Here is a 72,089-nt window from a genome sequence, read left to right as displayed (position 1 = left end):
TCGGCTGAAGAGTAACAAAAGTTGGTTTATTCCAGCCAACCACTCTTCAGCCATGCACTTACTTCGGCTGAAGAGTAACAATAGTTGGTTTATTTCAGCCAACCATCGAAGTTAGTTTTTCCAGCTAACTTATAGTATTTGGTTATTCCGACCAAATGTCCTGCAGCCTGGATCCTTATCTTGGGCTTAGGAAGGGTGTTGGTTTATTCCAGCCAACCTCTAAGTTAGTTTTTCCGGCTAACTTAGAATGAAAAAAAATGCTAGTAATGCGCCTAATCTTTACTAAAGCTAACTTTTACAAGGAACGACTTGTGCTAAAAAGAATTTCTCATTTTATTGAAGGAAGAGAAAATTACATATGTTTGAAAAAGAAAAGCTAAAAGTAAAATAACTTGAGATTGGCCGTATTCCATGGCCTGGGGATTGCCTTGCCATCCTTGTCTTCTAGGTGGTATGCCCCTTTGCCTGCTAACCCAACCACCTTATATGGACCTTCCCAATTTGGGCCTAACTTGCCGTCTCCTGGGATCAAGGTGTTTCCCATTACTTTGCGTAGTACCCAATCCCCAATCTTGAATTGTCTTGGATGGACCTTTTTGCTGTATTTTCTGATTAACTCTCGTTGGTATGAGGCGATGTGGACTAGTGCTCTTTCTCTTCTTTCTTCTGCAAGGTCGAGTTCTAAGGCTATGGCTTCTCCATTTAAGTCTGGATCAAAATTTTCGCTTCGAATTGTGGGGAAGCCAACTTCTAGTGGGATTACTGCTTCCATTCCATATGCTAAGGAGAATGGTGTTTCTCCAGTTGATCGTCGGGGCGTGGTGCGGTAAGCCCATAAGACGTGAGGAAGTTCATCTGCCCACTTGCCTTTTGCTCTCTCTAGCCTTTTCTTTAGTCCATCCAAGACGACTTTATTTGATGCTTCAGCTTGTCCATTTGCTTGAGGATATGCCGGTGTGGAATTGTAGAACTCTATTTTGTATTCTTCACAAAAGCTTCTGAAGATTCTGCCGTCGAACTGAGTACCATTGTCTGAGATGAGTGCTTTTGGTATGCCAAACCGAGTGATGATATTCTGCCAAACAAACTTTTTCACATCTTTTTCTTTGATTGACGCCAATGCTTCTGCTTCCACCCACTTTGTGAAGTAGTCTGTTGCTGCGAGAAAGAATTTTCTGCCGCCGGGTGCTGTTGGAAGTGGTCCTACTATGTCCAAGCCCCACATTGCGAAAGGCCATGGGCTAGTTAAGGGTAGGAGTTCTCTTGCTGGTTGATGTATTTGGTGTGCGAATTTCTGGCATTTTTCACACTTCTTCACATATTTCTCTGAGTCTGCTTGCATATATGGCCACCAATATCCTTGCGAAATAGCCCTGTAAGCGAGCGACCTTCCCTCTTGATGACTTCCACACACCCCTTCGTGTATTTCAAACAGGAATGCTTCTACTTTGCTGGGATGAACGCATTTGAGGTAAGGCCCAGAGAACGACTTCTTGTATAATGCCAAAGATGGAGATAGCCAAAATCGCTGCGACTTTGCCCTTATTCTGTTGGCTTCTTTTTTCTCTTCTGGTAGGACGCCGTCTTTCAGGAATAGGATGATGGGATCCATCCAAGAAGGGCCTAATTCTGCGCAACATACTTCTTCTGCTTCGGGGTCTTCTATGCTTGGTTTTGGTAAGAAGTCGACGAGTAATGGATGAGGGATTGATGTATCTGCCATTGAGGCAAGGCCTGCTAGCTCGTCCGCTCGGCTGTTTTCCTCCCTGCCAATTTGTTCTATCCTTACCACATCAAACTTCTTGATCTCTGTTCTGACTAACTCTTGGTACTTGGCCATTCTGTCGTCCTTTGCTTCGTATTCGCCAGAAATTTGGTTTACCACCAGCAGAGAGTCACTGTATACCATTAGTTCGGTTGCTTTCATGAAGTGTGCCGACTTGAGTCCTGCGAGAAGCGCTTCATACTCCGCTTCATTGTTGGATGCTGGGAAGCCAAGGTTGATTGCTTGCTCTATAACCAGGCCGTCTGGAGAGATGAGGACTATGCCAAGCCCTGCACCATGTCGGTTGGATGCTCCATCCACAAAGAGCTTCCACATCTCTCCAACGAATAATTTCCAGCAAGTGGAAGGATCAGATGATGCCGTGAGGTCTAGAATGGTGTTTTCTTCAAGGTCCATGTTGGCTATCTGTCCTTCGTCCTCTGTTTGAACTGTTGGTGAGCCTTCGTTTGTCTCTTCCTTGTTGTCCTTAGTATGGTCTGCTTTGGTGCTTGATTTACTACCTTCCACTAGGGGTTGCGCTATTCCGGCGTCAACTTCTGTCCCTAGTTCGGTTGTGTCAGTTAGGTCGACTGGGCAGATATGATGACTTCCAGGAGTAAACTCTGCGATGAAGTCTGCCAAAGATTGGGCTTTTATTGCGGTCTTGGGTTGGAACTTAATGTCGAATTGTCCCAACTCCACTGCCCACTTCAAAATTCGCCCACTAAAGTTCGCCCTTTCAAACAGAGCTTTTAATGGAAAGGCTATGAGGACGACTATGGTGTGGGCGTGAAAGTAGTGCGCCAACTTTCTGGATGCCATCATTAATGCTAATGCCAGTTTCTCCAGGGGCAAGTACCTTGTTTCAGCTCCCAATAATGTCTTGCTGACATAAAAGATGGGCAAGTGTTGTATTTCTTCTGCACGAACCAACACTGCGCTGACTGCGTGCTGAGAGACTGCCAGGTACAAAAAGAGTTCTTCACCAGGTACTGAAGTAACAAGTAGTGGTGGGGAAGACATGTACTCCTTCAAGCTTTCCAGAGCTCGGTCGCATTCTTCATCCCACTCAAACTTGGCCTTTAAAGCTTGGAAGAATGGTCGTAGTCTGTCTGATGACCTGCTTATGAACCGGTTGAGTGCAGCCGCCATACCAGTGAGATGCTGCACTTCTTTGACTGAGTTTGGTCTCTCCAACTCCTGGATTGCTTTGATCTGAGAGGGGTCTGCTTCTATACCTCGGTTGGTCACCAGGAAGCCCAAGAATTTGCCAGATCCAACTCCGAATGCGCATTTGGACGCATTGAGGCGCAATTTGTGTTTCTTCAGGATCTGGAACATCTCGCCTAGATCTTTAAGATGGTCATTCTCATCCTTGCTTTTGACCACCATGTCGTCGATGTAAGCCTCCATTGTTCTGCCTAACAATGGTTCAAACATCTTGGTGACCATCCTTTGGAATGTCGCCCCTGCGTTCTTTAGGCCAAAGGGCATGACCTTGTAGCAATATAACCCCCTTGGTGTTGTGAAGGATGTGACCTCCTGGTCTGGTTCGTGCATGGCGATCTGGTGGTAGCCTCTGTATGCATCCAGAAAGCTAAGTCGGTTATGCCCTGCCGTTAAGTCCACCAGTTGATCTATCCTTGGTAGAGGAAAGCTATCTTTCGGACACGCCTTGTTGACTGTTTTGTAGTCGACGCAGACACGCCATTTACCATTCTTTTTTGGCACTACAACTGTGTTGGAGATCCATCTTGGGTAGTGCACTTCTCTTATTGCTCCTGCCTCTAACAGGTTGCATACCTCTTCCGCCACTATTTCGGCGTGATGGAGTGCCGATCTGCGTGTGCGTTGGATGACTGGTCTGGCGGATGGGTGGACATTGAGTTGGTGACTGATGAAGTTTGGATCAATGCCTGGCATGTCGTAAGGTGTCCAGGCAAACACTTCGATATTAGAGGTCAAGAATTCCAAGACCTCTAATCTCTCAGTGCTGGATAATGATGAGCCAAGCAAGAAGAATTTATCCGGGTTCTTCTCATCTATTTTTACCTCCACCAAGTCCTCCACCGCTTTCTGATCAGCCTCTTTGCCGACGTCCGCGAATAGTTCATTACTTTCTGGCTCTTCCACCGAATGAACGTATCCTTTGGCCGCTCGGCTTCCATTTGCTGTGGCGAAACATTGTTTTGACATGATCTGATCGCCATAGACTTCTTCAATTATACTGGCGTCATTGGGGAACCGCATTACCTGATGGTATGATGACGCTACCGAACGCATGGCATGTAGCCATGTTCTGCCCAGGATGATGTTGTAGGTGGAGGGGACCTTCAATACCCAGAATTCCACTTGTTTTGTTACACTTCCTGCTCTGACCGGAAGGATTATTTTGCCGACAGGCCACTCTGGCATGGAGTTGAATCCAATCAGGGGAGAAACTGCAGGCGCCAAGTCTTTGTCTTGCAGCTTTAGTTGTTTGAATGTGTCGTAATACATGATCTCACATGAACTACCCTGGTCAATCAGAATCCGCTTGACGTCAAAATCCTTGACTCGGAGAGTGACAACCAGGGCATCATTATGGGGGCAGTAAATTCGTTCTAAGTCTTTATCCGAAAAGGACATGACGTTTGTTGCCTCTGTCCTCCCCTTCTTGATGGCAGGTTGGGCACTTAATATTTCCCTAAAGTGCTCAGCCTTCTTGATTGAACCTCTGAGCTCGCATACGCGCTCAGGTTCGAAAACTCCATGAATTACATTGATAATGCCTTGAGGTGGTGCATCGATTGGCATTCTATTGGGATGGTCATTATGATCTTGGGGGGCCGGTTGCGCTCCTCCTTCAATGTATTTGTCCAAGTGGCCTGCTGCCACCAATTCTTCCAAGTGCTGTCTCAGTGGCGTGCAATTCTCAGTTCGGTGCCCCTTTTCTTTGTGGAAGGTGCACCGTGATCTGTCGTCGTAATTCTTCTGAGCTTCCCCTAGCTTGGCTGGCCACTTCACAAATGGCTCGTCTTTTATTTCGCTCAGAATCCGATATATTGATTTTTTGAACACCGTTGTTATGGCAGTGCGGATTCTCAACCATCTTTTGTCTGGGTCTTCTCCGTTATCTCGTCTGCCACGCCCGTTTTTATTCTGCCGATCTACTGTATTGACCTTTGCTGAGGTCTTCTTTTCTGGTACTACGGTCGCACTAGATTTTGCTTTTGTACGTGCGCCATCCTCTTCTACCCTGATGTGCTGATGCACTCTCTCCATCAGGGCCTCCATGGTGAGGGGTTGCGTCATGGTAATTGAATCCCTTAGTCGGTTCCCTACTGGTAGGCCTCTTTTATATTGCGCAATGGCTAGATTGGTGGGGCAGTCTCCAATCTGGTTGAATGTCTCCCAGTAGCGACTGTTGTAAGATCTGAGGGTTTCTTTTTCACCCATGTCGATGGAGAGTAACTGGTCTATCTCCACCGGTGTTTTAGTATTTGTCCGAAACCTCGTTACGAACGCTTCTGCCAATTGGGCCCAGGAGGCTATGCTGCCCTCTGGGAGCTTTTCGAACCAAGTCAAGCCTAGGTCGCCCAGACTTGATGGGAAGAGTATGCACATTAAGGCCTCGTTTCGCCTGTACACAGCCATGACTTGGCGAAAGTGGCTCAGGTGTGAATATGGGTCCGTCTTCCCTTCATATGTATTGAATTTCGGCTGAAGGAAGCCTGATGGCAGGGGCGCGTTTTCGATCGCTGAGACAAACGGCGAAGTCTGTAGTCTTGCCAATGCCTTGTCCGTTGGTTCGTAGGCCGGTCGCGGCATTGGCATTCCAACCTCGACGCTTCCATGCGTCCGAGGAGCCAACCGGTGTAAGGCCGAAACTCGGTGTGGATCCCTTGCCCTGGCAACCTCCTTGCATCGTGCTTTTTCTTCGAGCACGGTTCGTAAGTCGGATGACCTGGGCAGCTCCGTTTGTCTAGATCTGGTTTGGTGTGAATGTGAAGGCCAATATGTGCTTCCTTCAGTGTGCGATCTTTCGGATCTCGTCCTCTCAGACCTGGAGTGACGAGTCCTTGAAGATAAGGAGTGAGTGTCGCCTGTCCTGAGGCTTCTGCTCTCTCCTTGGGAGGGTGTAGTATTCCTACTACGATTCTCTGAGTGGCGAGGGGGCGTCTTGTGTTTGCGCCCCTCTCCTGTCGTCACATCTTTAGTCTTCATCTAGCGTTTCAAAGCCTCCATGTCCGCCGCCATCTTTCGAATTAGTTCATCTTGTTCCTTCACGCGATCTTCCAGGGCTTGAGGATCAATCCTCCTTCTTTGCCTGTCAGGACTCTGAGAATGTCGAGGGCTGCTATTCCGTCTTCCCCTGCCACTCCTCCTGGAATTATGTTGTTGGGGCTCCAGATCTGCCATAGGAGGGACAGAGGGTAATCCTTCACGCCTTGCGCCCCCCTCTGGAGTTAGTCCGTCGACGGCGGACTGCGGCAAGTCTTCAATGTGTGCCATTGAATGAGAAAAGGAGAAGCTTAGTCAAGAGGTTTTTGTTCTTGTCTGTTCTTCCCACAGACGGCGCCAATTGTACAGGGAAGAAATAATTCTCCTCGTATAATCCTGTTGACCAAGTCCACGCTCCTCCGTACGACGTCGCTTTGTCACCTGAAAACACAAACGTGAGCTAGCCGGCGGGTGTGTGCCGGAAACCTCTCCGATGCCTAAGTTAGTAAGCTTGACAAATAGACAAAGCTCTAAGTTCTCAGAAATTTTGTGTTCAATTACCTCCTCCAAGGTGATGCTTGTGGGCTTTTATAAGTTTTCCGTGGCACAATCCTAGTAGGACTTGTATTTCTCCATGCAGAGTCCTCCTAGGATTCATTCTCCTAAGGATAATGCTTATCCTTTTACACCCTCCCCCACTGCTTAAACCAAGTGGGATGGTTTTCTTTATGGCCGAACTCCCATTCGACCGAAGTAAGAATGGCTATGCCGAGCCACAAAGTAGGCCATACTAACAGTAGTTCGGTTCTTCTTCATGTTACACCATATCTCGGTTCTCATACATGAACCGTGGTGTGTTTGGACCGAAACAACGACTCTCGACCGGTATAACTCCAAGACCGGTATACCTCTAAAGCCGATGTAAACTTCAAGACCGGTCTAACTCCAAGCTGTTCCAGGACCGAAGTACATTTACAACCTTTCTACCGAAGTAACTCTATCTTTTATTGAGCTGAAGTAACTTTTACCTCTCCTGGCCGGAGTAATTATACCTTCCTGAGCCGGAGTAACTACACTTCTCCTGGGCCGGAGTAGCTTTGCGGCCTTCTCACCCAGTCCTTCGCACTTTGGGCCACAAAGCCCATCACATAGCTCGGCCCAATTTTTACCAAAAATTACCCTCTCATTGTCTAACATATCATTCGTGTTTATATGTAACAGCCTAATTAAGAGATAATTAACATTGCAAAGATGACATATGGATAAAGATAATATTGTCATATCTTTTTACGAAACTGTATTTATCTTTATTTATTTTAGTTTCTATACGCCAATAAGCTTTAATAGTTTTAACCTTATAAAAAAATGATCAATATGATTATGTTAAAATTATAAAATCAATTGTATTTTTTTCAAACTTGAAGAAAAGTAAGTGTAATTTACTATTATTATTATTATTATTATTATTTTTAGTAATGATATTCACTCTTTTTTTTACCTGTTGCACTTCCTTTATGAGAAGCTAAAAGTTTTTTTTTTTTTTTGGGGGGGGGGGGGGGAATTACCTTCACTTTGATTGAGATTTAGAAGAAATAGAATTAGCCATACATGTTTAACATAATTACATTGATTTTTTTTTGAAATTTTAATTCATATAATAATTATGTTATATGAATTAAAATATCACATTAGTGGACTTTTGCAAAAATAATTACCAATCAGTCAGAAATTTTATAAATATTAATAATTAAAATTACAAACTTTTTAATGAGTTACAAATACACTTTCTGAAGTTTGTTTAAAATACAGATTGTCACTTGTAATTTAGAAAATTATAAATATCCCCTTGTTAGAATTTTTTATTTAACAGAATTAATTAAAAAAATAAAATTATAATTGTTCTCCTATACAATAATAAAATCACTTGAATTATTAATTGAGATAAATTTCTAACATCATTAAAAACTGTTAATTAACTTGATAGTTTACTAGTAAAATGGATCATTTGTTATAAAATTAGAATTTGAAGGACGGGATGTAATTTTTATAATCACAACATATAATTCATATTTTAACAAAGCTCAAAAGTGTGTTTATAATTCACCCAATTTTTTTTTTTTTGAAGTTCCTAATGGAGTGTATTTACCCAATCAAAAATAAGGTACGAGATAATGGAATATGGATATCGCCACTCTATTATTCTTTTTATTTTATTTCTTTTTTCCCTAAATAATGAGGTAGGTGAATGCAAACTTTCTTTTGCAAAAATTATTGAGGACCATTACAAAAATTAAATACAGAAAGAAACCTAACCCTTTTATATAAGGTGGATCCTAAATGTAGTACGTCCTATACTCTATTTATATTTGGTGTGCATAAAGTTACTTTTACCATGTCTGATAATGCTCCAAAGATGATCTACGCTATCTATTGGCGTGAGTCCTACACCAATTGCTACAAGGCCTACTCCAATGGATTGTGAAAATCATGTTGGACACGTTGCCACATATGGAGTAACTAGTGGTCTGCCGTGCGATGCACAACATTTTAGAAAGTTAATAATTATGAAAAAAAAATTTATTATTTATTTATATTTTTTAATATTTTTATTTGGTTTGTGTATATAAATCTTACTTCACATCATTAAAAATATTTAATATTTCACATTATTGAAAATTTTAAAAAATTATCATACATTAGTAAATCATCACATATATAATAGCTAATTTATCTAAGAATTACTTCGGACGACTAAAAGTAGATTAACAAAGGCATATTATAATTAACCAAAATGACTAATATATTAAATAAAAGTAACACTAATTTTGCTTAATGAATAGTAGATATTACATTAATCATCTCATATAATACAATAAATTAAAATAAAATTAATTTTAATTCCCATTATATTCAATTAGTGGTTAATTTTTTTTTACATGCTATTTGTTTTTTTGTTATATTGATTCATTAAACACAAATAGGTTTGGAATGATTATAAAAAAATAAAAAATAAAAAGGTTTGAAAATGTGTTAAACTTGAATTGACAAACTTAAATAATATAAATATTTAAATTATTCAAAAAAAAAATTAACATTTTAAATATGAGATATTGTCCATTTGCTCAAACTCTGAATTCAAATAAATAAATAAATAAAATTTTAAAAAGAAGAAATTTGTGGTTTAGTTCTCAAAGGAAATAAGTTACTAAAAATAAATTTAATCATGAATTACTTCAACAGGATAATCAACAATAAAAAATCAACTGATGAATACATTTAAAGTATAACCCATATCCAATAAATTTTGATGTGTTCTTCATTTTCAATCTAACATCTACACCAAAAAAAAAAAAAAAAAAAAAAATTAAACACAAATAATCAATGCATACAATGAGAGATTAAAGAATAGAGAGATGTACGATGAGAGAAAAGTGAGAAAAAGGGCTTTGTAAGAAAAACCGAGCTTGAGGGCCGAGTGATGTGAGCAATATATATGTGAGATAGGGTGGGAAACCTTACCTGCAGCAGTAGTGGACTCCCCGCAAATCTGGTCATCTCTCGGCGATGAAAAGCATCCAAGCCCATCAATGTCTCGGCCAATGACATGGCAATGCAGCTTTTGCCCTCCCTTAAGTCTTGGGCGACCTCGATTAACTGGACACTAGATCCTCCAGAGCCTGAGGCAAGCAAGAAATAAGATAGCATGCACAAACAAAGGGCATGTCACTGAAAGCCTTGCCAATGATGGTCACCGCGGTCACCGGCATCGAAAAACCGACAAATCAAACTCGGAATACCCAGCATTCTGTCACAAATCAAAGATCGAGCATCGTGCATAGTGAGCCCACACATTTGCCCTAAGGCTTGGGCGTGGCCGAAGCGAAATTGGGGCAAGATTTCTTCGTTGCGCTCGGATTCCATCAAAGCTTGGAAATCTTCGAAGGTAGGACACACCTCTTGCCCACCAAAGCTAAAGACATGTGTTACAGGATTCCAAAACTTTGCCGCTGCATGGAGGAACGGAAGATGTAGCGGAGTGCGACCCAACGTGAATAGTGCATTTATGCCGAAGCCCCGAAAATTTAGCTTTTTCGAGCCGTCCAAGTTGGCAATCCAAGTTGTGAGATTTTGCGTAAGAAACTCTTCCATTTGGTGCAAATCAGTGTTGAAATGAGGAAAACTACGAAGCTGAGGCTTTTGTAGAGGATACGGTGTTGAGTGGAAGACATGTGTTAACATTCTGGAGGTCCTTACCATTTTTGGCCGGTCGACCTAAAGTAGTGTCGACCGACCATCCATTTTGGCCGATCGGCTAAAATGTTGGCCGATTCCCATTAGTTTCGGCTGGTGATGTCTCCCTTTGGCCGATGGCCTCTAATTTTGCTCTAAGCTGAATAAATGTTAAGCATGCTGAAAACTTGTGATTGACACCACTTCCAATGCCTTCTGATGATGTTTTTACGAACTAGCACTTGTTACTTCATCTTGTTTATCGAGTTGTTGTACATCTGCTTATCTAGTTGTATTTTACATTCTTTAAGTCTTTGCTTTGCTTATCGAGTTGTATTTACAGTTGGTTAGCTTATCGAGCTCTTTGTTTTGATTATCGAGTTGTTTTTGTCCTTACTCGGTTCACTACCTGATTATTACAAGGCAAGTGCTTACTTTTCAAACAAAGGTTCAAATCTCATTTACATTGTTATGTAATGCGATGCGATGCGACACATAAAATGTAACACTTTTTGAACAAAATAGCTGTTTCATTTCCATCACGTTTGTTGCAAAAAGTATATAATTTTGAGAAAGTAAAACCTGCCTGAGGCAGTGCAATGTGTTTAAACTACCATTAAAAAAAGGAAAAGTAAAGCGAAAAGGGGAGAAGGGCAGCAGAGTGTCTGGATTAATACCAGTGGCCTCCCCTTGTGGTCGATGCACCTCCCACGCCCTTGTTCGGGTGAATCATGTGGTTTGGCACCTTCATTACTCAAGACAGTGCAAGAAAGCGCACTTTTTGAACCTTAATAGACCTTCGTGTTGACCTCGAGCCGTGTCTTCTATGAGCGATGCTCGGTGCGTGCGGGGAGTATCCTTTCTTGTATCCTTTTTGTATCTTGCGAATTCCACAAATCGCTTTAATTATGTTTTATTACGTTGCTTCGTTTTGACTTTAATAAAGCACGCTCGTTACGCGTCTTGCGTTGAACGATGCCTCATCTTGTTTTGAAGTTGCATCTCAACATCATGAATAACATGCCTTTGCCATGCTTCAGTTGAATATGTGCCTTTCTCTGTTGTTGCATTGTTACACACATTGCATACGTTTTCGCGTATGCTTTACTTACATGTGTTTATGCACCCTTCTCGCATTGTTACACACATTGCATGCGTTTTCGCGTATGCTTTACTTACATGTGTTTATGCACCCCTTCTCCCTTCTCTCATTGTTACACACATTGCATGCGTTTTCGCGTAGGCTTTACTTACATGTGTTTATGCACCCTTCTCGCATTGTTACACACGTTGCATGCATTTTCGCATATGCTTTACTTACATGTGTTTATGCACCCCTTCTCCCTTCTCGTATTGTTACATACATGGCACGCGTTTTCGCGTATGCTTTACTTACATGTGTTTATGCACCATTATCGCATTGTTACACACATTGCATGTATTTTCGCGTACGCTTTACTTACATGTGTTTATGCACCCCTTCTCCCCTCTCGTATTGTTATACACATTGCATACGTTTTCGCGTGCGCTTTACTTACATGTGTTCTTTCCTGCTATACACATTGCTTGCGTTATTGCTCATGCTTTACTTACATGTGTACATTTTATTCCTTACCTTACACATTGTACATGTTGTCGCATGTGCTTTACTTACATGTGTACATTTTATTCTTTGCTTTACACGTTGTACACGTTGTCACGTGTACTTTACTTATATGTATTTGTGCCTTTCTAGCATTGCTATGCTTATTTTCAAATCGCATTGTTTTGCATCCTACTCGGCTTGCGTTGTCACGCATGCCCTCCTCGCATTGTCATACTCCCTTCCGCATTGTCATGCGTCGCACTTAGGTTGCATTGTTTTGCATCCATTCCGCATTGTTATGCGTTATCCTTAGGTTGCATTGTCTTGCAGCCTCCCATCTGCGTTGTCTCACACGTTACTTGCATTGTTATGCACACTTCACTTGCGTTGTTACGCATTTCTCACTTGCATTGCTATGCATGTTTCTAACAAAATTGTACTTGTTAAGTTCTCTTTCTTTTTCAGGCACGATATTGTATGTATGGTTCATTTGAAGCTGGCGTGACCAAATGAACCGCGCAGGCACGATATTGTATGTACGGTTCATTTGAAACTGGCACGACCAGACGAACCGCACAGGTATTGTATTCTCCGCGTGAGACATAGCGAGAATTGAATAATTCTCTTGCATCCTTTCTGCATGTAATGTAGTTAGATTTGTATCCACCTGCTTAAATTGTTGCATTTATTGTATGTATTTGCTTCGTTACAGCTCTCTTTGCATGATCATAAGTTATGTTCGGCATCATGCATATTCTTTGCATCTTGCCCCTGCCTACAGGTACATATCTTGCAAGCTTGTATGCTTTGTCTAAGTTTTCAGCCTTGTCAAAAATGGGTCATCTCTGGGCTTTGACATTCACTCTCGTCATTATTATGACTTTCGAGTTTTGTCGAAGAGGGGCAACTGTAGACACCCCATTTTTGACCGTCCTCAAGACTTGGACGTCATCTTTTGAACACTCGATGATCATCCATGTTCGTGTTTGTCTTTAGTTCTCGAAGGTTTCGATCGCGCACCTTGCCTCAAGACCTCTTAACTTGTTTGTTTTGTGCTTGGTTGTGTACCAAACACTTGTGTTTTTGTTTCTGAGGGAAGGGAATGGCTTGTTGGCCATCCCCACACCTCACCGGCCTTGTTTTCTTGCTATCGGCCAAAGATTTTGGTCGGTCAGTAATGTTTTTGGTCGACTGGCCATTTTTGTTAGTCAATCGGCCATATTTTCCAACCGACCCCTTTCCATCTGCTTTTGGCAGATATTTTATGGCTGGCATCCTCAATACACCCCCTTCATACACGTGTATGAAGGGATTTGCTACCTTGTGTTGGCTTCTCCAAGAAGTTTAGAAATTGAATTCCTATAAAAGGAGGGCCTTCCCTCCCTTTCCAGAGGTTGAACAACCTGTGATATATGATATATATCACTCTCTCTCTATATCTCCCTCTCTCTCTATATTTGTGTGTAATAGTGTTCAAAAGGGTTTTTGTTCTTAGTTTTGCACTAAGACACCTAGTGTTAGACTATACTTTGGTTGCTGAGGTTTTAAGTGGTTGATTTCAGAGTTTTGAGTTGGTTTTTGATCAAAAAGAGGTGCTGGAGTTGGTGTTCTTGAAGTGTTCTTCGAGGGTGAGAACTTACCTTTTTGTTCCCCATTTTTGCTTAAGGTTTTAGTCCTATTTTCATATTGTTTCGAGCTTAGTGTATAACTGATAAAAGTTCTGTATTTTAATGCTTGTTATAGTTTCTTAAGGTCATTTTGGTGTTGGGGGTTGTCTACCCCCTCTTAAGCCTTGTTTGACCCCTTTTGTGCTTTTCTCTTTGGGCTTTGGAACCCTTCATGTATTGACCTTCTCACCACTGAAATCCAGAGGATTTTCAGTGGTGGAGAAGTGGTTTTGAGGTCTTGTATAGGGGAGGGACACCCCTCTCCCCTTGTGACTCATTTGCTTGCATTTAGGGCTCATAAAGGTAGCATGTTTGCATAGCTTTATTTGGCTCTATTTCAGAGGGTATTTGGTGTTAGTCTATCATGTTAGACCTCTATTTTATGTTGGTTCAATGGCCTATTGTTTGCATCATGCACTTGCTTTGTAATCCACTCTATTGTCATAACATGTATCATGCATTTAGACCATCATACTTGCATGTTTTAACTTGACTTCATAAAGCTCTTATCCATGCTTTGACATGTTTAAGCTCTGTTTGGTATTGATTTGGTCATGTTTTCCATGTTTCGTATAGCCACCATGTATCCTAGCTTGTTAGCTTTGAGTGTATGAGTCATGAGCATGCTTTATTTGTGTTATTTCAGTGATTTGGAATCATTTATTATGCTATTTCAGTCCATGCTCCATGCTTGTATGCTTGCATTTACCATCTTTTCAAAGCTCTGAAGAGTTGTTCTTTTGTGCCTTAAAATAGGTCATTGTGCATGCCTCTTTGTTTAAGTCATTGGGCTGCCATATCAATGGGTTTTGGGGCTCCTTTTGGCATATTATAGCTCTATTTTTCTTTGAATAATCCATGCCATGTGTGGTTAAGGTAGTTGTAGTGGAGTGCTCTCTTTGTGGCTTTGAATGCCCCTCATTTTTGTGTCCATTTCCTAGCATGTTTTGGCCTCATCCCATGCATGTCCTAGCATTATTTTGGCCTGCCATGGGACTGTTTTGGGTCATCTTGGTCCTTTGGGGCTTAGTTGATATGGCCATGGTTCAAGTCCTTTGGCTTTCTCTTCTAAAATTCATTTGATGTGTGTACCAGGTTATGCGCCCGTTTCTGTGTAGGTCATGCCCAAACTTTTAGGAGCAAGTTTGGGGCGTGACAAGTGGTATCAGAGCACGAGTTGCTATCCCACAAACGAATCCATTGAGCTTTAGGATGTCTAGAAAAGACTTAGGCATCATACATTAAATCCTTAGTGCATATGAAAGAAAGTGATGGCAACGTTAAATGCAATCTGTTAACGCTAACGATTATAAACTATGACCATTGTATATTATTTGTGCATATTGTGATTGATTGTTATGCAGAACATGGTAAGACATGCAGATGGGGTTAAATCAACAGAATTGCACAGCGGAAGCGTGGTAAGGGTTTGAGCTGATCGGTAAGACAATCTATATGTCAATGATTAAATAAGATGTATGTTATCGGTTGTTATTTGCAGATTGGAAGTTGCTTATCATCTGTTTCGATGAAGTGATTAAACCCTAGGTATAGAATATTCCTAAGACTAAAGAAAATGATATAGCCTTCCTTGTCACAATAATGTTTAGATATGTGATTTTGTGCAATTACTGCATATGAGTATTTTGATGAGATGTGTTTGTGGGCTAACTGAACTTGTGTTGAATGCATATGGCTGTATGGAGAAGTTATGTATATAATGACCCCTCTTAGAATTGTGTGTAATTTGTTATGGAAGTCTGTAATTTGAAATTTGCATTCTGAAATCTGAAATTCGACATTTGAAATCTGACAATTGACTCTGTCATCTGTAATCTGTTTTGTTATGTGTAAATTGTAATCTATAATTAAAATTCCATATAAAGAATGGTTGAACGACATGAAGGACCTTACCCACATTACGTGTTTGCTTGTGTGAGACTTGTAAAAAGGGAGGCAGCTAATGACTACTTCGAGAACAACCTAATTAATTGATAAACTGATAAGTTACCGCAAGAATTAAAATCCTGCCTATGTATATTTATGACGAAAGATTAAGAAATCATTTCTATGAAAATTTCTGGGTAAATGCACAAATGTTAGATATTGCAATTTGTTAAATTAATCCCTACTCTGTATTTGAAGGATATAATGTAAATTGTTCTGCCCGACACTGTTCTGCAAGTTTGAACATGTACTTTCTAATGAGAATTACATATAAACTATTAAGGCTGGATCAATTTGGTTATGAACATAGTAAAGAACATATTGTGAATGAAATTAACGCATGCTGTGGGAATTTATGAATTATGTGCTTAGGGGAATGCTATGTATTATGTTTCTGTATTTAAGAATTATATGTTTCTATAGCTGAGAATTGATGTGACAGGAAAATATTGTGATTACAAACCCTGCCTACTGGGGAGTTTATGTCTGGAATGTCCTGCCAAGGACTCTTGTAATGTGAAATAAAATATGAGATATTTTCTTTTATTTTACATACCTGGAATGGGCCTGTTTGAGTTGTCTTCTATTTGGTTTTCTTCAATTTCGAGGATGAAATTTCCCCAAGGTGGGTAAGTTATAACACTTTGTATTTTGGGTTGAGGAATGAAGTGAGGTGTAATTAGAAGTAGTTAAGGTTGGGTGGATATGTATGATGCTCTCATGCTTTGTTGTGAACTAGGGGTTGTTAAGAATTGGTGAGCATAAGGTTACATATCTTGCGCACCACATCGCACTGCTTTGGGCATATTACTTGCATTTTGCATGCATTTTATTGCGCTATGTTGCGCGCCTCATCGCCCTGTTTTATGCACATTATTTGCACTTTGCATGCATTTTCTCGCACTATTTTGTGAATCGCGCTATTTTGCGCTGTGACCATTACTTGCATTTTGCAAGCATTTAATCGCGCTATCTTGCGCACCTCACCGCACTGTTTTGTGCACATTACTTGCATTTTGCATGCATTTTATGGCGCTATTTTGCGTATCGTGCTATTTTGCGCTGTGACCATTACATGCATTTTGCATGCATGTTATCGCGCTATCTTGCGCACCTCATCGCACTATTTTGTGCACATTACTGTAGACGTCCCCGAACGCCCCGGGAGGGTGAGTCCCGTTCTGTTCATTTTGGGGGTCACTACAGCTCGGACTCTCAAATTGTCACGGTTCTTAATCTGAACCAAAGAGTCCAAATCCGGTAAATCGTTTTGAGAAACAGATTTTTGAAAAGAAGTGCCAAACATGGACTGCTTTGCCAGATATAGAGTCGCCACCTAAATATTTTTTATGGGGGAATTTAGGAAACCCTGACTCGGTGTCGAAGGCCACATGTCCGTCATCACCGGAGTTGTCTTGGCTCGGGAGTTAGGGTACGATTGGGGAAGGTCAGCTATGAGCATCCCCTCTCGCCCGATCCGAAGATCGGCCTCTACTAACCATGATATCCGTTTTTGAAAATGTTAAGAGGGGTCAAACAACCCCAAAGCTTAAAACACCCTTAACAAACTATTTAGAGCAGACAAAAAAAAGACTTTTATATGTTATATGCTAAGCTCAAAAATAGGTGCAAGATATGCTAAAAAGCTTTGCAAAAATGGGGTAAAAAGGGACAAAAGTCTTACCCTTGTAGATCCTCTTCACAAACAATGTTCCAGCAGCTCTTTTGGTTCCAAACTAGTCCAAAAGCTTCAAGGAAAGACCTCTGGTACCTCAACAACTAAGAAAACGTGTGATGGTGGGTGTTTGTGCACAAAAATGAGACTAAACACACACTAAACACAAGAGAGAGAGAGATATAGAGATAGAGGATATATGTAAACCCTAACCCTAAAGCTCAAGCTCTGAAAATATTGTCTAAGTTGTCTAACCCTTGAACAAGAGAGAAGAGGTTCTCTTTTATAGACAATTAGTCTTGTAAAGCTTCCAAAGGAAGCTAACAAGAGGGCAATCCCTCCATACACGTGTATGGAGGGGGGGGGGACAGTGTATGCCAGCTGCACAAAAATATCTGCAAAAGTAGATGCACAGTAGTCGGCCGGCCAAAAATGCAATTGACCAAAAAAAGATAGCTGGCCGGCCATCTATAGTGCCGGCCGGCCAAGCATTTGGCCGGTGGCAACAAAACACAGCCGGTGGCCTCAAGTGTAACGCCCTCAAAATAAACCCATTATATATATTTCTTTAACATGCAATATTAAAAGAAAACAATTCATTATCTCATTCATCAGAGTATTACGAAATAAAAACATTACATGTAACATCAAATTAAATGCCCTATGGGCTTACAACTTTCCAAGCCAACACTTGGACACAAAAATATGAGTTCTAACTCAAATACAAATAAAGCCCTAGGCTTGAATGTTTATCAAATAAAAACAAATAACCAAAGATAGTCTTCAAAATCCAAATCCTTCCAAGCTAAGACCTTGGAGGTAGCTTATCACCTGGACCTGAAAATGATGTTCCCATAAAGGGTGAGCCACAGCCCAGTAGAAAAATACTAAACCAAATATAAGCATTGAATAAAGCTATAGCATTCAATAGATGGTTAACCAAGATAATCAATTATAACTTAATACAGTCTCATGACACTAACGTCTATGACATGTTTCAATTCTCATTATTATCAATAAAGCTCAGAACCTGGCCAAACTTACAACAGTGAACCATATAACATATTCACATTACTTCCAATATCAACAACACATATGAGACTCAGGCTCATATCAAAACACTTCATACTTCCCGTTTGATACACATTTTAGTGCTGTATCAATAACATGTAAAAACACTTCAATATAATAAGCACACATAATAGTGATGCTAATGGAGTCCATCCCCTATCTCCTCCCAAACAAAATCCGGTTTAGAGGTCCATCCCCTATCTTCCCCTAAACCGTGGAGTACATCCTCTATCTCCTCCCACACAATATGCAAATGCAATGCTCAATCAATACACGTATTTTCTGTATTAATTCAATAGTCAAAATTAATGACTTAACCAATGTGATTAGTTTCAGTTATTCCTAATCCACATGCAATGTCTACAATAATCACGACTATCCTCCACCGATAGCCCAAAACAGTTATTTCTAGACTGGAAATAAATATATCAACAATTCAATAGGCGAGTGATTTAAATTATCCAAATACACCATTTAATCAATGAATTCCTCAATTTCATGAATTTAACCAAATTCCCCAATTTCCTTAAATTAATTATACAAATTAATTTATTAATACCACTAGGGTTTTTCCCAAAATTACCAAAGTGCTCCCAACATATCAAAATACCAAAACTTAGAACAAAACTTATAAGATAGAGTAGGAAATTCCTACCTCGAAGAAAATAACCCAATGGAGAAGACGGAGATGAAGACCCAAAACCAAAGTGCTCCGAAACTACAAACTCTCAGATTAAAACGAAGCTCTTGACTCACTCTATCTTTTTAATAAAGCAACTAGGGTAGAAACACCCTAAAAGGTGATGAAACCTAAGAAAGAAGGTGAGTAGAGGGAGAGAGAACTCGAAACTAGGGTTTTAGGATCAAAAGAATGTGAAAAAACGTTTTAAAAACCGCTGCTGCGTATATAAACCCGACAGGCTCGCTCGAGCGAACACTTGGTCGCTCGAGCGACCAGACACACGAAACCCTAGCTCGAGCTAAGAAAATCTCGCTCGAGCCAATAATGCAATGCTTCAGGTCTGCAACCCAGGAGCACGCTCGAGCGACAGAATGCTCGCTCGAGCGAGGAACTCGAAAACATACACCTCACTCGCTCGAGCGAAGAAAATCTCGCTCGAGCGAAGAAACACTGTTCTCAGGTCTAAACTAGACGCAATCGCTCGCTCGAGCGAAGAAAATCTGGCTCGAGCCACCAGACACAAAAACAACCCTCGCTCGAGCTACCAAGTCCTCGCTCGAGCGACCAACCCAAAAACTGGACAGCAACACTTGGTTTCCGAACCCAACCAACCTGAAACACCCTGCCCAACACATCCTATAACTCCAAATGAGAAAATAAAGGATGACAACAACCATTATACAATGACAGAATCTACGGAACCTAAGTCCGGATACCATAATCAAATGGGAAAAGACCGGGGTCGCTATAACCTCCCCCCCTTAAAAGAATTTCGTCCCCGAAATTAAGCATAAGTTTTTGAAAACAGGTTTTTTTTTTTTTTTTTTATATGACAATTCAATAGTAAACAACTTGACCCAATACTGGTCATTTCATCTCTTATCAAGAAGCATCTCAAATACATCTCAACCTGCATTATTAATATGCAATTTTCCTTCCAATTTCCATATCATATTCAATTTCATGATGTATACCACACATTCAACATATAAATGTTACAGTCTACTTCCATTATGAGACAGGTTTCAAACTACTATGATTAAACTAAAACATTATCAACGTTTTCCGACTTATGACATAAATAAGGCTCTTAAGTCCAACAATATTACAAAATCTAAATACAAGATTATATATTAATAAACATGTCCAGATATTTCTCGCGGACTTCCAACTCACGTTCCCAAGTGGCTTCCTCCACTCCATGATGTTTCCACAGAACTTTTACCAAAGGGATGGTCTTGCCTCGCAAAACTTGATCCCGCCTATCCAAGACCCGAACCGGTCTCTCCTCATACGAGACATCCTCGTCAACCACTAAATCAGTCCAATCCAACACATGTGATGGATCCGGCTCATACTTCCGAAGCATACTCACATGAAACACGTCATGTACTCCGGACAACTGCGGTGGCAAAGCTAAATGATAGGCAGCCTCGCCAATCCTCTCAAGGATCTCAAAAAGATCAATGAACCGAGGGGACAACTTCCCGCTCTTCCCAAACCTCATCAATCCCCGTCTAGGTGATATCTTCAGAAAGACATGATCACCCATGTCAAACACCAAAGGTCTCCTCCTACGGTCGGCATAAGATTTCTGACGACTCTGTGCTGTAACAAGCCTCTTACGGATAAGCTCAACTTTCTCCGTCGTTTCCCTTACCAACTCTGGACCTAACAAAGGTGCATCTCCCACCTCGGCCCAACAAACTGGAGACCTACACGGTCGGCCGTACAAGGCCTCAAACGGTGCCATACCGATACTAGACTGGAAACTATTGTTGTAGGCAAACTCCACCAAAGGCAAGTGCCTCTCCCACGACCCACTAAAGTCAAGAACACAACCCCGAAGCATATCCTCAAGGATCTGAATAGTACGCTCGGACTGCCCGTCAGTCTGAGGATGATAAGCCGTGCTAAAGGTCAACTTAGTGCCTAAGGCACTCTGCAAACTCTGCCACAACCTGGCAGTAAAACGAGGATCTCTATCTGAGACGATCGTCACTGGAACCCCGTGCAACCTCACTATGTCCCGAATATATAAGTCGGCCAGATGATCGACTGAATCTCTAACACGCATAGGAATAAAGTGCGCCGACTTAGTCAACCGGTCTACAACCACCCAAACAGCATCACTACCCCGCTGAGTCCTCGGAAGACCTACAACGAAGTCCATAGTGACATGCTCCCACTTCCACTCGGCAATAGGCAAGGGTTGTAACAAACCCGCTGGCCTCTGATGCTCGGCCTTCACTTGCTGACAAGTAAGGCACTTAGACACGAAAGCTGCCACATCTCTCTTCATACCCCGCCACCAAAACTGGTGACCCCAAATCCCGATACATCTTAGTGCCTCCCGGATGCACCGCAAGGCGTGAATGATGAAACTCTTGGAGTACCTCTTCTCGACAAGACTCCGACACAAACAGACGGTCTCGGTATCTCACACTCAGGTCGGGATACACCGTCAAACCCTTCTCAACCTTCCCACCGGAAATCTTCTCACGGAGGGATTTTACCTCAAGGTCACCCCTCTGAGCCTCTAACACTCGAGTCACAAGTGTAGGCTGTGCAACAATAGAAAACAAGGCCGCAGCCTCAACGGATTCGCCCAGAAGTAAATCAAACTCCCCAAGTGCACCTAACATCTCCCATTCCCGGATGGCTATACTAGCTATGTCACCAACAGATTTCCTGCTAAGGGCATCGGCCACCACATTGGCCTTCCCCGGATGAAAATGCAACTCGAAGTCATAATCCTCAATAAACTCCATCCACCTCCTCTGCCTCAAGTTCAAGTCTTTCTGTGTAAACAGATATTTCAGACTCTTATGATCCGAGAATACCTTAAACCTCTCACCATAAAGATAATGCCTCCAAATTTTCAAGGCAAATATCACAGCTGCTAACTCTAAATCATGCGTAGGGTAATTCTTCTCGTGAATTTTCAACTGACGTGAGCCATAGGCAACTACTTTCCCTTCTTGCATCAACACACAACCCAGACCCTCTCGTGAGGCGTCACAATAGACTGCATAACCCAACCCTCTCTCCGGAATAATCAAGACTGGAGCGGTGGTCAGTCTAACTTTCAACTCCTGGAACGACTTTTCACAAGTCTCACTCCATACAAACTTGACTCCCGTCCGAGTCAATCTAGTCAAAGGTGAAGCTAACCTGGAGAAATCCTTCACAAACCGGCGATAATACCCAGCTAACCCCAGAAAACTGCGGATCTCAAACACACTCTTAGGCTGTGCCCAATCTTGCACTACCTCAGTCTTGGATGTATCAACAGACACTCCTTCCCTAGAAACTACATGGTCTAAGAACTTGACCTCTTCTAGCCAGAACTCACACTTCCCAAACTTAGCATAAAGCTTATGGGCTCTAAGTAACTCAAGCACCACTCTCAAGTGTTCCTTGTGCTTCTCCTCAGAAGGTGAATAGATAAGGATGTCGTCCACGAATACGACTACAAAACGATCTAAAAATTCCCGGAATATCCGGTTCATCAAATCCATAAAAACTGCCGGTGCATTGGTGAGCCCAAATGGCATCACCAAAAACTCATAGTGGCCATACCGCGTACGGAATGCCGTCTTCGGAATATCCTCCTCCCTGACTCTCAACTGATGATAACCCGATCTCAAGTCTATCTTCGAGAAACAACGGGAACCCTTCAACTGATCGAACAGATCATCTATACGAGGCATAGGGTACTTATTTTTAACCGTAGCCCGATTCAATTTCCGGTAATCTATACAAAGTCTCAAAGCACCACCTTTCTTTTTAACAAAGAGGGCCGGTGCTCCCCACGGCGAAACACTAGGACGTATATAGCCCTTGTCTAGTAACTCCTGGAGCTGAATCTTCAACTCAACTAACTCGGTTGGGGCAAAACGATAAGGTGCCATAGAAATCGGCGCCGTGCCGGGCACTAGGTCAATAGAGAACTCAATCTCCCGATGCGGTGGCAAACCAACAAGATCCTCGGAAAAGACGTCCGAGTACTCACAAACCACCCGTGGCAACACAATCTGGGTCTCATCACACTCACTACTCAAAAAGCTAGCAAGTAGACCACTAAGCTCACTCCGCCCTCGCGAATCATACCCCGGTGGCAAAACACTACCAGCCCGGTCCCCCAGAAAATGGAAACACTCCCCGCTCACGGTACAACAAGTGACCCTCTGGCGGTAGCAATCAATAACTGCCCGGTATGACGATAACTAGTCCATACCCAAAATCACATCGAAGCCCTTCATGGGCATAACCACAAAAGGAAACGGAAGTCTATGATAGTCGACCTCTATATCACAACCCCTAACACCTTGTTTCAAGATCAATTCACCCCCAAGAGGTGACACTACACAAATAGGAGATGCTAACTGTGCTAACTCCAATTCCAAAATAGATGCAAATGCAGCAGACACAAAGGAATGAGATGCACCCGTATCAATCAAAACACTAGCAACCGAGTTGCAAAACAAGAAGGTACCTCTCACAACTGATGGTGACGGCACAAGATCCTGCGCGGTAACAGCGTACACGTGCCCAGACGACCTCTGATCAACCTGCTCACCCCTAGGAGCATAAGATTGCTGCACCGACTGGGAAGATGAAGCCCCCTGATTGGCCCTTGAGGCCTGACCCGACTGAGCTGGCTGCTGACCCTGAATCTGCCTCAAACCAGATGTACCAGGTGTGCCACCCAACTACGGGCAATACCTCTTCATATGCCCTGGCTGACCACACTGATAACACGAGAGTGGCTGGCCTCTACCTTGACTCTGGCTCTGAGATCGAGCCGAAGATGATGCTGCTCTTTGCACTCCTCCCTTCTGAGGACAAACTGGAGACTTGTGGCCTAGTTGGCCACACTTGAAACAAGTAATGTCTCCCTGACTGCCTTTCCCCGAACTAGCACTCGACACAGGAAAAGTCGATCTAGAAAAGCTACCCTGAGACTGCTGAGGATTAAAACCCTTCTGTCTCCTACCATCACTCTGACCATCCTGACTCCTCTTGGAGCCCTTCTGTCCTTCCTCCTCTTCCTACATCATGATTTCCATGTGGGCTGCAGCATCAACCATACGCCCATAATCCCGAATCATAGTTCCCCCAACTCTCAGCTTGAGGCCATGCCTCAACTTCTTCTCAAACTCGATACAACGGCGTTCCTCAGACGCCACCAACTCAGGTGCAAACCTGGACAAGCTAGTAAATGCAGCCTCAAACTCGGCCACTGAAGAACTCGACTGCTTAAGCTGGCAGAACTGGTCTCTCAACTTCTCCCTAACTGCTGGAGATAAGAACCTCTCCTGGAAAGCATTCACAAAAGCCTCCCATGTACCTCCTATACGACCCTTAGTGAACTTCCACCACTAACCCGCATCCCTCTTCAGCTGGAAAGATACCAAGGTCACTTTCAACCCTCGTCTTCGATGCTAAGCATCTCAAACGTCTTCGTTGTCTGTTCGAGCCATTCATCTGCCTTAAGCGGCTCTTTAGGATCACCCACAAATTTATCCGGATTAGACCGGAAGAACTCCCTCTTCAGAAAGGGAGGTCCTGCATCCGCAACAACAACCCGAGCTTGATTCTCAGCTCTGAGAATGCCTACTGACTCCCTGAATGCCCCTGCTATCTCTCGGGCTAGAGCTCCCATAGCCTGCTGGCCTACTGGCTCGGCCACATTGGCCTGGCCAATTCCCTCCTGAACTGTCGGAATCTCCTCTGGCACAGGCACCTCTTGCCTACTCGGCCTACCACGCCTACCGCGTCCTCGTCCTCGTCCTGACATCCTAATAAAGGAAACAAAGACGTTAGCACATTAATAAATGTGCCCAAGCTAAACACTCACTTCCTAATGCATTGGACAACAATAATTCATTCCACATAAGCACATAATCACATAAGCACCTACGAATTTCATTCCTGGATGATGATAGTCCCGAAGCGTTACTATAGTTCCGGTTGGAAGCAGCATTGATCAAGTGCCTTTCCAACAAGACTACTAGAAACTCAAGGGTCCAATCAACATCCTAGGAACTACATTCCATACCCACATAGTCACATAAACATGCTATCATGTAAGCATATAACATTACACTAAGTCTCTATCAAACGAGACGAACCCATTGTGATACTAATCACTTCCCACGTACCCAAAGTATTCAAACCCGGTACGCTCTGATACCAAGTTGTAACGCCCTCAAAATAAACCCATTATATATATTTCTTTGACATGCAATATTAAAAGAAAACAATTCATTATCTCATTCATCAGAGTATTACTAAATAAAAACATTACATGTAACATCAAATTAAATGCCCTATGGGCTTACAACTTTCCAAGCCAACACTTGAACACAAAAATATGAGTTCTAACTCAAATACAAATAAAGCCCTAGGCTTGAATGTTTATCAAATAAAAACAAATAACCAAAGATAGTCTTCAAAATCCAAATCCTTCCAAGCTAAGACCTTGGAGGTAGCTTATCACCTGGACCTGAAAATGATGTTCCCATAAAGGGTGAGCCACAGCCCAGTAGAAAAATACTAAACCAAATATAAGCATTGAATAAAGCTATAGCATTCAATAGATGGTTAACCAAGATAATCAATTATAACTTAATACAGTCTCATGACACTAACGTCTATGACATGTTTCAATTCTCATTATTATCAATAAGGCTCAGAACCTGGCCAAACTTACAACAGTGAACCATATAACATATTCACATTACTTCCAATATCAACAACACATATGAGACTCAGGCTCATATCAAAACACTTCATACTTCCCGTTTGATACACATTTTAGTGCTGTATCAATAACATGTAAAAACACTTCAATATAATAAGCACACATAATAGTAATGCTAATGGAGTCCATCCCCTATCTCCTCCCAAACAAAATCCGGTTTAGAGGTCCATCCCCTATCTTCCCCTAAACCGTGGAGTACATCCCCTATCTCCTCCCACACAATATGCAAATGCAATGCTCAATCAATACACGTATTTTCTGTATTAATTCAATAGTCAAAATTAATGACTTAACCAATGTGATTAGTTTCAGTTATTCCTAATCCACATGCAATGTCTACAATAATCACGACTATCCTCCACCGATAGCCCAAAACAGTTATTTCTAGACTGGAAATAAATATATCAACAATTCAATAGGCGAGTGATTTAAATTATCCAACTACACCATTTAATCAATGAATTCCTCAATTTCATGAATTTAACCAAATTCCCCAATTTCCTTAAATTAATTATACAAATTAATTTATTAATACCACTAGGGTTTTTCCCAAAATTACCAAAGTGCTCCCAACATATCAAAATACCAAAACTTAGAACAAAACTTATAAGATAGAGTAGGAAATTCCTACCTCGAAGAAAATAACCCAATGGAGAAGACGGAGATGAAGACCCAAAACCAAAGTGCTCCGAAACTACAAACTCTCAGATTAAAACGAAGCTCTTGACTCACTCTATCTTTTTAATAAAGCAACTAGGGTAGAAACACCCTAAAAGGTGATGAAACCTAAGAAAGAAGGTGAGTAGAGGGAGAGAGAACTCAAAACTAGGGTTTTAGGATCAAAAGAATGTGAAAAAACGTTTTAAAAACCGCTGCTACGTATATAAACCCGACAGGCTTGCTCGAGCGAACACTTGGTCACTCGAGCGACCAGACACACGAAACCCTAGCTCGAGCGAAGAAAATCTCGCTCGAGCCAATAATGCAATGCTTCAGGTCTGCAACCTAGGAGCACGCTCGAGCGACAGAATGCTCGCTCGAGCGAGGAACTCGAAAACATACACCTCGCTCACTCGAGCGAAGAAAATCTCGCTCGAGCGAAGAAACACTGTTCTCAGGTCTAAACTAGACGCAATCGCTCGCTCGAGCGAAGAAAATCTGGCTCGAGCCACCAGACACAAAAACAACCCTCGCTCGAGCTACCAAGTCCTCGCTCGAGCGACCAACCCAAAAACTGGACAGTAACACTTGGTTTCCGAACCCAACCAACCTGAAACACCCTGCCCAACACATCCTATAACTCCAAATGAGAAAATAAAGGATGACAACAACCATTATACAATGACAGAATCTACGGAACCTAAGTCCGGACACCATAATCAAATGGGAAAAGACCGGGGTCGTTATATCAAGCCATGGCCGGTGGAGTGTGGGGATGGCCTACAAGCCATTCCCTACCCCTCCAAGGCAAAGCACAAGTGTTTGGTGCAAAACCAGACACAAAAGAGTCGAGTCGAGAGATCTTGAGGCAAGGCGCGTAGCCGAGACCTCTAGGAACTCAAGACGAACACAAACATAGATGATCACCGAGTGTTCAAGCGGTGACGTCCAAGTCTTGAGGACGGTCAAAAATGGGGTGTCTACACCAAGCTAGTATTAGGATGGCACCATTTGAGGCCTTATATGGCCGACCTTGTAGATTACTAGTTTGTTAGGCTGAAGTGGGTGATGCACCATTACTGGGTCCGAAAATTATTAAAGAGACAACCGAGAAAGTTATTTTCATTCGGAAGAGGTTAGCTACGGCCCAAAGCCGATAAAAGAGTTATGCCGATAAAAGGAGACAACCTTTATCTTTTAAAAATGGTGACCATGTGTTTGTAAAAATCTCACCAAGGCAGGGTTTGATGAGATTTGGTAAGAGTGGTAAATTATCTCCAAGGTTCATTGGGACTTTTGAGATCTTAGAGCGAATTGGGGAAGTGGCATACCGGTTAGCTTTACCGCCACAACTTTCGGGAGTTCACAACGTATTTCATGTATCTATGCTTAGGAAGTATGAACCCAACCCTTCTCATCTTCTTGATTGGGTTGACTTAGAGGTAGATGAGGATGCCTCTTACAAAGAACGACCGGTTCAAATATTACATACCCGGGAGCAAGTGCTACAGGGCAAAACTATACCGTTGGTAAAGGTGTCATGGAGACACCATGGGGTTGAAGAAGCGACGTGGGAACAGAAGGCGGAAGTCCGCTCCAAATATCCGGATTTATTTGAAAATGCTTAAGTTGCTTTTCTTAGTGTTGAGGGAAAACGTATTTAAAGTTGTTAACCATATGTTGATAAGTGCGTTGTTGTTTTAAGCATAAGGTTGTTTAGAGTTGCCATTACTTTTTGAAAAATTTCATGTTTATGCATATTTGGGAGGTTGTTGTTAATGAGATAACCATGGTGGAATTAGGTTGAGAGTTAGTATTGTGATTTGAAAATGAAATAGCGTGGCTTTGATCGCTAGAAACCCCTTTGTTTGGGTAGTTTGATTTAAAATTTCGGGGATAAAATTCTTTAAGGGGGGAAGGTTGTAGCGATCCCGGTTTCGATCCTTCTTTCATGTTTTGCCATTTTGATTGGGCCAGGCGGGGGTCGAGCTGCCCGGTCAGCTCGCGGGGGTCCAGGGGACAGCGCCCCTTGGGGGGTCCAAGAGCAGCGCCCTGGCGGGAGTCGAGCTGTCCGAAGTTGCTTGTCCGCTCGAGCGGCCGTTTATGCGCTCGAGCAGAGAATGTTTGGTTTCAGAAGTTTGACATGTTTGCAAAAGTACTGGGTTACTGTATTTGACGCTCAAGGGGGCATTCTACGCTCGAGCGGACCATGTTATATCAGATTATGAATCTGAGATTTTATATTACTTTTTTAGTCCTCTCTCTCTCTCTCTCTAAAACTCTCCATAATTCCAGATCGGGAGCTTCTCTCTCTAGAAGTCATCTTCTCTCTTTGATTTCTCTAAATCCGTTGGGATTTAGACCTAAGTTCTTCACCAAAGTTGGTTATCATCTCGAGGGCTTCGTTGTGTGCGGTGAAGATCGAGTTTCGACACCGTTGATTTTGGGGGTTTCATCTCATTTCTTCTTCAAAACTTGAGGTAGGGATTTTCTTAGAGTTATATATATATATTTTTGCAAGATCTAGATGATTTTCGAAATCATCCTTTGATTAGTTTTGAGAAATTGATTGTTAATTTCAAGAAGATGAGTGATTTTGAAAGAGGATTTAATTTCTTTTCCTTTTAAAATATAAATTGAAGGTTTTGAACCATATTGATTGAAGAAAGATGATTTCGGGGAGATTCTTCTAAATATTTTGGAGATGAATGGTTTTGGTGAGAAAACCTAGAAATTGGGTCTTTTCTTTGAAAGATGTTGAAAATCCTTGGAAGATGTTGTCATATTTATTTTGTGTACCAAAATAAATGATGGGTATGCATGTGTGGGTTTGAATAACCATTTTCTGTATCGGGCTTAAAGCTTGGAAGATTGTAAACCCTTGGGAGTGCTTATTTGTTATTTACTTGTTGTTAAATCAATGTAATATCGCATGAGGAACTATTATTATAATGTAATATATAGCGATCCCGGGTTTTTTCCTTTATGTACAGTATTCCGGACTTGGGTTCCATGATTGAGTATTGTTGTGTATGTCTCGTTTCGTCCTTTAATTCATTGTAGATGAGTTTTAGGATGTGTTGGGCAGGTTTGTCACAGGTTGGTTGTGATTAGAAACAAATGGTTGTTGCCCAGTTTTTGGTGTCTTCACTCGAGCTAGGCTTTTGTCGCTCGAGCGAGCTACGTGTTTTATTCCTTCGATCGAGCCAGGGTTCCTTCGCTCGATCGAGAGTTGACTGGTGTGTTTGTTAGCTCGAGCGAGAAATCTTGCACTCGAGCTTGCGTCTGCGTCTAGTTTGGACCTAAAGGTTGCATTTCTTGGCTTGAGCGAGTGAGGACTATGTTTTGGGTTTCTTCGCTCGAGCGAGCTTTTCTTCGCTCGAGCGAGCTTCTGGGTAGCAGACCTGAAGCTTCGTATTGTTGGTCGAGCGAGGCTTCCTTGTGTCTGATCGCTCGAGCGACCACTCCTTCACTAGAGCGAGCCTCGAGTATATCAGTTCGCAGCAGCAGTCTCCTTAATCACTTTTTGATCCTCTTTACATCTCAAACCCTAGATCTGACTCTCTCTCTACATACACCTTCTCTCTCGAAATACACTTGGTTCTTGGGTGTGTCTACTCTAGTCCCTTTGTAAAAAGTGTGGAGCTTGGTGTGGGCTACATTTTAATCCGAAAATCGTTGGGTTTGGAGCATCTCGAGTTTTTAACTTCATCTCCTTTGAGTCTCTCCATTTGAGGTAGGGATGCCCTACTCCATCTTATGAGTTTTGACATAAATTTTAGTTATTTTGATTAGGTGGTGTTGTGTGGTAATTTTGGGAAAGTTAGGGTTTGATTTGAGGTTATAAAAAGGGGGTTTTCAAATGTTAAACCCATGTGTATGTGAGACCTTGGAAAATGGAAGAATTGTCGTTAAATTGATGAAATTGAACCTTAGGGTTGATAGTTGAAAAATGGAGAAAATGCCCTAATTATGTTGAATAATTAATTTGGGAAAATGTGAAATGGAGTTGAAAGTCATGAAATTGGGAAGTTGTGGGATTGAATGGTGTAGTTGGATTAGTTAACCACTCACCTATGAAAACGTTATTATTTTATCTATTTGATAATTTATTATCTGTTTAGAGATAACAGCTTTGGGCTATCGGTGGAGGATAGTCTTGATTGTTGTAAACACTGAATGTTGATTAGGGAAAACTGAAACTAATCAAATGTGTTATGTCATTAAATATGACGGTTGAAGTGCCATATTGAATATGTGCCTGGATTGATCATTGTATATGATGAACTGTTTAAATACATGGCATATGTATATTGTTTGGGAGGAGATAGGGGATGTACTCCATCGTTTGAGAGAAGATAGGGGATGTACTCTCAAACCTGTTTGGGAGGAGATAGGGGATGGACTCCATTGATAATTGAAGTATTGGAAGTGTTTTTGATATGAGTTGTAGTCTCATTTACTTGTTTGGCTAGATAATGAGCCATGTTTATAAACTTGAATTGGAAGTAAATGAAGGTGTAATGAAATGTGAACGTATTTGTCATGGAACTGGAAAGTGTTGTAAGTTGATTTACAAGTGTTAATCATCTATCGAATGCTAACGTTTTAGTTATTTCTCATATTTGGTCTAGTATATCTCTACTAGGCTTTGGCTCACCCTATATGGGACATCATTTTCAGGTTCAGGTGATATGCCACCTCTAAGGACGTAGCTTGGGAGGCTTTGAGGCTGACAGCTCTTTTTGTTGTTCTCTTTTGGTATTACATGTAAATTCAAGCCAAGGGCTTAATGTGTATTTGTGTTAGTACTCTCTTTTTGTAACCAAGTGTTGGCTTGGAAAGTTGTAAGCTCGTAGGGCATTTATTTTTGTTGTCAACATGTAATATTTTTGTACTGAATACTCTGATAAATGTAAATATGCTTTATTCTCGTATGTCTATGGATATCTTGAATGTTGGGTTTATGTATTTTTTGAGATACAAGTATGGCAATTTATATTTGGTTTTCCTTTAAGAGAGTCATAATTGTTGCATTATCATTTGGGGCTAGAAATTAGGGGTGTTACAATATTTTATTATGTTTCATTGAATTTTGAACCAAAATTTTTTTATTGATAAATTTTTAATCTACACAGCAAACACCTTGAAGTACTTAAGGTCAAAATGCCTCGTGTTGACGATCATCAGCTTCGGCGTGAACATTTTGAAACTTTTCACATTTGGTTCAAGGAACATCTGTGTATTTAAATCTATAGATTCTATTTACCTAAGTCGAACTACATTTTAAATTTTACAAAAAAAAATTTAAATAGGTTCAAACTTTGCGAAGGACTAGTGATGTCATATTTTCTAAAGAGATTATTGTATTGGCAAACGGTCCTCATAACCTGGCAAGGAGGTTCAACGGACATGGATATTGCCACACATACGGGAGAACTGTGCCTTGGAGAGCGCTGTATAAAGATGGTGCTTGGCCATCACAATCAACACCCCAGCCATCGACTATTGTTCAGATCACCCAGCAGGTTCGTGCGGAGCTAAGGGAGGAGCTGAGGGAGGAGATGTGAGCAGAGTTCTCTACACATTTATAGCAGATGAGAGCTGAGATGATGGCCTTTGTGTCACATGGAGCGAGTGTGGATCCCAACAAACAGGTTCGATATAAATTAAATTGTTTGATAGTTAAATTTTCACACAACATATATGTACATATATATAATAAAATTCGAATATGATTAACACATTATGTATTGACGATCATAGATTCCTAATGCATCGAGTGGCCACCGGGCATTTAGGGAATCAACAGGAGATAAGAATCTATATACACCACAACCAGAAGATCAGGTATAAAATGTATCTTTGCATTCTAAGCTAAGAATAACCATAAATTAACTGTACACAGCCCAAAAGAATAGAGGCTAGGCACGAGAAACTTGAATTCAAGGTGTCGACGCCCCAAAATAACCAAACGACATCGGTTTAGCACGAAACATGGCACACATGACCGCCTAGGCACGAGAGACTTGTGGGAGAAGACGAGGCTCCAATTGGGTTCCTAGTTTGGGAGTTAGAGTCGAATTTCGATCTAGGCAAACTAGTTCATTAAGAAATTTAAATTCGAGGTGTTGATGCCCCAAAATCACCAAACGGCATCGGATTAGAACAAAACTTGGCACACACGACCGCCTAGGCACGAGAGACTTGTCAGAGAAGACAGGACTCCAATCGGGTTCCTGGTTTGGGAGTTAGAGCCAGATTTCACTCTAGGCAAACTAGTTCATCAAGAAACTTGAATTCGAGGTGTTGACGCCCAAAATCACCAAGCGGTCGAATTAGCACAAAACTTGGCACACACGACCGCCTAGGCATGAGAGACTTGTGGGAGAAGACGGGACTCCAATTGGGTTCCCGCTTTGGGAGTTAGAGCCGGATTTCATTCTAGGCAAACTAGTTCCTTAAGAAACTTGAATTCGAGGTGTTGACGCCCCAAAATCACCAAACGGGGTCGGATTAGCACGAAACATGGTACACATGACCGTCTTGGCATGAGAGACTTGTGGGAGAAGACGAGACTCTAATCGGGTTCCCGGTTTGGGAGTCGGAGCCGGATTTCGGTCTAGGCAAACTAGTTCATTAAGAAATTTGAATTCAAGGTGTTGGCGCCCCAAAATCACCAAACGGGGTCGGATTAGCACGAAACTTGGCATACACGACTGCCTAGGAACGAGAGACTTGTGAGAGAAGACGGGGCTCAAATTAGGATCCCGGTTTGGGAGTTAGAGCCCGATTGCGGTCTAGGCAAACTAGTTTCTTAAGAAACTTGAATTTGAGATGTTAACCACCCAAAATCGCCAAACGGCGTCGGTTTAGCACGAAACTTGGCACACACGACCGCCTAGGCACGAGAGACTTGTGGGAGAAGACAGGACTCTAATCGGGTTCCCGATTTGGGAGTTAGAGCTGAATTTCACTCTAGGCAAACTAGTTCCTTAAGAAACTTGAATTCGAGGTGTTGACGGCCCAAAATCACCAAACAGGGTCGGATTAGCACGAAACTTGGCACACACGACCACCTAGGCACGAGAGATTTGTGGGAGAAGACTGGACTCGAATCGGATTCTTGGTTTGGGAGTTAGAGCCGGATTTCGGTCTAGGCAAACTAGTTCCTTAAGAAATTTGAATTCGAGGTGTTGACACCCTAGAATGACCAAACGGTGTCGGTTTAACATGAAACTTGGTACACACGACCGCCTTGGCACGAGAGACTTGTGGGAGAAGACGGGACTCCAATTGGGTTCCCGGTTTGGGAGTTACAGTCGGATTTCTGTCTATCCAAAATTATTTACTTAATTATCTTTGTAATTATATAGTAGTTGATTTTGTATGTTTTTTTTAAAATTAAAATATTAACACATAACTATATTGCCATTAATTATTTTTATTTTTTGTTTTCAAATATTTTCCGAGTAGCAGTTTTCTTCTTGTGGAATGTAGGCGTGTGAATGTTGCGACTAACTTTTGTTTTTGTTACCCACGAAAGAATCATGAGGAAAACTTTTATTTTTGATTTACGTTATTTTGAATTGTGAACAACATTATGTATTTAAACATTGTATATGTATTATGCAATATTATGTAGTGGGATAATTTCGCTGATGAATGGAAGAATATTTTTATTGTGGATGAATTGTTATTTTCACACTGGAATTTTTATATTATTATATAATTATCGATTTCTTTTTCAGTTATTTTTTATTTAATACAGGTAATTTTCATATTTTTAATAATTTTATTGCAAATTTTTTTTTTGAGACAGCACCACACCGTCTCAAAAAACAGTAGAACCAGATTTTTTTTTTGCGACGTAAGCAATGCCGTCGCAAAAGATATTGACAATAGTAGAAACAAAAAACCTTTCGCGACGGTATTCTTTGCCGTCGCAAATAATCTTTTAGCGACGGCATGTCGTGCTGTCTCAAATAATCTTTTAGCGACGGCAGGTATCCCGTCGCAATAAAAACACTTTCGCGACGGCATTTTTGCCATTGCAAATAACACTTTTAGCGATGGCAACACAGTGTCGTCTCAAAAAATCTCATATTTTTACATATTAATGCTAACAGCAGAATTCCATCGCAAAAAGGCAACTTTGCCGTCGCTAAAATCTTTTAGCAACGCCCTATGTTGCGACCCCCCACTTGTCGTCGCTAAAAATCAGTTGCTGTCGCAAAAAAGTTTTTGAGACGGCATTTTGAACATTTGCAACGACATTTTGCCGTCGTTAAAAACCTAAATTTTTGTAGTGATACTAAAATATGTATGGATCTTTAATAATATTTATATGTATAAAATCTCAGGAAAAATAAATATTATTTACCCATATTAACAATGAATAAGACTTTTTAGTTTATAGGTATTTTCATCTTTTTACATGTAAATCAAAGGATAATATAGTTATTTTTACACCCAAGTAACATCATTTGTACGAACTTAGTAGATTAGGAAAATTTTGATATTATTAACAAAAGTAAGAGAAGTTTTTATAATTATTTAAACTATATGAAAAGTCTTTATAATTGTCAGAAATCTTAAAGAGAGTGTAATTTACTCTTTTTTAAAACAAATATCATAAATATATATTATATTTAAAGAATTAATTAATACTTATATATATATATATATATTATAGTACATGATCTACACATAATCAAAGAAAAAAAACATTTCAGTGCCAGAATAAGACTCGTGCAGACCTCGGAGATCCCAGCAGTACCTCCATTTAGGATCGGGGAGAATCTTTCCCCTTATTGATTGGGTGAATTACAATAGCGATTCATGTAGTTTAAAAGGTTCATGTTATTCTGATTTTTAATTTTTTAATTATGATTTATTTAATTATAAATTGTAAATATTGCTTTAAATAAAGATAATTAAAGATATTATTACTTTATTTTTATTTTAAATAAGTAATTAAATCTTAAAATAATTTCTCATATTTATTAATGGTTAAATTTTTATTTTCTTTTTTATTTATAAAAAGAGTAGTGTTATATGCACTAATCAGTGTACCAACACTATTTATAACATTATTAGTGGGATAATACTATATGCACTAATTAGTGTACACACTAGTGTACCAACAGTTGATGTGACATAATTTTAGAACTTTGAATATTTGTAATTTGTATAATAAATAAGGATATTAATGATATCATAATACTAGTTGGTACACTAGTGTATACATTAATTGGTGCATGTAGCACCTCTGTTATTATTGACCACACTCATTAATAATATTACAAATACTAAAAACCTTTTTAATTATGCCACATCATCAATTGGTACACTAGTTAGTACACTAATTGATGTATATAGCATTATTCTTATAAAAATTCAAAAACTTATTGTGGCAAAAAGTAGAATCACTAAATTACATTTATATTTTAAAAAAATTAAGAAAAATAAATAATAATTTCCTTTATACATATATATATATATATATATATATATATTTAACAAGGTAGATTAAATTTAATGCATTTTGGTTTAATTGTCAAAAATTTCCGGAGTTTACTTCTATATTTATTTCTTAATTTTTTTTAATCATGTAAGAAATACTAACTTATGTTTTTTTAAATATGCATTGACTAAAAGTTTAATGACTTAAAGATAAAAATTAAAATTTGAGAATAATATATAATTGAGAAAAGATAAAATAATAATTTTTTTACATATGAATAAATAAGTAATACAAATTGCCGAAAAAAAATAAATAAGAGACAAATTACGACAATAATCTTTATACTTTACTCCTCCTGTCTTTTTAATACCTGTTTCAATTAGTTCAATTTTAATCATGAATTTATGATTTTGTCTTTATTTGGAATTACAACTCTTAATATATATATTTTTTATAAACAATATGCACATAAATGTCATGGGCCATATTTTTTAGGCAAAATAATAAACTTACTTAACTCAGCTAATTAATCTCAATCAATTTAGTGATAATTTTCTTTTGAAAATGCTAACAATATTATTAAATGGATCAAATTGAAACAAAATCTAAAATTAAGGTTAAAATTGAGTCAATTGAAAGTGTAAAGACCAAAATGATACAAATGGTAAAATATAAGGCCCACTGGTGTAATTTTCCCAAAAAATAAATTCATTTATTTCAACTTTAAAAAATTCAAACAATAAATGCTTTACTTAAAATGATAAATTTTACATTGTTTATGTGTGAAATAATTTTAAATTTAATATTTAACTCACGTTTTTTATGCCAAATGAAGCGTAAGATTTGTATTGTTTTGATCTTTAATTTTCTTAATTATAATTCATTTAATTATAAATTTTAAATATTATTTTAAATAAGGATATTTTAAGGATAAAATCATTGATTTAATAAGATATAAACTAATTTAACAAAATTAAACATTAAAAATTTATTTTTAAATTATTTAAAATTATTTCTATTTACGAAAGATAAAATTATATAAAAATGATAAATCTTTTATATTTTTATTTTTTTACCAAATTAATTTTTAATATATATTTGGATAATGATAATGTAATTAGTGATTGTTTTTGTTGATATTTTTATATAGTTATTATGTAACAGATTGGTATATTTGTTATTTGAACAAATTATAATGGTAGTCCCCATACTTTGATTTTTGTGCCATTTTAGTCATTGTAATTTCAGTTGGCTTGATTTTGATCTTAATTTTTATGACTTTATCTCAATTTGATCTAATTAGTTACAATTCTTAGCCTTTATTTATGAAAAATATGTGCATAAGTATCATGTGCCATATTTGTAAAGGTAAAATTATAAACTTACTGAACTCAATGAGTTAATTTCAACCAATTTAATAATATTTTTTCTTAAAAGACACTAACGATATTATTAATTGGATCAAATTGACATAAAATCTAAATTTAAGAGTCAAAATTGAGTCAATTGAAAGTGTAGGTAGAGACCAACTGGGAAAAATATATGGATCACTGTTGTAATTTACCGTTATTATTAATAGATATTTTTTTATGGTTATCATGTAATTAATGATTATTAAGTTTTTAATATGTAATCGATATACTTAAAATATGAAATATTTTTAATTTTTAATTTTGGGATTTAATGGTTTGGTTTAATAATGACATTAAAATTGTAGCCATGTTTAATTTTTTTTAAAAATAGAAACTAATTTATTGAAAATAAATATCAAAAAAATTATTTCTATCCTCTCAAAAGATAAAACTATATAAAGATGATGTATATTTATTTATTTTTTTCACCAATTTAAGTTTTAATTTCTCAGAAAAAAAATTTGAGAAATAAATTTTGAAAAATCAAGCCAAATAAAACTTTATAACCAAGAAAGTTCCAATTTTATTCACTAAAAAAAAGACTATTAAATTTCAAATAATAGACAAATTGACCAATATAAAATAAGTTGTAGTTCACCAATATAAAATAAATTGTAGAGCAACTTTACCCTTGAAATAAGCTATTTGCAGAGGAAACATATTTGATTATCCTTATTTAGAACAAAATTTAAAATTTAAGGTCAGATATATTACAATTGAAAAATCATGAATCAAAGTGATATAAATTTCAAGGACTATTAGTATAATTCGCCCTTATTAATTTATTTGTCAAGAATAGTTTTTTTATTGATAGAGTAAGGGTAATAAATAAGCCAAACGAACCAAACAATTAACTATTTTTTTTGGTTTAAAATTTTTAATGAATTTTAAAATTTGTTTAAACTTGGTTCTTTAAACTTGTACGTTGATTTCAAATGAGTTTTTGTTGAATTGAAATATAGTTTGACTTATTAAATTGAGCTCAAATAAAAAAAAAATTATATTATATTTCTTTAAAAAGTGGATAATTTAGAAAGGGTAAATTACAAATATACTCTTTAAGATTTACTTAAAGTACAGATTCCTCTCTGTGATTTGAAAAATTATAAATATTTCTTTTTAAAATTTTTTATTTAACAGAATTAATTAAAAAATAAAATTCATAATTGCTCTCCTATATAATAATAAAATTACTTAAATTTTTAATTGAAATATATTTCTAAAATCATTAAAAATTATTAAATGACTTGGTGATTTATTAATAAAATTGGTGATTTGTTATGAAATCAAAAACTTCAGGGGTGGAATGTAATTTCCAGAACTACAAAGGGTGATTCATATTTTAATTAAAATTCAGGGGTGTATTTGTAATTTATTCTTTTAGAAAAAGATTTTAAAATTAAAAAAATAGTTAAAAAAAACCTTTTGCCAAATTTTTTTTTATAAAAAAAAAATTAATAAAATATAAAACAGAGAACAAAAATACAAACCAACAGAAAAATGTTAAATTCACAGCCACAAAAATATAAACAAAAAAAACCATGTAAATCTCAGTCAAGATTGAAGAAAAATAAAAGAATAGCCAAGCTAAACCTAAAGAGGATATAGATCTAAGATAGGCCCTTTGGTTAAATATATGTAAGTCATAACCGCACTACAGGAAAAAGAGGTTTAGGCGGCGTTTTTTTAACGGCGCATTTTTAAACGTCACTTTTTTTTAACATTTAACGACGTTTTTTAAAACGTCGCATATTTGTTCAACAAAACGACATCGTTTAATAATAGGAGGCGTTTGAAACGCCTCCGAATGTATTGTGCCTCACGCGCTTGGTCTCCTCTTTTCAAAGCCTAATTTTGAATCTCAGACTAAGACCCAACTTTTCGAGCTCTCTCTCTCTCTCTCTCTCTCTCTAAATCTCAGAACGATTTCGAAGCTCCACCACTGTCTCTCTTTCTCTCTCTAAATCTCTCTCTCAACTCTCTCTAAACCCTTATCAGAGCCATTCAGAGATTCATCTCAGTGATTTCATCACAAAGATTCAGAGCGATTTCATCTCAGTGATTTCATCGCAGAGATTCAAATCGGTCTCCACCATCTGCACCATCGTCTACATCATCATCTACACCATCGTCTCCTAAGGTGAGCTCCACCGTCTCTCTTTCTCTCTCTCTCTGAAGCTCTTCCTTCCCGTCTCTCTCTCCGTTTCAGTGATTGATGAGTTGTATATGCTCTAGTTAGCCCCAATCCAAGATTGATCCATATGAGGTTAGGGCCCGTGCTAAACAGGTTGTGCAAGATCAGCGCCGTCTGAAGGTTGGTCTTCCAATCTCAGTTTTATCGATTCTTCTCTCTCTCGATCTCTCAATCTCTCTCGATCTCTGTCTCTCTCGCACAATCTCGTTATATGCGTACACATTATCTGTATTTTTTTTTGGATAATTTTTTTTTCTCTTAAAAATCTCTCTATACAAGTATATATATGAATTTATATATGTATTGATTGAATAATCATCCTTTTTTTTGCCCTGGCTCAGACGAAGGGTCATCTCCTTTTCATCAAACACAAGATGAAAAATCTGACAAAATAAATTTCTCACTTTGAACAACATATTGATTGGATTTCCAAGTTGATGTAGATTGTTATTGTGACTTGTATATATATATAGTTGGTGGAATGTTGAAATTTGAGAACTTCGTTATTGTTTATGAACTACAAATAACTCATTTTGGATCAGTTGGAGTTGTAGGAGAAAAAGGGGCAGATGAATGTGTGGGTTTAACTGTTTATGATTTAATGAAGTAACTGTTGAACATGATCTTGTAGAAAAATGGTCTTGTAGAAATGGGAATGAGTCTTTATTATAAGATGAGACAGAGTGGTTTGACACCAGATCAGTACACCTTTGCATCAGTCTTTAGAGCGTGTGCCACTTTAGCAACATTGCAGCAGGGCAAGCAAGCAAAATACTTCGTTGTTTGTCTTTGCATTATCAGCTGCTTATATGTATTGACCCTTTCTCATCTATAAAAATTATACTAATGCCCTATTCTAAAGGTGGTTTTTGAGTGTGAAAGTATTTTTCTTATATTGGTGAAATTCTGAACCCTGTGATCAATACTGGAAAATTGCTACAGATTGTTATTGGTTTATGAATTGAAAATTTGTTGCATTTCCAGTGTTGAATGGACCCAATACAATAGTGGCTATATGATTGAAATACATGAAAACTTTCTGTGTAGTTGTTTTGTATTAATTATGGGAACTACATGTTTATCCTCATTGCATGTGTAAAAATCTCCATTTCAGGTTGCAGCATCCATGAAGAAGGGTGTTTCTAAATGTCACACTAATATGTTGATAATTGATGCAGATTGACTTGTCTTCCCACATTGTTAGGGTTTACTTGACTTTGAAGGTACTACTTTAACATGACTTTGAATGATTTGAAGAATACATGGTCTTTATTTCTATGAATTTATTTCCAGTCGTGTTGGTTATTTTATTCCTCTGCCAGGATTTGATAGAAGGTTAATATGTTGATAATTGATGCAGATTGACTTGTCTTCCCACATTTGATTTTCTTTGCATCTAGTATGTTGGGGCACCATACTCTTGTGATATCAGCTATATGAACCATTTCTTGGGGCCTGAGGTTTGTTCCTATTTTCTTTTCAATTTTTGCTTCTTTTGAACATCACAATGTATGTTAGTGGAATGATGACTCCAACACATCTCCGAATCTGATAAACATATTTTGGTTTGATTTGAAAGTCATGCTGAAAGTACTATATGGTTTTATTCTTGTTTTATTTTTAGAAATGGTTCTTTTTTTTTTAAAAAAAAGAAAAAGACAAACTGCAAATTCTGAGCATGACAAGTCAACTATTGGTTTTGGCAGCATTAATACCCAATCAGGTGGGAATGTCATGCCTGGCAATATGTGGAGACTTGATGAAGAAATTGTCTTGCAGAGTACTTCAGCTGATACTTCAACCCAGCAGCAGCAATCTGCAGGTTGATTTCCCACCTTCGGTATGCTCTCAGATAAGGTACAAGTATCAATATTGTGCAAAGCATTAAGTGTTCCTTCATTGCTTGGTTTGCTATATACGTGTAATTTTATTCTGGATTTTTAAGATCCCTTAACATTGCTTTTTTTAATTTGAAGTTATAGTGCATAATGTGATGAATTGATAGCAATCTTTTAGCATAATGCTTCTTTCTTGTTATTAATTTCCTCAACTATTTTCCAGGTCATGTATGTGTTCCAATTGATCCAAACCATTTGTGAAGAATTCAATCCTACAACCGTACCAACCCAATCCAGAAAGATCACTGATGCGGCAGAAAAGATGAAAGAAATGGTGGCAAAAATTGGATTGATGCCACGGCAGGAAACGATTGTGAAAGTAGTCTCTACAATGCGAGCAAACAAAGATATTTGGAGAGCAGTTGAGATGATTGACTTTTTGGAGAAGGCAGGGTTCCCTGTGGGGTTTGAAAGCTACGAGTTAGTGGTTGAAGGGTGCTTAGAGTGTGGCGAGTTTGTTTTGGCAGGGAAGGTTGTAATGGCGATGACAAGAAGAGGGTTTATACCATATATTAAGGCACGGCAGAAGGTAGTTGAGGGGCTGGCTAGTGTTGGTGAACAGGAGCTTTCCTCTGCTGTGAGGCAGAAGTTTGTAGAATTGAAATCTTAGCTTCTTGAAAATCATTTGGGTGGTGTGATTATTGTGAGAAGCATTTAATGTTACCGTCCTTCCCAAGCTGTGCAATGTATGTCATTTGGTGAGTGTTCAATGTTCATCATTTTTCAACATCACAACCAAAGAGGAGATGGGATCAATATTCCATTATTTAATTGAGTAAGAGATTTACAGTTCTGTACTTTTTGAAATCTTCTAACAGTTTCTGTAATGTAAATCCATTTTCTGGGACATTATCATGTCAGATTTCATTAGTGTATGGACATATAAGCTGAAGCTTTGGTGGACTTTAATGATGGCTCTTTTTTGATTTTCCCTAAATTGTTTATTCGCTTCTAGTAAAGCTATTACTGCATGACCTCTATATGCTTTCAAAATGTTCGCAGCTATGGGTTATGTTTGCGTTTGACAACATTGATTAATGACATCTCACCCATCTTTTTTGTGCATCCACTTCCACCAATTTTCAATAGCCTTCTGTGGTAGAATGACGTTGCGTTGGTCAATTTTCTTATGAAGTGGTGACTGAGACTACAAGGAGCTGTTTAGCCTGTAGTTGTTAGAGATTGGACTCCAGCATGCACCTTTCTTCTACAGGTAAAACTTTGTCATCTTGGTACTTGTAATTTAGTTTTGATCTGGTTCAATCTGATTACAAATTTACGACCAGTAGGTGATTGGGAACATAGGGTCTGTTTTGTACTGTTCTCATTTTCGATATTTTTGTTTTTTGTTTTCACTTTTCGTGTTTTCAGAAACAACACAATAAAAAGTTTGAAAACATCCATAGTTTTCGTATTTATGAAAAACAATTTTTGAAAATTCAAAAAATAACTTAAAATTGTTTCCCAAAAATTTATTTATTTTCCTCCTCTTCTCGAAAATAGTTTGTCTGTCAATTTTCCAAAATGAATTTAGTGTATTGTAGGTTGGTGCTATTAAATACATTTGAATTCTGCATATCGTGTGAGTTGATTCACTCCATCTCTCCTCCGCATTTCTATAGCCATTGAAGTCACACATTCATTGCCATACTAAATGCACTGTAATCTTAGGTAAAACTTCATGGAGTGGGTGCATAATTTTTCAGAGAAAGTGAAGAAGTTTGGCCATCTTGGATTATAGTCTTCTTAAGCTATTTTATGACAATCTTCAGTTGACACCAGTGGCTGATATCTGTTGTTTAAACCACTTCTATAATTCTGGGAAATATCCCTTCGCATAAAAAATGGTCTTTTTAGTATGAATTCTGAATATCTCTTGACTAGCAGACCTATTTTCATTTGTGTTCATGGAAATGTTTGGCAACAATTGTACATGAATACCAGTACTACTTGCCAATATTGAGTAATCAGCAACTGCAAACCCATATAACTTGAGTCAGCAACATCTAGTTCATTCGTAGTTGATGCCAAGAGAGACATCTAGTTCGTTGTTGGTGGACCCAACTTATTCATACTTAAGACATAAAAATAATTATCCTAAGGAATTTAAGCCAAATTCCATCATTCAAGTGCATGAAAGCTAAATTTCATCAATAAGGTGGTTCAAGCCTTGACAGGGTAGCTGGTCGATGTTGGGTTCGGTCTGGTCTGCTCTGTTGTGTTTATGTCTTTCTTCTACTCGTCTCTCTCTGCCTTCTCGTTGCCATGTCTGCAGAGCTTAAACTCTCCCAATCGAACCGTATCTTTCGCCCTAATGTAACTCCCCCCCTCCTCTCTCTCTCTCTCTATATATATATATATATATCTATATATACATATATGTGTATTTATTGATTCTGTAACTAATTTCAGGAACCACTTGAAGGCAAAATCATCACAAAGCTTCCATCTTCAATCTCCCACAACGGGATTCGCCTCACTGTCAATGGATCAGTCACCTTACAGGTTCTAGTTCTCTTGTTGTTTCATTTTCTCAGCTTCCAAACAAACATAGATTAAGCTGAAACTTCATATTTATATATTTGTTTAGGTCCGTGGTGGATCAGCTGGAGTGATCGAGTCTTTATATGGTGTTCTCAAGCCTATCCCAATTGTGTAAGCCATCTCCATTTCTCCCTTTTTTAATATCATTAACATTAGGATAAATACGAGTAATTTTTAAGTGGAATTAACAGTTAAAAGAGCAAAGAAAGATGAATTCTTTTAGTTATGAACATAGGGAAGAAATTCAAAAGCATGAATTTTTCAATTGATTGATTTTATTAACACTATGCCTCAATATAGGGAATTAATAAAAGAAAAGAATTATAATTTTAGAATTTTGATACATCAATATCAAGGACTGAAGAAATTTAAAACCTCAATTCAACTGATCTGATCCTAATGCTACAAGAGTATGCATTGAAGATTGTTTTGTTAATATAGGTTTTATTTCAAGAGTTTTACTAATAGAAATCCTTTCTTGGGTTGGCATCTAAGCTGATATTTATTAAGAAATCTATATTTGGTTGGTTGGAGTTGATGATTGAAGTATAAGATGGTTCCCATGTTGATTAGAGTAATTTTTAGAAAGATTTATGTCTTTGGCTTAGGCCTTGTCAGGATGGTTCCCATGTTGATTAATCATGAAACTTCATATTTTCAACAATGCTTATTGGATGGTGATACTGCTGCCACATGTTATCACCCTTGCATCCAATATTTACTCCTTGGGGAGGTGTCTTGTCAAAAAAAAAAAAAAACTAAACTAAATTTGGAAAATCCGAATAATTCCTCATATCTTTCCATAGTTCCCTCTTGTAAGCAGAAACATAAATGAACTTTAGTAGAATAGATAGTTTTCAGAATAATAAAGGATAGTCATACATGAAGAGCTCAATATGTGTAAGATACAAGAAGTTCAAGGCTATGTGTGATTCATCCGAATATCACATATTTCTATAATAAATGAACAATGGTCATTTTCTGCATCTGGGCTGTTTATATGTATAGACAGTGTGTGATCTGCATATTAATTATTTCTTCTATGTACACTAATTGTATTTATAAAAAAAAAAAAGACACTAATTGTGGATTGTTAAATGCACCTAATTAAGTTTTTAACTTTCAGCATCTAATCTTGTTTCATTGAAGACAAGTTTGTATTTACTCTCAAGAACTGCAGTGCCTTATGTTTCTATTTTCCGGAGGCTCAGTTATGCTATATGTAGTTAATATTTACATAGTGACCCTTGAATTAAGGTGCAATTCCAAAATCCCTGTTTTGCTATTTTTGTTTGTGATCAAGTCAATAATTGTGTTTTTTTTCCTTTGTTATCTATGCATGCAGGTTAGGTTTAATGTTTGTGGGAGGCCTAGTTTTGGCGTATGCTTCAGAACACCTGGGGATTGGATCATTTTTGAGAGGTTTTGAAGAGCATATGTTTCTTATGCTGATTTTCTTAGGCTTGTAAGGAAAGCTAATTTATTTTTGAGCAATTGACTCTCAACATGCTGATTTTCTTAGGCTTGTAAGGAAAGCTTATTTTTTTTTGTTGACATGAAATGTATGTTTCTAGGAAGGATGGTGAACAATGTTATGTTATTGTTGCAGGAGCATGTTGAAGTATTCAAGTATTTAATCAAATTTCGATCTTTAAACAATGTTATGTTATTGTTGCTATTTTACAGGTATATTTTTAAAGTTAAATATGACAAATTAATAGATTAAAAAAAAAAAAATAAAAAAAAAATCTATTGCGGCGTTTTTCAAAACGCCACCATAGTTGTATTTTTAAAATAACAAAAAGCTATTACAACGTTTTTGAAGCGTCGCGAATGCCTGTGTGACGTCATGTGACCGTTGGCTGCCACATTTAGCGGCGTTTTTATAAACGCCGCCTATACTAAATTTACGACGTTTTTAAAGCGTCATATACTTACAGCGACGGCGGCGTCCTCGGCGTTTGGTGGTAAGCGTCACTAAAGGAATTAGTGGCGTTTTTGAGACATATAGCGGCGTTTTTAAAACGCCGCTAAAAGTCATTTTTCCTGCAGTGCCGGGATAGAAAGTATTTAGTGAGAGAGAGAGAGGGAGAGAGGGTAGTGAAAATGAGGGATAGAAAATATTTATGGAAAATTATATGTAGGCGAGAGATAGTGAAAAACAAATATATGGGGTGCAAATTGCATGTAGACGAGAGATAAAAAAAAAAAAAAATTATGCAATTACATGCAGCAGGAGATAAAAAAAATTATAAATATATGAAGTATAAGTGTCATTTGTATCTCATGTGTCGGTAATTTTATTTTTATTTATTTTTTACTTATATGTAATTTCTCTAATTATTTATCGATAGAGTAATACTATAAATCTACTCTTATCAATCTAAAAATTATTGAGAAATTAATCTTCACCGCACACTACATGAATTTTACATTATATAAATTAATCTCCACTACATAGGTCCTGTTTAGCAAGTGAATTTTTTTTTTTTTTGGAGGGGGGCTAAAATTCATAAAAAGATAAAATGAACTAAAATAGTCAATAAGACAAAATGTCACATTAAACCCATAATCATTTTACTTTTTCTTTTACAAATATCACATCCACATATAAAAAAATTCAACCCTCTTCTCCAACACAAAAATTTTAACCTATTAAAATAGCCAAAACTAAAATAGCTTACTAAAACAGCCAACTTTCCAAATGAGGCCATAGGTTTCGTTTGAGATATGGCCTCGTTTGAGAAATAGGTTGGCTTTTTAAGTTTGACTTTTTAGCTTTTTGGGAACATGTTTTTTTAGTAACTTTTTAACTAAAATATGATGTAAAAAAAAACTAACATGTTTAGGATGACTTTTTGATTTTTTACAAAAAGATGTACAAAAAGTAGAGAGAAAATGAAATCATTAACTTTTGGGTCATGTTGTAGTGTGTAACCCTTTAAGGGTTACACACCATATGCACCTTCATTGTTGGCCATTGGATTACACAAGTTGATCCTGACCATTGAATTATTTAATTTTGAAAAATTGGACACCGGAGCAACCGGTTAATCCATCTGTATTCTCCCTTCTTGCATAGTGTATTCTCTCTACTTTCACTTTCGTCTCTCTGTCGCCCCCCATCTCTCTCTCTCTATGCTACACCTTCCTTCCATCTCTTCTCCTACTTCTCTCGCTCTCTTCTCTCTCTACTGCGCTCATTCATCTCTCTTTCTCTGGCTCGACTGAATGCAGGCCGAAGTGGTTGTTCTGTTTAAAACCCTAATCTAACCCGGTGAGCCTTTGTTTGGTTTCTAAGAAAATAAAGAATTTTTTTTGGAAGAGCAATCAACAAGGTATGCCTCCCTTTGATTATTTTTGAAACCCTTCCTCTTCTAAAACTCTCTTCCCCATTTTTTACTCTGTTTTCTCTCTCTGAATTTGTATTCCAATCTCCCCTGGCTCACATTGATTCGAAATTTGTACAAATGAAGCAAGGCTTTGTGAGGATTTTATTCTATTTTGCTATTTATATATCTCGGTTGACATTTGTAATGAAATAATCTTTTTTTATCACAAGCCTCTCAAGCGTGTTGTTTAAAGAAATTGGATCCATGTTGGGTAGAAATTGCTCTCCACTCAAGATGGAGAGCATCCTTAATGCAAGCTCAGATGTAATGAGCTCCCTTCCATGCTGCCCAAAACTTTGGAAGACAAGTAATTATCTATCAAACACACCAGCAATTACCAATCTGAGACTATTGTATGCTGAACGATCTATTTTTACACTATTGTATACTATAGTATGCATTGTGCTCCATGTATTTTCTAATGCATGCCATGTGATGCTTTGGATATTTCATTGCCGCACATGTATAGTATCAATTCATGTTCTTGTTACTTGAGACATTGCTTTGAACATTAATACATGTCATTATGATCCATCTTTTTCCTGTTGTAGTAAATGCTCATCTGCGTTCCATTACGAGTAATATAATTTCTTTCTTGTGTCAACATTCTGTGTATGTGGAGTGAGTGAAATTGTACAAACAAATTAAAATTGTTGATCTCATGAAACACCCCCTTGTAGGTGTTGTTATAGACGATTGTCCAGAATGACGTGTATTATCTGTGTTTATTGCAAGTTTCTTTTTTCTAGTTACGTCATTCACCGTTTCATATCCAGGTGAGGGATGTTCGTCTAATCATGGACCGGAATTCAAGACGTTCGAAAGGAGTTGGGTAAGTGTGTTTTTGCTATAAAGTATCACATTTATGTGCAGTGTCGTCGGAAAGTAACTGTTGTGTTGATTCTTTTTAAAAATTAAACATAACTTTATTCTTAAATTCACTAGCATTGCGATAATGAATCCACGATGAGGGATGGTGGGATTACCTTGCACTCATGTTTAAACAATTCATCCTGCATTCTCAAGGTAGATGACATGAACCTAAGTTTCTCCTTTCTTTTCTGTTCTTTTCTTTTCTTTTCCCATTGTATACCATTACTGTTTTCCTCTAATGACAAAACCAAACAGTATTTGTGTTCTCCTTGCTCGATTCCTGCAATTTATAGTTGTTCTAACTCTGCACTGGAATTTCACATTAGATCCAGTTGAGTTTATTTAGTGGAACGACAGTTATTCTTTAAGAATAAATATGGCACAATTATTGTGAGTGTCTTGATCATTGTTCTGTCTTTGTTCTGGCATAAATATTGCTTGTGGGAGTTGGAAGATATATAGAGCTATCAATTGGTGGTTTGCCCTGAGGTGGTTTCTTCACAATTCACGATTAAGTTTGCTGCTTCTTTATGGTACCAGCCCAGATCATGTTAATCTAGGTAGATTATCTTGATTGATACAATCCTTTCCTGGTTGGAGAAAAAACTCCCTAGGAATTTATCTAGTTTAGTTGATTTAAGGTGACTTTACCTTTTTGGTTGATTGATAAAGAAGTCGGTTGAACTCTTTAATTTGCCTATGTGGTTAGAAGGTAGAACTTGGTCTTTTGCATGCTTCTATATCGCAACTCTGGAGGTCATGTCGTTAAATTCTTCCAGACCATTATGAAAGAAATTTGTACGAAAATGTTAACTGCTATCATGCTTTGCGGACTTATTAATCTGGCCTGACAAAGTTACCTTATTTTATTGACGTAATGTGATTTTTTTGGGTAGCTGTAACCCTTGGTTTTTGTCCTTCTATTCTGTCCGAGTCTCTTAATTTTTTTTTTTTTTTTTTTTTTTTTTGTGAATCACTGACATGTTTGATTATCTCAATTTGTATTTTATCATGATTAGCTGACATGTTGTGTTTTGTGAGGTTTAGATACGAGAGAAGAAATTCAGCGCGGCATATATGCACTTTAAAGAGTTTTTGATTTCATTCCTTCTGTAGATACATGCTTTGTAAGTTATAATTGTATTTTTGTCTCATATGTTCTAGCAAACTTATTGTGAGTCCTTGGGTGATACTGCAGGTATATTGAATTTTATGATGCAATGCCTATGCCAATAGCTATAGCTCTCTCTGGCCACCTACTTTTCTGACAATCTGTAATGGTTAAACCATCAGAAGCTGAAGAGAACCTTGTTCAAACTAATGCTTCTGGTGGTGGTTCAGTCGTGGGATCCTATGGTGCAGTTGATAGAAAATTGTATGTGGGAAATTTACACTTCAACATGACAGAATTTGAGCTTAAACAGGTAATATGACTTCCACTACTGAATGTTTTCCATTTTAGCTTGTTTAAATATTACCATTGTTGTTAAAGGAGGAAGAAGATGTAAGGTTTGCTGGAAAATGCCATGTGTGGTGGATGGGAGCAAGCTGCTTTATAAAGATAACACAGGTTGAGTTGTGATGGTTGTACTAGATGATGTGTGATGTCTCACAGGGAGCTGTAGATGGGTCAGTGTTCCGGACATTCTGGTGGTCTGTAATGGATGACAGATGCATCATTTGTCGAAGCCTTGTCAGTAATGTTAGGTAAATATTTGGAAATGGCCATTTATTGAGAAAGAGAGGTAGAGTTTGCTTAAGAATCCAGAGATGTAGGTGGAGGTGGTTGGCTGGTTGGCTTGTGGGGGGGAAATGCTCAAGGAGTTTAGTGGGGAGGTTAGAAGTTGAAGGACGGGCTGCCAAAAATCTTTTTCAGAGGGTGAAGAAAGGGCAACAGAGGACAGAATATGAGTGAAGGTGGATGAGGGATCTTATAGGTGTACAATGTCTTTCATATGGAATTGTCAAGTGGGTAGGTTTGGCAAAACGGGTTTGTCGTTGCCGAAGAAGGTATAGCTTTAAAAATGGGTAAACAATGTATGGAGAGTACCATAAGGAGCTAGGGCAACGATGCTCAGTGCTGCATGCTTTTTTTTGAGTTACCATCACTGTTAGCTAAGAAACATGAGCATGAACATGGACATGGGCCATATTATAATATTTAATGAGTTTTTTGGTTTGGGTTGACACTGTCCCTACTAGCCCCTTTGTCGGTCCGTCTCTGCCCACCACCAAGGTGAGAGGTCTTTTGTCCTCTATGATGCTTGCTTGGTACTATTTGGCCTCCAATTTCCCTAGCCATAGATGGCAAGTTTCCATGCCTCATAGTTTCATGCAGACTTGACACATAGAACAATTGAACAAAACTATTCTCGAAGGTAAATTGAGCTTGTCATGCTGAGGATGATAGGAGTACTTGCCAAGTGCTGGTAATAAATCGATGGCGTTGGTGGCTGGGGAGAGAAGTGCCATCTGTCTATGATGTGCATGAGATACTGCAGGATTGCTAGGAAGCCGTTGTCGGAGTTGTAGTATGCTTGTGGGGAACTGTCTGGGTAGTATGATACCAGTATGGTACTGCCTGGGAGATGTGGTATAGGAGTTGTGGCGTATATGTGATTAGTCAGCACCATGCACCAGCGTGCTCCATCTTTTCCCAGTTGATTTTTTCTAGCTTTGCCAAGCTTTGATAGACTACTACGTGAGGACCATGAAGGTCAAAGGGGATCCCGTTGCTCTGCCTTTGGTTTGAGGTTTGTTGGTGGGAAGCCATTGTTTGGGTGAGAGTTTGTTACTGTTGGAAGTGGGGAAAATGATATTATCGGACCAAGACTTCAACAGGTTTTGGTTGTCCCTTCATGTTGAGGGGCTTTTCTTTTAATAGAGATGAACTGTGTTGGGGAGGAGTAAGTAATGGAGGGGACTACTCACTGGTTGTGGCAATGAGTAGTCATAATTGCTAATTTGGAGTTGCCAATCATAGCTGCTGATATAGAGCTGCTAATCATAGCTGCTAAGCTTGTAGTTGCTGATAGCTTTAGCCAAGGTGACTTTGGAGAGTTTAAGATTTGGTAGGCACCTTTTTGTTGCTTTGAGGTAGTCATTTTTTTTTGTCACATCAACTAGTTCTGCAATTATACAAGAGCACATATGTAAGAGGAGGATTAATTTTGATTTATCCTTGACTCTCTTTTTTATTTATCGATTAATTTTGTTGTTGATCCCAAAAAAAAAAAAAAAAAAGTAGGATTAACAACTTATGAATATATATGGGATACTAACAAGGTGCTTGAATGTACTATAAATAACAAATGATATAATATTTATGTGTACATAGCTAAACGGTTCAGTTTGATTCCAAATTGGAACCATGACTATAAAATGACAGACTGAACCATAAAATAAGGTTTGCCTATTTTAAGAACTATGACCGAACCATGCATTGAGAAAACCAAACCAAACTTTGGTTTGGATCGGTCTCGTTTGTGATTTTTTTGCTCAGACCTACCTTGCACTTTTATTGCGTGTAGATTCTGCTAGTGAGGGAATTTCAATGGGTTTGTATCCTACTGGATTTTTTGTCCTTCACCGTAGTGAACTTTTGAATACTAATCTATTAATTTAGTTTACAAGGTAACTTCTTTTATAACAAATTGGTGTCCTTCCTGGGGACTTGTTAGATTTTTGAAACTTTTGGGCCCGTGGAGCTTGTGCAACTACCTATTGACCTTGAGACAGGACACTGCAAAGGTTTTGGATTTATTTAGGTTAGTATAACTTCATATTGACTGCCCTTTGCTCAAGTAGTTTTTTTTTTCGGTAAAAAACATGAAGTTTCTTGTCACGGATGTTACAAAATGCAAATTTGTTGATTCTCATGGAACCATGCATAATTTTTTTGCAAATAACTTCTTTTTTCTTTCAACTGTCATTCGTATTACTTTTTAATTATTCTTCATTTTGACGAGTTTGATCCAATATTATTTTTTAAGGCTGAAAATAGTTGGAATCGGTATGGACCTCCTAGACGGAACCTTTTCTCTGTCGCATATTTGTTTTAGCATAATGGACGACAAATATAATTTCAATAATAATCATTCATTTTTTGTTATACAATTTCATATTTTTAATTCGTTAAGGTTGGCTTATATAATAAAATACGCGTATGGAGATAGACGGCATGTAATTAGGACACGTAGGTTGAAAGTTAGTAAAATGCTCCTTAAACTTTGTCGAAAAAGGGCGTTCGGGGGTCAAAATGTGAAATAGCCCCTAAACCACTCTGGGGATGTCACGAGAAGATTGATCGTGACAAATACGACTTGTGGGAGCAAAAGACATGTAATTAGGACACATAGGTTGGAAGTTAGAGTAAAAAATGCCTTAAACTTTGTCGAAAAAGGGAGTCTGATGGGCAAAAATGCGAAACAGCGTGTGAACCACTCTAGGGATGTCACAGGAAGCTTGCTTGTGATAAATACTACCTGTGGGGATAGATAACATGTAATTAGGACACATAGGTTGGGGGTTTGAGTTGAAAACGCTTTAAACTTAGTTGAAAAAAAGGTGTTAAAGGGGGGCAAAATACGAAACAGTGCCTAAACCAGTCTAGGGATGTCACCGGCAGCTTGCTCGTGACAAGTACGACTTGTTGGGACATATGGGATATAATTAGGACACATATGTTGACAGTTAGAGTAAAAAACGCCTTAAATTTAGTTGAAAAAGTGCATTGGGGAGCCAAAAATGCAAAACAATCCCGAACCACTCTGGGAATTGCGTGGGCAACTTCCTCATGCCTAATAGAACATATGGGCACATACGGCCTGTGAATAGGACACATAGGTTGGGAGTTAGCGCTGAAAATGCCTTAAACATAACTGAAAAATTGCATTTCAAGAGGGGAAAACTTGGGAGAAACTTGTCCGGACATGCAACATATGATTATGACTATAATTATACAATTTTGAAAAGATTATATACATTCGAGTTTTTTATAATTTTTTTTATTATTTGAAATGATGACGTTATTCAATCAATACTAGTGGTTAATTTTATTTTTACAAATGGTTTTTGGCGTGGAAAAATGGATATTCCTTATTTATGTGCGGAGGACATTGTTTTTTTTTTATAATCTGTTATTATGTTGTCCTTTGTTTTTTTTTTTTTTGGATTACTATTATTCGTACAGATAATTATTGGGGTGGTACAAATTGCTTTTGGCATAGACATATTACTTTTGGCATGGTATAGATTACCATTTGACATGGTATTGTGGATATTTCTTTTTGGCCATGTTTGTTTGGGCGGACTGGATTAGCATTCCTATGACTAATTGTCCTGGGACTACGAATCCGTTGGATTATGTATCCTATCTTAACTAATATTTAAGTTTAAAATAATTAGTCCGTACTTTAATTGTTTAACCAAACATCGGATTAATAATTTTATTGGACTATTAGTCCAATCCCAAGGTCATGTCCACCAAAACAAACATGGCCTTTGTGTACAGAAGACATGATTTTTGTATAATCCTCTGTTTTGTATAGAATTATTATTCTAAGTTGGATTATGCTTGATGCATGTGGAATTGCTATTATATTTTGAATTTGACATTAAAAGTTAAATTTTCTTGGATTGTTATTATTTTCTTTATATACAAGGTACAGGTTGCACAGAATAAATACAGGTTGTGACAAAATTAATATATATATATATATATAACAGTAAAAGTTTTTGACGATTAAACATTTAATAGCCAAAAGGAAATCAAGCCTTTTTCGAGATTAAATATTTGGTAGCCAAAAGAAAGAAAATATTTTTGGTGACTAAATAGTTTGTAGTAAAAAAAAATAAAATGAAAAATAAATTTTATTTGGTGAATAAATATTTAGTAGCCCAAAAAATTTGAAGTTTTTGCATACAAAAAAATTTGGTCGTCAAAAAAGCCGTTGATATTTTTTACAACTAAACATTTAGTTACCAAAAAAGCTACAATCTTTTGCCTACAAAAAAGATTGGTTGCTAGCTAAAGGAGTCAATTAGATGTTTGGCTACAAAATTAATTTGTCGCTTATAATGGAAAAAAGAATTGGCGACTATATATTTTAATCAGTAAATAAAACATAGTAGTGATATAATTTATCAACGACTAAAAATTTAGTCGATAAAAGTTCAAATTAAATTTATAGAAAAATTTATGGCGACTAAATTATTAGTTGCCTAATGGTATTCAATGGCTACTAAAATAATTTTAGTTGCCAATAATTTTCCCGACAATTATTCAACGACCAACTGGGTGACTAAATAATTTAATTTGGAATTACATTCATCGGTTAAAAATGATTTTTAACGACTAAAAATTTAGTTTCCAAATGTGCAATCTCTTGTAGTGTGTAACTAGTTTATTATCCTAATTAATTTCAATAGACTGGATTAACTAATAGTAATTTTAGTGATCAAATGTTCTACAATTTCACTCCACATTGACATGATATGCACTCAGCAAACAACAACCAATTTCACCTGCAACTCAGACATAGGTAAATCTTGTAGAACATTAGATGCATCTGATTTGCATAAGCTAGTTTCATGGCACAAGCAAGCACATATTGAATTAAAATAGTCAACAAAAGAAAAGCCTCAAAAGAATAAAAAAGACTTGACCCTTAGAGAAGGAGTAAAGGCACGGTTCTTCCTTAATCTGTTAGGCTTGTGCAAATCAGGTGGTGAGAAGCTATTGGTTTTCAGCCATTATCTCCAACCACTTAAGTTCTTGGAAAGGCTAGTCATGAAAGTGAAGGGTTGGACTCTAAGAAAAGAAATGTTTGTAATCACCGGTGATTCCAGTTCTAAGATTAGAGAGTGGTCCATGGATTGTTTTAACACTTCCCCAGATGCTCGAGTCTTCTTTGAATCAATAAAAGTGTGTGGAGAAGGAATATCTCTTTACACAATTGAAAATCATCATCATCATTGCAACTATTTGAATTGAGTTTCCTATGTTTTAAGTTCAATTCCATCAACTATGCATGAACTTAGCACTCAAAGAAACATTTGTTTGAAAACATAAGTTCCGACAATACAAAAACACTGATTACTACAAAATTTAAGCTTTGGTAGTTGAGAGACATTGAATGACTCGGCGTGTTTTGTGATTCCTTGAGAGCAAATAACCCAAGTTACTATTGCGAGTCACAAGCATCAATGAAAAAAAATAAAAACAACAGAGAATAATTTCCAAAAACTAAAGCCAAATAAAAGGATCACACATCCTAGCAAACATAGTATATACCTAACAAACATAAGACATAACAAAGGAACCATGTACATAATAATGACCACCTACTAAGAATAAAAGTTTTGAGCTTAACATTTGTGGACAATCTACAAACTAATGTTTGTCGTCCACGTGATGCAGTTCATATCAAGACACCACTTGCCATCTAGTCATACCAACACACCACTTGCCATCTAATCATATCAAGACACCACTTGCAGCCAAAATTGATGAACTGCAGGAAGAGGAAATGAAATATTCTAAACTGATTTATAAAATTCTAGTAATTGAAACAAAGGAAAGAAAATAATCAAAGTGGTTTCATTCATATTAGTAGAGATTAGAGAAACAGGGGAAGAACAAAATGGTTTCTGACTTGAATGTGTGTTCTCATGGTTGTAGTCTAATTTTGTATCGTGAAATTAGTTGAGTACAGAAATGGTTGCTCAACAATAAACTTCCACTCCTATTAGAACTAAGATGGTGAAGTTGATGTCCAGCATTGACAATGCTGTTAGAAGTTGTACCTGCTAAGTAAGCCTCAAATTGCTGACTCTGAATCCATTTCCTTGTTAAGTATATATGTGCCATGTCTTCATTGTCATCTAAAAGATGTTCAATTTCATCACGCACCTAACACCAAACAACCATTTGCTCCACATTAAAAGTAATACAACAAATAAATGAAAAGGCATAGAATCATTCACATGTAACAACCTCAATACACATTTAGTATAAAAGCTACCAAAACATTATCAATAGATGCCTCTTTAATTTGAACTTTGCAAGGAAATGACTCAATTGACAATAATGACAAGAAATAGGCCTCAATTAAAATTGACAAACTTCAGCTACACCTTCACAATTTTATGACGATTGATGATCCATCAGTTGCATTTATTGCACAATTTTGATAGATGTGCAAACTACTTGTGGGAATCAGAGCATATCCCGTCAAAAAAGTCCATGTAACGACCCTCACTCTACCTTAGTCATGCTTGCATATATTACATGATCTTGTCTTGATATATTGCATCTTTGCAAACCTTGATTTGTCTTGCTTAAGTGTTTCTCGCATGTTTTGTACCTTGCTTGGTGTGAGTTTAGCCGAGGTCATCTTCAGTCTAGAATTATCTTGGAACCACTTTGTTTGACCTCCACCTTCGCCCTGACATATTGGCCGAGATGTCATTATCTAGGCCGAGGTGTTCATCACCAAGGCCGAGATGTGTATTATCTAGGCCCAGATGTTACCTTTGCACCTAAGTGACCTTGTCTTGGAGTGGTATGACCTAGACCGAGGTGTGGCACATCTGGGCCAAGGTGTGGCACAGCTTAGTCAAGTGTTGTCCCTTCTAGCCGAGATCATTGTTCCCCTACCTGCCGATGTCTTGTTCTTAGCCGAGATCATTACCTGCCGGAGTGCCTATGCCATCTTGCTTGTTGAACACACTTTGTCATAGTCGTGTCTTTTCACTCAGCCACCTTTTTGAGGAGAACCAACCCGGTAGTGCCACTTGTCCTAGCTGAGTGTTAAGTCAGCCAACAGACCTAGAAATGTATCATTTGCTATATGTCTTTGTTCTTGAGGAGAGAGAAGCTCTAGAAGAGGGAGAAGGAGTTCTTAGAGGAGGGATAGATTTTCCAAGCTTAATCTTCACACCTTGAGCCGTTAGATTCGTGTCTTGAAGTTAGAATCTTAATCTACTCTTGTTGTTCTTATTGATCATCTAGCTGCATTGCATGATCGAACCTGATTGCAAGCCATGCATCGATTTAAAGTTTGGTTTTAGAAAGAGAAAATAGTGTTCATGTGTTCTTGAAGAAAAAGCCTTGGTTGATCCAAAAACTTGCATCGAGATTCATGTTTTTGTGTTTGTTTTCATAAAATCTTCGAGTATGGGTACCCAGGTCCATGTTTTTGAATTCATATCATGAAATCTCAGATTTTCTAATGATAAGGTATGATCTTCGCATCCATGTTCTTCATGTTCATATTTTTCAAAAAAAAGGGAACCCAGTTTTTCCCGACTTCATTTCCTTGGATGTGGCCATTAGGACCACACCTCGGCAAGGAGGTGTGGGACCTCGGCCAAGATCTGGTTGGTGCCCATTATGTTTTCCCAAGATAAGGAATAGTGTTTTGTTTTGGATCGCCTTAGTTTTGAAAGAATGCCGAGGTCACTTGCATTCATGTAAAGCTTGTTTGATAGTGCATTCAATGGGATTTGTTATGTGCTTGTAGAACTTGGATCCTTGCCTGTAGCCCCGACGTTTGAAGAACTATGTGAGTGATATTTTTAATAAAGTTATGTTATTAAGTTTTGATAAAGTTTTGCCTTGCTTGTTTTGGAAAAGTATTTTGTTAAGCATGAATAACTATCCCTATTTTGTGTATCAAGTATTAGCTTGGTTTTGACAACCTTTGAAAGTCTGTACGTGCTAGGGGACTATAAGCATTTGTAGCACAACCTTGAAAAGTCCGTACGTGCTAGGGGACTATAAGCATTTGTAGCACAATCTTGAAAAGTCCGTACGTGCTAGGGGACTATAAGCATTTGTAGAACAACCTTTGAAAGTCCGTACGTGCTAGGGGACTATAAGCATTTGTAGCACAACCTTTGAAAGTCCGTACGTGCTAGGGGACTATAAGCATTTGTAGCACAACCTTTGAAAGTCCGTACGTGCTAGAGGACTATAAGCATTTGTAGCACAACCTTTGAAAGTCCGTACGTGTTAGGGGACTATAAGCATTTGTAGCACAACCTTTGTTAATGTCATCCCTTGGAACTTGGAAGCCTTGAAAGACTTTAATTGTTGAGACTTGAAAGATTTGTTAGATAAACTTGATTTGCCCTTGGATTTTGTACAAGATGTGTTATGCCTTGATTTGATGAAGATTTCGGATATCATTCATGTAAACCCCTTTATTATTTGTACCATTCACTGAGTATCCAAGCTCACCCCTCTCTATATATATGTAGGTGACGAGCAGGATGGCAGTGACGTCTAGATGTACTTGCTACTTGTTTTGCATCTTGCACTATTGCAGCATCTTGAAGATTATGCTTCTTAGTTGTGTTTCATTGTATTTTGTATTCGATGACTGAGAAGCTTTTTGGTCAAGATGTATTTTTGTACTTCATTTTGTTGTATTAAAGCTACGTAAAGATGTATGCCATTCCATTAACTTATGCACTGCTCTTATGGACTAATTACATTTGTACATATTGCTTCTGCTCATGTTAGCCCCATACGTAATACTCTGATTGTGTGTGAATTTTGAAAGTTGGCCTTTGGTAATCTCGGATTACTGGCCATCATGGCACCATTCTACTAGGGGCGGAATGGGGTCGTGACAGATTGGTATCAGAGCACGCGTTCCTTATAGTACGTTATTCACACACTTTGAGTCCTAAAGAGCATAGGGTGTCCCTTAGAATGATGTTAGGATTGCATCATGTTGCTTGCTACTTGACAAGGTGTGCATCATCTCGGCATGATCATTTATTACTTGCATGCATGTTTACTTGCTCATTCTGTTTAAAAGTCACATTTTGCATACTCTTAGCATCATGAGAAGGGGTAGACCACCAGTTGGCCGAGATCATCCCGAAGGCAGATTGGACAGATTAGAGAGACTGGTCGAAGGTTTGGTCCGTGAGTTGAGGCAAACTCAGCCACAAGACGCTAGTATTACTTCTACCCAGGCCGAGCAGACAAATGGCCGACATGCAGTCCCACATCTGCCTCCTCCAGTTGCGCAAGTGCCTCCACAGCAAGCTTTATATGGGGATGGCACCATAGCCTTAATCAGAGAGTTCAAAAAGATGAAACCCCCGAGGTTCTCTGGGGGTATTGAACCGATGAAGGCCGAAGCGTGGGTCTTGGAAATGGAGAAGCTGTTTGAGATCTTTCCCAGTACCGATGCCCAGAAGATGTCATTGGCAACATTCACACTAGACGACGATGCACGAAGATGGTGGATGATGACCCGAGAAAGCAACCCAGGTCTGACATGGGCCAGATTTTTGGAATTGTTTTACAACAAGCATTTCCCCCTTAGTGTTCGAGACCGTAAGACCACAGAGTTTCAGACTTTGACACAAGACAACAAGATAGTGGCAGAATATGACTGTGCTTTTACCGAGTTGGCGAGATACGAGCCTCACATGGTCGATGATGAATACAGAAAGGCCAGGAAGTTCGAAAGTGGACTGCGTGGACCAATTCAGGATCGAGTTAACATGCTCAATATGCCGACTTACGCCGGAGTGTTGGACAAGGCCATCCTGGCAGAGGCTAACTTGAACCGATATCAGAACTCAGGAGAAAATCAGAAGAAGAGGCAGAACTATGATAATCGCCGAGCTCCGTTTAACGCTAAGAAGAAAGTGAATGTGGGCAGCTCCAGCAACTCGAACCAAGAAGGTAATACTAGGCCGACGTGTGCAAGCTATAGGAAGCCGCATTCCGAAGTTTGCTGTTGGGCATCGGGAGCCTGTTTTGAATGTGGTGAAATGGGTCATCGTATGAAGGACTGTCCGAAGGCAAGGACTGATGATGGTAAGAAGAATGGGAGTACCTCGGGCTATGCACAAAGGAATAACATCGGGAGGGCACAAACGAGACAGGGAAAAGTTTTTGCATTGGTGCCAGGAAACACTCAGAATGTTGAGACAGTAGTGTCAGGTATACTCCTAATTTGCTCTCAAGATGCATACATATTAATTGATTCGGGTTCTACGCATTCATTTGTATCTGCTAAGTTTGCCGAGAAGTTAAATAGAGAACAAGAACCCCTTGACTATGTGTTATATGTGTCTACTCTATCTGGGAGAACTATGATTGTTGCATCCATTTATAGGGCGTGTGTGGTCGTGATTGGGGGTGTAGAATTGTTAGTCGATTTAATGTCGTTAACCATGGCTCACTTCGATGTCATATTGGGAATGGATTGGTTAGTAGCAAATCATGCATCCATTAATTGTGTTTCGAAGAATGTCACACTGAAACCCCCAAACTAAGCCGAGGTTATTTTCCAGGGTAAGGAAGTAATGCCGCCACCTTGCTTAATCTCATCCATGAAAGCCTATAAGTTGATCCAAAAAGGGTGTCAGGGTTATTTGTGCAGTATACTAAGTGATTCGAATGGAAGTGTTGAGTTAGCCGACATACCAGTTGTTAAGGAATTCCCCGACGTCTTTCCAAATGAGTTGCCTGGCCACTTGATCGATAGAGAAGTAGAGTTTACTGTGGACATCGTGTCGGGAACGCAACCTATCTCCAAAACACCCTATAGAATGGCCCCAGCTGAACTTAAGGAACTAAAACTGTAACTACAAGAATTGTTGGATAAGGGATTCATTAGGCCGAGCACTTCACCATGGGGAGCCCCGGTTCTATTTGTTAAGAAAAAGGATGGCACACTTCGCCTTTGCATTGATTACCGGGAACTTAATAAGGTAACCATTAAGAACAAGTACCCATTGCCTAGGATTGATGATTTGCTTGATCAACTACAAGGAGCACGGGTCTTTTCCAAGATTGACCTTAGGTCGGGCTACCATCAGCTGAAAGTTAAAGCCGAGGATATTGAGAAGACTGCTTTTCGGACAAGGTATGGCCACTACGAATTTTTGGTAATGCCTTTCGGAGTGACCAATGCTCCCGCAGCATTCATGGACTTGATGAACAGAGTCTTTAAGCCGTATCTAGATGAGTTCATAGTTGTTTTTATTGACGACATATTGATCTATTCCAAGAGTACAATTGAACACGAGAATCATCTGAGACTTGCCCTGCAAATCTTGAGAGATAAGAAGTTGTACGCCAAGTTGAGCAAGTGCGAGTTTTGGCTTTTCAACATTTCATTTTTAGGGCATGTGATTAATGAAGAGGGTATATCAGTTGATCCCAGTAAGATTGAAGCCATTATGAATTGGCCGACGCCAACCAACGTGTCCGAGCTTCATAGTTTTCTAGGCTTGGCAGGTTATTACAGAAAGTTTGTGAAGGACTTCTCAAGGATTGCAGTATCGTTGACACAACTAACTAGGTAGGGAACAGCATATGAATGGACGAATGATAGAGAATCAGCTTTCCAAGAGTTGAAGACGAGGTTAGTAACGACACCAGTTCTTGTACTTTCATCAGGTAATGAGGAATTTCAGATTTTCAGTGATGCTTCACATAAGGGTTTGGGTTGTGTATTAATGCAATGGGGCAAGGTCATAGTATATGCATCTCGTCAGTTGAAACTTCATGAAAAGAACTATCCGACCCATGACCTAGAGCTTGCAACCGTAGTGTTTGCTTTGAAGATTTGGCGTCACTACTTGTATGGAGGCTCTTGCCAAGTTGTTACAGATCACAAGAGTTTGAAGTACTTGTTCACTCAAAAGGAACTAAATTTGAGGCAGAGAAGATGGCTTGAATTATTAAAGGACTACGACATGCAAATTCAGTATCACCTAGGTAAAGCAAACTCGATAGCCGATGCATTGTGTAGAAAGTCAGTGGGAAGTTTGGCATGCCTAGCCATGATTTCAGTGGAGTCGACTACTATTGGGGAAGTAAAGGCAAGGAAAATGGAGGATGAATTCCTGAAGAAGGTAGCCGACGAGATTATCACCAGGCCGAGGTCAAGTTACACCCTTGAGAATGGAGTGCTTAAGTTTGAAGGAAGATTGTGCGTGGTCGACGTCCCAGAGTTGAAAGAAAATTTTTTGCAAAACTCTTATGGATCCAAATTTGCAGTTCATCCAGGGAACACCAAGATGTATCAGGATGTAAAACAGATTTTTTGGTGGCCGAATATGAAAAGAGAAATAGCCGAGTTCGTATCCCAGTGTTTACATTGTCAACAAGTGAAATCAGAACACCAGAGGCCAGCAGGACTACTTCGACCTTTGCCGATTCCTGAGTGGAAATGGGAGCACATCTCCATGGATTTTGTTGTTGGTTTGCCGAGGACACAAAAAGGCATGGATTCAATTTGGGTTATCATTGACAGATTAACCAAGTCAGCACACTTCTTGCCTGTTCAAACTACATTCAATGCTGACCGACTTGCTGTATTGTATATAAATGAAATTGTGAGACTTCATGGAGTGCCGATGTCCATTGTGTCAGACCGAGATCCAAAGTTTGTTTCTAGATTTTGGCAGAGTTTACAAAAGGCTTTGGGGACCGAATTGAGGTTTAGTACGGCTTTTCATCCTCAGACCGATGGCCAAATAGAGAGAACAATTCAAACACTTGAAGACATGCTTAGACTATGTATATTAGACTTCAAGGGAAGCTGGGAAGTGCATTTGCCATTAGTAGAATTCGCTTACAACAACAGTTATCAAGCTAGCATTGGCATGGCGCCGTATGAAGCCCTGTATGGAAGAAAGTGCAGATCGCCGATATGTTGGACCGAGGTAGGAGATAAAGCTTTGATCGGCCCCGATCTAGTTCAAAGGACAACCGAAAAGATCAAGCTTATCCAACAGAGAATCAGAACCACTCAGAGTCGACAGAAGAGCTATGCCGACCAGAGAAGAAGAGAGTTGGAATTTGAAGTTAGGGATCATGTATTCCTGAAGGTTTCACCAATGAAAGGAACTTCCAGGTTTGGGAAGAAAGGTAAGTTAGCACCTCATTACATCGGGCCGTTTGAAATACTTGAGAAGGTCAACCCAGCCGCCTATAGACTGGCTTTACCGCCGGGACTAAGTCAAGTTCACAATGTGTTCCATATTTCGATGCTGAGGAAGTATATTCGGGATCCACTGCATGTAATTGATCATTCCGGGATTGTGGTTAGTGAAGATTTAGGCTACGAGGAGAAGCCGATAAAAATCATTGACAGACAAGTGAAACAGTTGAGGAACAAATCGATACCAATGGTGAAAATTGAATGGAAACAGCATTACGGCAAGGATGCTACCTGGGAAACGGAAGAAGAAATGGGCCGTCATCCGGGGTTACTTGTAGAGCAAGGTAATTTAAGTTTGGGGACCAAACTTCTTTAAGGAGGGTAGCATGTGATGACCCTCACTCTACCTTAGTCATGCTTGCATATATTACATGATCTTGTCTTGATATATTGCATCTTTGCAAACCTTGATTTGTCTTGCTTAAGTGTTTCTCGCATGTTTTGTACCTTGCTTGGTGTGAGTTTAGCCGAGGTCATCTTCAGTCTAGAATTATCTTGGAACCACTTTGTTTGACCTCCACCTTCGCCCTGACATATTGGCCGAGATGTCATTATCTAGGCCGAGGTGTTCATCACCAAGGCCGAGATGTGTATTATCTAGGCCCAGATGTTACCTTTGCACCTAAGTGACCTTGTCTTGGAGTGGTATGGCCTAGACCGATGTGTGGCACATCTAGGCCAAGGTGTGGCACAGCTTAGTCAAGTGTTGTCCCTTCTAGCCGAGATCATTGTTCCCCTACTTGCCGATGTCTTGTTCTTAGCCGAGATCATTACCCGCCGGAGTGCCTATGCCATCTTGCTTGTTGAACACACTTTGTCATAGTCGTGTCTTTTCACTCAGCCACCTTTTTGAGGAGAACCAACCCGGTAGTGCCACTTGTCCTAGTTGAGTGTTAAGTCAGCCAGCAGACCTAGAAATGTATCATTTGCTATATGTCTTTGTTCTTGAGGAGAGAGAAGCTCTAGAAGAGGGAGAAGGAGTTCTTAGAGGAGGGATAGATTTTCCAAGCTTAATCTTCACACCTTGAGCCGTTAGATTCGTGTCTTGAAGTTAGAATCTTAATCTACTCTTGTTGTTCTTATTGATCATCTAGCTGCATTGCATGATCGAACCTGATCTGCAAGTCATGCATCGATTTAAAGTTTGGTTTTAGAAAGAGAAAATAGTGTTCATGTGTTCTTGAAGAAAAAGCCTTGGTTGATCCAAAAACTTGCATCGAGATTCATGTTTTTGTGTTTGTTTTCATAAAATCTTCGAGTATGGGTACCTAGGTCCATGTTTTTGAATTCATATCATGAAATCTCAGATTTTGTAATGATAAGGTATGATCTTCGCATCCATGTTCTTCATGTTCATATTTTTCAAAAAAAAGGGAACCCAGTTTTTCCCGACTTCATTTCCTTGGATGTGGCCATTAGGACCACACCTCGGCAAGGAGGTGTGGGACCTTGGCCAAGATCTGGTTGGTGCCCATTATGTTTTCCCAAGATGAGGAACAGTGTTTTGTTTTGGATCGCCTTAGTTTTGAAAGAATGCCGAGGTTACTTGCATTCATGTAAAGCTTGTTTGATAGTGCATTCAATGGGATTTGTTATGTGCTTGTAGGGCTTGGATCCTTGCCTGTAGCCCCGATGTTTGAAGAACTATGTGAGTGGTATTTTTAATAAAGTTATGTTATTAAGTTTTGATAAAGTTTTGCCTTGCTTGTTTTGGAAAAGTATTTTGTTAAGCATGAATAACTATCCCTATTTTGTGTATCAAGTATTAGCTTGGTTTTGACAACCTTTGAAAGTTCGTACGTGCTAGGGGACTATAAGCATTTGTAGCACAACCTTGAAAAGTCCGTACGTGCTAGGGGACTATAAGCATTTGTAGCACAATCTTGAAAAGTCTGTACGTGCTAGGGGACTATAAGCATTTGTAGCACAACCTTTGAAAGTCCATACGTGCTAGGGGGCTATAAGCATTTGTAGCACAACCTTTGAAAGTCCGTACGTGCTAGGGGCCTATAAACATTTGTAGCACAACCTTTGAAAGTCCGTACGTGCTAGGGGACTATAAGCATTTGTAGCACAACCTTTGTTAATGTCATCCCTTGGAACTTGGAAGCCTTGAAAGACTTTAATTGTTGAGACTTGAAAGATTTGTTAGATAAACTTGATTTGCCCTTGGATTTTGTACAAGATGTGTTATGCCTTGATTTGATGAAGATTTCGGATATCATTCATGTAAACCCCTTTATTATTTGTACCATTCACTGAGTATCCAAGCTCACCCCTCTCTATATATATGTAGGTGACGAGCAGGGCGGCGGTGACGCCTAGATGTACTTGCTACTTGTTTTGGATCTTGCACTATTGCAGCATCTTGAAGATTATGCTTCTTAGTTGTGTTTCATTGTATTTTGTATTTGATGGTTGAGAAGCCTTTTAGTCAAGATGTATTTTTGTACTTCATTTTGTTGTATTAAAGCTACGTAAAGATGTATGCCATTCCATTAACTTATGCACTGCTCTTATGGACTAATTACATTTGTACATATTGCTTCCGCTCATGTTAGCCCCATACATAATACTCTGATTGTGTGTGAATTTTGAAAGTTGGCCTTCGGTAATGTCGGATTACTAGCCATCATGGCACCATTCTACTAGGGGCGGAATGGGGTCGTGACAGTCCATGTCTGAACTCTTTGCTATGTTCATACATGCACAGTTCAATATTGAGTTCTCTACAGTATATTTAACTGCTCCTGGATGGAATGACACCACAAGGGGGGTGCAGAAATCTATGACAATTGACATGTATTATGAAGCATGCCACTAAATTACAAGACTAGAGCACAAAAAGTGTATGAGAGTGCAATTAGCCTTGAACCATTAGAAGCCCTAAATTTCCCACTAGATATTAGCATCCAACAGCACAAAAGTTGTACAAACCAGTTTGTAAATTATCTCAACACGCTGTTCTACTTCAATGGACCTCTCCTCCCCAAAGGACATAGGATTCATCTTACCAAATAGCCACTAGAAGGATGCACCAAACACATCCATAAATTCTTTATACGCAGATAAACAAAAGAGGGAAAATAAATGCAACAAGACCCAATTGCCGCCAATTTAGCCGACGACTGATATCTACACTCCAACCTGGTTTTACACTTCATGCAAAGAAGATACACAATTTAAAATAGACTACTGGGGATACATGGGCTTTCCTCTTTTCTCATGTATAAGTTTTCCACATCAAAGTTGATAAAACAAAAATAAATAAATAACTAGCAAGTGCACCAACACCATGAAGTAATTTGTTGTAACTAGTAGAAAAAAGAAATCAATAATGTATACCTTTTGCACCCGTGCAAGTAAACTGGTCAGATTGCTTTTCAAACTCCTCACGCGCTCAAAATTCTTGGTGCTAACATTCCTCACTAGTTCATCCAATACAGAATAAGCATTTCTCTCAAGGTCTGCTACACTAGAGTCCAAATATGTACAAACAACCTTCAATGCAATCTTGAGAACTTGAAACTCAAATGGGAGGTCACACTTCAAACCTTCAACGGCTTCAGGAATGGGTAACCATTGTCCCCCAGATGATAATTGCATTTCATTATCTTGTACATCCATTTGACCCCCTCCTTGACTTTTGGACACGCTTTTATGAGGAAGTTGTTGCCGCAGCTGATCCACAAACGGAAGAACCTCCTGGAAGAGAGGATCAAGCAACAGCACTTCTTCAGCTGTAACTATAGCCTTTATAAACTCTAAGTTGACAACCATAGCTTTCTCCCTAGCTGCAGAAGGGAACAATACAAATTCACTCTTATCACAACGAATCATTATATACAAACGTATGAATCTATACAGGTATCACTGGCAACAAATGAAAATTAAATAAATAAATTCCACCCAGATCATTATAACAGAAAAGAGATTAAGGGTTTTCTTGATGAGTTGATGCTGGACTACATGAAAAAAAAAAAAAGAAAAAAAAAAAGAATCTATTAGGGGATAAAGAAACAAAAAGAGATGGGACTATGGGATTGTTTGGCAACCCCATTGAATGCTTAAATCTAAAAACTTTTGGCGACCTATTAAGTTTGTTAGTTAACACGTTCAAACTCAAAATTTTACATCAAAGATATTCGACTCATCACTAAAGGATATATGTGATTTTGACATGTATTTATAATGGATAAACTTAACCTTTCAAAACTTTAGTACTTACGAATATTCAGTACTATTAATGAGGTTTCAGAAGACCCGGAAGTGTGAGCCTTCCTATTCTATTGAGCTAACACCCTTCCATCCTTGCCTTATTTTCATTTTTAATTTTAGAAAAATCCATATTCCTACTCATTCTCCCTAGAACTCCAACTATAACAAGTAATCTAAACTCAAACTCATGTATTACGCCACTCACACTCAGTAAAAGCATCCATATACCCTGATTTCAATGGCTGGTTGTGCTTTATCAGTTTTTGCATCAAAGCTCCACCACAATGCTTCCATGTGTGAAAGATGCTACACAAGTAGATTGACAGAGTGATTGTGAGATGAATCACTCATCCAATTTCCACAACAAGAGGACATCAAAACTCAAGAGGTATGAACTATAAAATAATCAAATAAAAATACCTCAATACCCTTGCAACAGTGACCGAACTACCCTCACTAGTAGGCAAGAGACTAAGACAGACTCGATCAGCCACTCCCTGCAATTCCACAAACATATGAATCTCAAAGAAACAAAAAAAAAAAAAAATACCAAGTAGCTATAACTTCAATAATTACAACATTATGTATGCCTTCAAAAAGTTCAACAATAGATACATAGAACCAAACCTAGAAACCACCATTACAAAATGCCTCATCTAACATAGCAAATAATTGTCCGATCCATACCAAATAAAGCTCTAAAAAAAGTTTACAAGATAACATTAAAAAGAGTAATTTTCTTAAACGAAGCATTTTAGTCTTTTCAGTTTGTTCTATTTTTGTGAAAAGACCTTATACAAATCCACAAGCATAGTGATTAGGGAGTACACATAAGTTTGAAGCCCTTACTCATCTGTTCAAAGTGTCAATTTCAGATTAAACCAAAAGCAAAAATCACAATTTCCCTATAAATTACTAAAAATCGACAGAGAGGGAGAAAAACCTAGAGAGAAAGAGAGAAAAGCCTGTGATTTGTGGCCGAGATCGACAAAGAGGGCGAAAGACCAAGAGAGCAAAACTAGTGATTTACGGCCGAGATCGACAGAGAGAGACTGAGATCGATAGAGAGGGAGAAAGACCGACAGAAAGGGACCTATGAAATTGAAAAACCCTAAACCCTAATTTTGAAATTGAAAAGCCTCAAATCATAACTCAAAACCGTAATATCTGAACATGTACCTGAAATTGGGCGGTGTGAGGAAGAGGTACAAGAGCTCCAGGCGGAGGGAGAGGTGAGATGGCTTCATCTGCTATGTTCGTGGGTCTTCATCAACCGGACGGAGCAATGGTCGTCGCAAGCAAAGCTGTCGCTCCGAATGACTACTCTTCCCTCTATCTTCTCTTCATGTTCTCTTCTTCGTCTTCGCTCTTTCTCTCTCGAACGCATCTCTCTCTGTCTCTCTTTCCAGTGAGTTTTTGCTCTACTTTTTTCTGTTTGGGAGGGAGTAGAAATTTAGGCCAAATTTTAGGAGGGAATTTGAATGTAGGCAAAATTTTGGAGGGTTTGTTTCAAATATTGAGAAGAAATTTGAATTTGGAACAAAATTGGTCTAAATTTATACATTTTTTTAAAGTTTTATTATTTATGTTTGTAATTTTACCTTTATTAAAGTTTAATTAATATTCTAAATGCGAAAATAAATTTAGGGAATTTTATGATTTTAATCCATAAATAATAATTATATTTAAAAATAATTAGTATTATGTTCTTAATAATTTATTATTTAATTATTAATAGTTATTACAAATAGTAACAAATTTAATTAATATTAACATTAAAGTAATTTAACATTTTAAATTAATAATTTAATAACATAATTATTTGAACTGTTATAGTTAGTTAATAATTTTTTTAGTCACTTACCAATAGTCCTGTTAACTAGATTTTTATTTACCTATAGGACTGATAAATTTATTAATAAGACTTAATGGGTAATAAGTCCCAAAAGTAGGACCTATTAGTAATTTATCTTAATTTTTTTGGTTTATTTAATAATTATAAAATTAAATTAAAACTTCGTAATATTAACATTAAAGAAATTTTATATTAGTTACGTGCCTAACCAATTGCAAGAGCTACGGTGGTGATTTATGGCTGTGGCGGTGGCGATGGCTATGGCCATCGCAAGTAGTTGTGTGAGAGAGAGAGGCATGAGAAATCTTCGAGTATTATATGTTTGTAAAACATCACGTTAATCAGATATCGCTAACTATGTGATCAAATTAGTTTTGTATAAAAAAAATAGACGGTGAAAAAATAAATGATTGACATAAATTTGATCCGATGAGATAGCTATCGATATCCGATCAATGTAATTTTTTACAAACATATAGTACTCAATGACTTCTACACATTGAACGGCTCAAATTATCAAAACGGGACTCGTAATAGGCCCTCATGGGCCCAACGCTGCCTCCAGCCTGATCACGGACTAGAGAGAAACCAAGCCCAAAAAAGATATATTATTTTTTATTGTCATAAATAAATAATTGAATATCCATAACGATTGTCTGTCACCATACAAACTCTGTCTCATGACAATCCAGCACCGTGCAAACTCTGTCTTATGATTGTCCACCACCATTATTGCGGCAATCAAATTTTAGATCTACTGACACTCATGTAGATCCATCGCAAGCCTTTATTTTTATTTTTTTTTCTACCTTTATCTTTATATCTCTTTATCTCTATTTTGTCGATAAAAAAATTAAAATTTATGGAAACAATTGTCAAAGGGTTCAAAGCATACTTTTCTCTCATTGAACTCGTGATTCTTTTGCAATTCTATATCTTTGTAGGCCTTTCTTCTGCCATACGAAAATGTCCCATACCCCTTTCAGTATTTGACCTTCCTAAAGTTATCATAAGGTATCAATTTACTCATCTCCACTAAAACTAGCATAAAGTCTTACTTTACATCCCCCTCTCTGAAATTGTCACAAACTATTACTTTACTACCTAAACTATAAAATGACACAATTAAACCCTTCAATAAATACACTAATTTACTCATTATTCCATCTTTGGCATTTAAGTTTATAAGTTCTACTCATTTACTAGAAATTTCACTTTGCTAATAGTTAAATTACACCTAAACATTAAGGCTAAATTTAACTATTTGAAGAGAATGAAATTTCACTAGTTGAAGATAATGAAATAACTATTACTACCAAGTTTTAATTAAACAATATTAAAATTTTTGTAATTACACATTATAGAATTAATTAGACAACAAATTAACTAAGAAAAATAAATTATCATTAGCTAATTAAAAATATAGTGACAATCACTTGTTGCTCCAACGAAACCACTGGTAACATCTCTCTCTAACTCATAAGTTTTCTATTTACTTGCTAGTTCGTCTTTGTCTTTAATTTTATAATTTTTTACTTCTTTACTAGAAATTTCATTTTTTTTAATAATTTCACCTAAATATTAAGGTTAAATTCCAGTATTTAAAGAGAATGAAATTTCACTAGTTGAAATAATTGTATGTTTTATGATAACAATGAAAATGATGAAGGTGGTGGTAATAGCAATGGTGGTTTCATAATGGTGGTGGTGGTGGGGTGGTGGTGGGGTAGTGGTGGTGCTGGTGGTGACAGTGATGATGGTTGCATCAATATTAGTGATGATTGTAGCAATTGTAAGGTTATAATGGTGTATGTTGATGCTTGTGTATAAATATTTATAAATTCAATTAGCATTATATAATTATGTAATTTTATGTGAGAAATTCGTCATAATTTAAATGACTTTTATTATACAAACTCAATTACAATTGGATCCAAATGGATTGGACAAAGGTTACCGCCTCTTACACCAACACTACCAATTTATGAAAATGATTTTAAATAATATATACTTTGCAAATAAATATAAAAATTCTCATTTAGAATTATCTCGAGATTATAAAGCAGGATATGTCGACAAACATGTCATACCCATACCGGGTAGTTACCAAATTATGAAAAAAATTTCCGACTCAATTTTAAAATTACTATTAGTTAATCAAGTCTATTGAAATTAATTAGGGTAATAAACAAGTTACAATTGCACGCGCAAACACATAGTATCCAAAAAAAATTCACTAAAAGTCTTTTGTGCCATCTTATTTACTACTAAGGGGTTGTTTGGGGTGTCCTAAAAAAGTACACTTTTTGTCTTTTTGGACTAAAAAATTGAGGAAGAAAATATGGATGTTTGGATTAGTTTTTTGACTTTTTATGGAAAAATGTGTAATAAAAAATTGTAAAAATTGATTTGTAGGGAAAAATTAGTATTTGGAGTTGTGCAGCCGTAATTGTTGACTTTTGGTGAATAGTGTTAACTTTTTAACTTTTTGAATAACTTTTTGGTTTTTTGACTTTTTTGATATATGTCAAACTTGACCTAAATATTTAGTCACGAAAAACCTTTGTTTGCATTTTTCGCTATCAAAATATTTAGTCAGCAAAAACTTTATAATTTTTTTTTAATTAATTTATCGACCACCTGTATTTATTCCATTATTAGTGCACCCTGTATATAAATAAAATAATCCATATACTGATCAAATTAGCAACCATTCTACAACATGCACACATTTCACTTTCAACTATCAAAAAAATTCATATAATTATAAATGAAATACAAATTCCATACAAACGAAAGTATAATCCAACATCAAAAATATAATTCCACACATAACAGAGGATTAAACAAAATTAATATCCAAAAGTTAATCTGTACCAACAAAAACTAATTTGTACGATGCCAAAAGGTAATCTGTACCATGCCAAAGAAGTAATCTGTACCACATCAAAAAGTAATATGTACCGCATCAAAATTAATTTGTACCACATCAAAAGCTA

At 38.1% G+C, this 72,089-nt stretch overlaps 2 protein-coding genes across 6 annotated transcripts; one reads left to right on the top strand and one right to left on the bottom strand.

Moving 5' to 3' along the window:
- The first annotated feature begins 39,012 nt into the window (after positions 1–39,012).
- On the top strand, positions 39,013–45,486 carry LOC114266141 (uncharacterized). 4 transcript variants are annotated; one of them, XR_014347095.1, is made up of 10 exons: positions 39,014–39,272; positions 39,368–39,446; positions 40,441–40,549; positions 40,687–40,786; positions 41,033–41,183; positions 41,388–41,922; positions 42,314–43,540; positions 43,637–43,729; positions 43,815–43,879; positions 45,114–45,431. XR_014347095.1 is itself a non-coding variant. In XM_082899683.1 (10 exons), exons 7-10 carry the CDS (start codon positions 43,490–43,492, stop codon positions 45,235–45,237), a joined length of 333 nt encoding a protein of 110 aa, XP_082755809.1. In that variant the 5' UTR covers positions 39,014–39,272; positions 39,368–39,446; positions 40,441–40,549; positions 40,687–40,786; positions 41,033–41,183; positions 41,388–41,999; positions 42,314–43,489; the 3' UTR covers positions 45,238–45,486. The 4 variants fall into 4 exon arrangements, 1 of the variants encoding a protein (XP_082755809.1); XM_082899683.1 differs by having other exon boundaries at positions 41,388–41,999; positions 45,114–45,486; XR_014347094.1 differs by having other exon boundaries at positions 39,023–39,272; positions 41,388–41,999; positions 42,314–42,437; positions 45,114–45,397.
- Positions 45,487–55,152: 9,666 nt separating this feature from the next.
- LOC145804734 (magnesium transporter MRS2-4-like) lies at positions 55,153–68,659 on the bottom strand. Of its 2 annotated transcripts, XM_082899682.1 has the most exons (6): positions 68,415–68,659; positions 67,656–67,732; positions 67,441–67,541; positions 66,363–66,811; positions 55,840–55,945; positions 55,153–55,547 (listed from the first exon to the last, which is right to left on the bottom strand). In XM_082899682.1, the coding sequence occupies exons 3-6, from the start codon at positions 67,502–67,504 to the stop codon at positions 55,516–55,518; spliced, it is 651 nt and encodes a 216-aa protein (XP_082755808.1). In that variant the 5' UTR covers positions 67,505–67,541; positions 67,656–67,732; positions 68,415–68,659; the 3' UTR covers positions 55,153–55,515. The 2 variants fall into 2 exon arrangements, with proteins under 2 accessions (XP_082755808.1, XP_082755807.1); XM_082899681.1 differs by lacking the exon at positions 68,415–68,659 and having other exon boundaries at positions 67,656–68,319.
- Positions 68,660–72,089: the final 3,430 nt, after the last annotated feature.

Source organism: Camellia sinensis, chromosome 12 (genome assembly GCF_055761805.1).
Source record: "Camellia sinensis isolate YWXY chromosome 12, ASM5576180v1, whole genome shotgun sequence".
Lineage (NCBI taxonomy): Eukaryota > Viridiplantae > Streptophyta > Magnoliopsida > Ericales > Theaceae > Camellia > Camellia sinensis.
Note: the sequence above shows the minus strand (reverse complement) of the source record. Positions and strands in the feature narration are given on the sequence as shown.

Bases quoted from the DNA above. Each gene is read 5' to 3' on its own strand.
- LOC114266141 (XM_082899683.1), top strand. From the start codon at position 43,490: ATGTCTGCAGAGCTTAAACTCTCCCAATCGAACCGTATCTTTCGCCCT. The intron at 43,730-43,814 runs GTTCTAGTTCTC...ATATTTGTTTAG, and splicing joins ATGGATCAGTCACCTTACAG to GTCCGTGGTGGATCAGCTGG. The intron at 43,880-45,113 runs GTAAGCCATCTC...CTATGCATGCAG, and splicing joins CTCAAGCCTATCCCAATTGT to GTTAGGTTTAATGTTTGTGG.
- LOC145804734 (XM_082899681.1), bottom strand. From the start codon at position 67,750: ATGTTTGTGGAATTGCAGGGAGTGGCTGATCGAGTCTGTCTTAGTCTC. The intron at 66,812-67,440 runs GTGAGTGGCGTA...TCCCTTCTGCAG, and splicing joins TATGGATGCTTTTACTGAGT to CTAGGGAGAAAGCTATGGTT. The intron at 55,548-55,839 runs GTACAACTTCTA...CTCTTCCTGCAG, and splicing joins ATTTGAGGCTTACTTAGCAG to TTCATCAATTTTGGCTGCAA.